Source organism: Choloepus didactylus, chromosome 18, assembly GCF_015220235.1.
Source record: "Choloepus didactylus isolate mChoDid1 chromosome 18, mChoDid1.pri, whole genome shotgun sequence".
Classification (NCBI taxonomy): Eukaryota; Metazoa; Chordata; class Mammalia; order Pilosa; family Megalonychidae; genus Choloepus; species Choloepus didactylus.
Window position 1 is genome coordinate 45,760,763 of NC_051324.1, and position 70,003 is coordinate 45,830,765.

The 70,003-nt window shown below is 55.5% G+C and overlaps 1 protein-coding gene across 1 annotated transcript; it reads right to left on the reverse strand.

Moving 5' to 3' along the window:
• Nucleotides 1-13,286: 13,286 nt before the first annotated feature.
• Nucleotides 13,287-17,885, reverse strand: DLX4 (distal-less homeobox 4). Its single transcript, XM_037810830.1, has 3 exons — nucleotides 17,603-17,885; nucleotides 13,916-14,112; nucleotides 13,287-13,529 (listed from the first exon to the last, which is right to left on the reverse strand). The coding sequence occupies exons 1-3, from the start codon at nucleotides 17,883-17,885 to the stop codon at nucleotides 13,287-13,289; spliced, it is 723 nt and encodes a 240-aa protein (XP_037666758.1).
• Between the last annotated feature and the right edge of the window lie 52,118 nt (nucleotides 17,886-70,003).

The window sequence follows — 70,003 nt, forward strand, 5'->3', positions numbered from 1 at the left end:
AGGAGGGCCGGCAGCCCTGGGACGCCAGCTGGGCGGGCAAGGGTTAAGGTGGCAGCTGCCAGGCGGGGCTGAGCCGCGCAGTTGGGTTTGAGGGCTGCGTGCAGGCAGGAGCAGCGAGGCGGCAGCCGGGCAGACTTGCTGGAGACACTGCATTTTATTAGGGCTGGGCTGCCAGCAAAGGGAGGGAGAGGGAAAAAAAAAAGGCAGAAAGAGAGAGGAAGGAAGGAGGGAGGCTGGGCGGGCGGCGGGTGGCTCCGGGATGAAAGGATGTTGTAAACTCCCTAATTCCTCCCTGCTCATGCCTGCTCTGTCAGGCTGGATTAACTGCCCGGGTGACCTCCTGGGGGGGTCAGCCCCACCCCTGACCTCCCCTTCCTCCTCTCCTCACCCCCAGGCCAGGCAGGCCACCCTCTTAACCAATCCTGGAGTGGGGTGGGTGGGGGGGATATGGAGACAAGGGCTTGGGTAGGGGGCCTGGCAGGGTGCCAGGGTGGGGCTGCCGAACCCGTCTTCTGCCAGGTGCTTCTTGACTATACCTATTGCCTCGTGACAACCTTCAGGAAAGAAAGGGGGGGCCTGGGGAACCCCAGTCTGCCCTGAGGGTCGCTGTTCCCAAACCTTAGTAACAGCTAGCATTTGCTATGTTCCTACTCTGTGCCAGGCACTTGGTGTATGATCCTCGCAACAGCCTGGGAGGTGGGTGGTACACTGCCCATTTTTCTGATGGGGAAACTGAGGCTCAGTGAGGTTAGGTCTGTGCCAAGGTCACCTAATATGTGGTAGTACTAGGATTTGAACACAGGACTGTCTGGAGAAGGAGTTCTCTTAAACACTGGGCTTTTCTGCCTCTCAGTTTACTAGGACACCCTGGGGCAGAGTGTCAGAGAGCTGGGGCAGCTACAGCTCCGCCTACCCCAGCCAGCCCAGGGTGGTGGTGGAGGGACAGAGCTTCTTGCCTAGGGCTGGTCCTAGGAAAAGCTTAAAGCTGTGGTCAGGAATGTGCATGCCGGAGTCAGCTGACCTGAATTTGAATCCTGCCTCCACCACTTTACTAGCTGTGTGACCTTAGGCTAGTCACTTGACCTCTCTAAGCTGCAGTTTCCTCATCTGTAAGGTAGGGATAATGCTACCCACACAGCAGCGTTGTTGAGAGGATTAAATGGGATATTGTGAGTAAAATGCTTAACAAGGGACCCAGTGAGTGGTGAGGGCTGCACTGTTCATGGAGGTTGCTACCGGCCATGTGTATGTCGGTGATGGGGCTTACTCCCCGCCTGGCCTCCTGCCCTATCTAGCCCCTCATCCCCAATTTGACCCAGGCCCCAGGCTGCACTTGTCACATTAGTTGATCCACGTATACCCAGGTTCACTCAAAAAAGGAATAATTCAACCAATACTGATTGAGCCCCTGCTGTGTGCCAGGCACTGTCCTCAGTGCCCATCTAACAGATGACCAGGCCCTGGGGAGGAGAGACACAGAGCCCGGGCTGGGAGCTGCAGGGCCAGCAGCAGCGCCCGCCCTGGAGAGGCCCACAGCCAGGTAAAGCAGGACCCCCAATCCCGGGAGGACTGGACAGGCCGTCGGGAGAGCCTGGGGCCTAGGGGTGGCAGGTGGGAAGGAAATCTGGGAAGGCTTCATGGGAGAGGTGGCATTTGAATAATGCCCTGAAGGAAGGGGGAAATGTGACAGGCAGAAACGGGAGTCTGGGGAACAGGCTCCCCACTTCCCTGAGGACCTCACCTGCAGAGTAGCACCCCCTCCAGGATTCCTGGGGTGAGAAGAATAGGCTTGTGGAAGAGCCTGAAAGCATCAACCTCCTGGATCATGTTAGTGTCAAGGCTGAAGGGAGGGGATGGACGGGCCCAGAGGATCCCTAAATCCTTCCCCGGATGTTGGGCTCAGAGAAGGGTCAGGGTCTGGCAACTCCTAGCCCCTCAAGTGTGCCAGGAGCCACCCTGACGCCTAGAGTTTGGGGAAAGGAAGCCCCTTGCCCCGCTTTTGTGAGGAGACAGCCCCTGCCCTTCTCATGGGAAGTAAGGACAATCCCTAATGCTGTGCCCTGGAGGCACTAGGGGATCTTAGAGACCCCACCCCAATTCAGCTTCCATACACCATCCTCCTCAACAACACACCATCACTACCGCCTACTGCCCAATGTGGTAGAACTATACACGGAGACTCGTGGGGAAGGGGTGTTCTGGGTAGGTGGGATGAAGACCCTCCCTGCTCAGCCACTCAGCCCCCCAGCCCCTAGCTTCCTAGCCCCTGCAGGAGGGCTCTGGCTGGCTAAGTCAGGCCTAGTTGCATCAACCAGGCCCAGAGGGGATCAGAGCATAGAGGACGAGAGTGGGGGGAGTCAGGAGGAGAAGGGGGGGCCTCAGCCGGCACCCTGGTCTCTGTTTTTCCAGCTTTAATTGCAGTGTTAATCACCTTAATAAGCTGTTTACCAACCACCCAGCAGCCTGAGACTGGGAGACTCAGAAGCCAAAAAGTGCTTGGAGATGAGTTTCCTCGGCCCCAGGGAAACAGAGCAGGAGAAAAGTGGTGATGGGGGCTTAGTGGGGCCTTGCAGGAAGAGGCTGGAGCCAGAAAGTGTGGGAAACTAGACTCGAGCCTCGACTGTGCCCTTTGGAGGGTCCAGCATTTGCCCCCTGCCCCCAGAAGCCTCGAGTTCACCCCTCAGGGAAACCTCCCCTGACCTTCAGCTTGGGTCCCCAGCTTCTGTCTTTCTCCCTTGTCCCTGGCCATGCTTGTCACTCAGTGACTCTTCCCAGGCCTCTGTAAAGGCTGGGCCCGAGCCTCGCCTTCTTTACTGCTGCGTCCTCAGCTCACAGCGCTGGGCATGGACCACACAGAGGATTTTTGTTCACCTTGGGGAGGGCTGCTGGGCCGGAAGCCAAGGGACCTGGGGGCAGATCTGGGGGAGAGTGTGAACCGGGAGCACCAGGATGGGGAGCAGGGACTTGGGCATGTTCACCTCCACCCCTTCCCCCCCACCCCCCCCTCCCACCCCCCTGTGCACAGGCTGGAGGAGCAGGGTGCTCAGCGACCATCAAACGTGTGAATGAATCAATGAAGTGATGGGGAGCTCTCGGGACCCCTCACACAATTCCTCTCTCAACATCAGCTCCCACTCGCATCAGATGCAGGGCTGGGGGAGCTGAGGGGAAAATAACCACCCCCTCTCTAGGCTATTGGGGGTTAAATGAGAGCACAAGAGGAGAGCCTCAGCACCCAGCCCCAGCCTGCACCCAGTCACTGCTCCCAAATGAGCCAGGAGTTACCAGTGATTGCACCCTCACTGCATGCATGATCTGTTAGTCATCAGGACTCTGAGGCCGAGAGGGACAGGGTGACTTGCCCAAGGTCCCCCTGTGAACGAGGAGCAGCAAGATGAGTGCAGTGGCTCCTGTGCCTCCCCCAGGCCACATCTGGACATGAAGTGGGCTCTCCCACCCTGGCTTCCTGACTGCACGTAAGAGTCTCCTCTGGATGACAAGTCGCCTGGACCTGGTGACCTGAGGTCCTGCCATGCGTTTCTTCAATTGCCCCAGTCGGCTGGTGAATCAGGGACGCTTCCAGGGGGCGGGGAGGAAGCCCGGAACCTGGCTCCCCTCCCGGGAAGAAGCCCAGCAGTTCCAGATGCACTAGGGAGGGGTATGAAGTCTGGTGGCTGTTCTCTGCCCAAGGTGAGAAGTCTGAAGAAGAGCGGGCAGTGGGGGGGGGAGCCCTCGAGGCCCAAATGCCTGGGTTGTCTCCTGGAGCAGGATGGGAAGTGTCTGCTGACTAAGCAGGGAAAGGAGACTCCACACCCTGGAGGATTAGCTGGGGTGGGGGAGGGGGCTTCCCCCCTCCCTGGGCAGTTCACCTCGCACCTGGCAAACGGCAGCAGCAGCATACCCTTCCCTGCACACTGAGGGTGCCTGGCCACGTCATGCAACGCGTGTGGCACTGTCCCCCTCCCAGCCCTGGAGCCAGTCAGGCCTGCCCTGAGCTCAGGAATCACTGATGGGGGGGAGGGTGACGTGTCCTCACTGGGGGGCTGGGGCCGGTGTAAGGGGCAGCTGAGGGAGATAGGGGGTCAGAGAGAGCAGGAGGCAGGTGGGTTAGGAAGGAAAACAGGAGAAACTTGCTCCCAAACACAGACTCAGATTATCCCAAATCTGGGCAGGGAAGATGCTAACTGAGCACCTACTGTGTGCCAGGCCCTATGCCACACACTTTCACATACACAGTCTCATTTAATCCTCACGATTGCCTGGCCAGATCAGGGCCATTATTTTTCCATTTCACATGTAAGATAACTGAGGCTCAGAGATGCTCAATAACTTCCTCCAAGTCACCCACTGAACTCAAAGCTGGGCCTGACATTCTGGATCCCTAGCCCACAGGACCCCCCCCTGTTGCTTGGAATGGAGAGAAGGGGGCGGTGAGGGCCAGGCTCATCCTGTCTTCTTCTTCCCAGACCTGCCCTGTGCCCTCAGAATACCAGGATTGCCAGTCCCTGGATTAGAACACATACATCCAAACATCCAGGCACACATACACACACACCTGGGCTCAAACCCTGGCTTCAACACTTACTAAGCTGTGTAACCTCAGGTAAGTCACTTGCCCTCTCTGAGACTCACTTTCCCTCCTCTATTAAAAAGAGTTAATCATATCTATCTTGCAGGGCTGTTGTGAAAATTAAATGAGATGGCACAAAGCTTGGTACAAAGATGGGAACTCTACATTGTCAGTTTTAGAAGAAACCAGTCTGTAGGCAGTTAGGATGCCCCTCAGCTGGCCTGGGGGGTTCTAAAACACCCTCAGCAGGAATCCCTCCTTTTACTGGGAAAATGCTTCCTTGATATGAACCTACATCTGCCATGCTGCAGATATAATGGAACGATGGCCACCCAAGATGGAGCCATTTGCTAGGCCTTGGCACCAGAAGAAGGGAAGATAGCAGGAATTAGTATCCTTCAGTTCTGATCAGCTAAAGAGCTGCTTTCCACATCTATGTATTTAGAATGTTTTATTATTTTGTGTCTCTTTTAACTGGAATATTTTTCCTTGTTTATTGCTAGACTAGAAAATGCCTTCCAATGTTTTATATTTATCTTGTATCTAGCCACTGTACCAAAATTCTCCTAACTTGAGAAGTTTATTTTTCCCTAGAGTCTCTCAAGTTTTCTAGGTATGCAATCTGATGTCAGCATAAAAAATCATTTCATCTCTGATGGGTTTTTTGTTTTGGTGTTTTGTTTGTTTGTTTTTGTTTTTGTTTGTTTGTTTTGCTTGGTGGGAGGGATTCAGGGTTAACAGAAGGGGTAATGCTTTTAAGTGAAGAAGCCAGGAGCCTTGTCTGCCTCTGCATTAGCTCTGACCCAGGCAGAGGCTGGATGGTCTCACCTCTCAGGTGCCTTCCCACCCCGTGTGCCCACAGGACTCTCCTGGGAACCGGGTCAGACATCTTCACCCTTTGGCCAACCCTCCTCCTGCACAACTTCTCCTTCCATCGCAAAGCAGCTTCTGCTGAGCCCACTACCCACACTGCTGGGTGTCGGGGGGAGACAGTCCAGCCTAGGGTTCTGTGCACAGGGATCCCCCAGCCCACAAAAGATGCTTGGTGGGGAACAGGGACTCCCAAGCAGAGGAGACCAACAGAGGAACAGGGGTACTTGAGCAAGATCCCTGGTGGACAGAGAAGGCTTTTCCTGCTTGGCAGCCCCAAATACTGTAACTAATCCTTGCTGAGCCTTACTGTATCATAGAACTTTTGTGTTTTAACTCAGTCTTCACAACTTCATGAAGTAGGTTCTATCGTTGTTCTCATTTTCCAGATGAAGAGGGTGAGATACAGAGAGGTTAAGAAACTCGCCCTGATCTTGGGCCATCCGGCTCTGGAGCCCTCTTCTCTTCACCATTATGTGGTACACAGAGGGTCAGTGGGGGACACAGGTGGATGGGGAGAGGGACACTTCCAGCACTAACTCGGTATGGCCAGGGTATGGGAATCAGTCACCAGATCCCAGGGCACACCTGGCGCATTTCACAACTTACCAGGGGGGCTCTCTCCCTGTCTCCTTGGTGCCTGAGACATCATTTTTATCATTATCCCCACTGCATAGGTGAGGAAATAAAGGCCCAGAGACATTAAGTGACCTGCTCAAGGCCTCTCAGCTGAGTGTCTGTGTTCCAGGGTGCAACTTGTGAAGTTTCTCTGGAGGAGGAAGCAACTGGGCGTTTTTCAAGGAGGCAGGGGGCTTGTTTTCCACTGTTCAGATGGGGCTGCCAGGGGCTGGGCGGGAGTGGATGGGTGGGGGATGGGGGGCTACCCAAAGCCGGGGATGGGGTCCCAGGACAGAGCGCAGGCTTTGGAGAGGAGGCAGGAGGGCATGAGGAGGCGAGGCAAAGACCTGGGGTCACAGGGGTGGAAGAAGCCAGCATCGGGGGATCCAGCTGATCCCCCTGGGCTTGGGGAATGTGACGGGAGCCCCGCAGAGGCTTGTCAGGAACCTCCCGCAGTCTGGCTCCCCCCAGGATCTGTTGAAGCAAAGAATTCCCTGAGGCTCCAGAGCTGGGAGGAGGAGTCTGCAGCAGGCCCCAGCTTGCAGGGACATTGAAAGCAGCTCCCGGGTCCAGCCCAGAGGAGTGGTCTGGTAGCTCTGCAGCAGGCGTGGGGGGCCGGGGGCAGGGAGTGGCCAGGGGTCACACGCCCCCATCTGCTCTTAGCCTAACCCCAGGCACTAAGCCCCTCCACCCCAAAGAGAGGGAGAAAACCAGGATTGGGAGGAGGGTTGAGCATGCAGAGGACAGAACCATGCTGGGGGGAGCCCCCAGTCTGAGAGCGGCAGCCAGTGCCCTGCTCTCTAGCAACTCTGGTCTGAGGGAGGAGGGCAATTGAAGTCCTGATGGGTCCTGCTAGTGTGCAAACAGAACCCAGAAGGCGATCATGAGGGTGGGCTTCCAAGCAGAGGAGGTTCCTGCACAGAGTGGGAAAGAATAAAGACCCCCAAGGAAACTTCTGACCTAAATGAGATAATCCCGACCTCATTATTTGGCCTGTGTATTATTTGTCAGCTTGAGTGAGGAGGGTAAGGCAGTGGGGGGCCATAGGGCAGCGTAGAATCTCTTCATGTTAGCAGAAGACTCTTCCTTAGGTCTGACCCAAAATTCAGCTGAACTCTGAAAGAGGAGATTTCTGACAGAGCAGAGAGGAATGGATTCCACATATATTCCACTGCGAGTGGAACCCTCCCCTGGAAATGAAGTAATCTCTCCATTTTAGGGCCAGAGAGTCTGAAGGCCTGGCACTGTGAGGAGATGAATGAGAAACCTTGATATTTGGAGAGAGGTTGGGGCCAACTCCTTCCTTCTTCCTGGGCTGGCCAGACATGCCCCCAGGGTGCCAATGGGGCTGGGTACCTTAGAATCTTTTCACACTACGGGGTTAGAAAGAGCTGCAGAAGGCATCCAGTCTGCTGGGGGAGGCAGAGCCCCCCACACTCGGGAGTCCCCGGTCCGCTGGGAAAGATGGGCTCTGTCCTTAGGAAGCCCCAGACTAGAGGGGAGACACACACACACACACATACACACACACACAGAGCAAGAGAAATTAGCTGAGACACAGAGAGGATAAGTGACTTGCCAAGGCCACACAGCAAGTTAGCAGCAGATCCAGGGCTTGGGCTCCTGGAGCAGTGCTCTCCTTCTTCCCTGGGGCTGGACGGGCTGGAGGGGCAGGGGAGCGAGGGGTGGGGGGTGGGGTGGGGGGGGTGCTCAGAGAGGCATCCGAAGGGAAGGCCACCTCAGGCCTCCTTAGCCAGCCTTCGGGTTCCTGTGGCAGGGCTGGAGTAGATGCCCACGTATGGGAGCCACGGGGCATGCCAGGAAGGGCTTGGGGACAGGCACTTTTGCCAGAGCTCAAGAAAAGAAGCAGCAAGCCTTCAGGGAACAACAAAAATAAAGTCATAATGAAATTATCAGGTTTCTGTGGCCATTCAGTCTCCCCCTCCACCCCCCTCCAACCACTCACCAGGGAAATATTCCCAGAAAATAGGAGACCAAGAGCCAGGAAAGGGGAGGGAGAGAAGGGGGAGGCAGGAAAAGAGAGAGAGACCCATCCCACCCCTCACCGCTCACACATACACACTCTCCCAAATAGGGGAGCTGCTCTGTGTATTTCTATGTACCTTGAAGTCTGTTTCTGCATACATTTATGTTCCTGCATATCTCCTTCTCGGATCATCCCCTGGGTTGTGCTTCTCCCTGTGAGTAGGTGACCTGCAGCTGCATTTCTCCGTGTATGTCTGGGTCCAACCATGGGTCTGCTTCATGCATGCACACGTGTGTCTGTGTGTCTGCTCACGGCATGTGTGCTGGTACGTGCCTCTGCCTGCCTGTGCTTGCACTCCCTCTGTGGAAATGTGTGTGCATGCACAGTGTCCCTGTGCCTGGGTCCCTGGGACTGCCTGTCTCCGTGCATTTGTCTGGGGCCTTCGTGTTTTGAGGTTTGGGGTGGAAGAGTTTCCTGCCCCACACCCTTTTTTTTTTTTTTTTTTTTTTTTTTTGTTAACCAATTGGAGCTAGCCAGGAAGGGGAGCAGGGGAAGCATGCAAAGGCGACTACTTTTCCCTCTTGAAGCTTTTTGTCTTGGAAGGGAAGAAACAGAAGTCACCCAGGGACCCACTGATGGTCCTTCTCCCTGGCTCCCCCAGGTCCCACAGGCAAGCTGCTTAGAGAAGGGGAGTCTTGAAGGTGGGGTAGGGAGAAACCAGAGCTGAAGGAGACTGTCCTCTTCACCTCTCCCTGGAGTGGGAGAAGCAAGGAGAGAAGGGGAGATAAGAAGAGAAATACTTTGGGGGTCAGTGAATTTTTTTTCTGCACCATATTTGTTAAAACATTACCCACCTCCTAGAACAGGGGCTCCCAGGAAAAGGCGGCAGACCTAGTCTCTTGGAAATCAGCTACTCTGTGGGGCAGAGCTGAAAAAGGTCTTAGTGGAAGGCTGAAGCCCCATCCCCACCGCTTGGCCTCAGCCCCTGCCTCTGGTCTCCACTTGCTGCTCAGCACCATCCTTTCCCCGCTTCAGCCTCCTCCCAGGCAGACCGACCCCTGGCCAGGAAAGGATTTTCCCAGGTGAGTTGGGGTTGGAAGCAACTGCAGGATGCTCTTTGGAAGAAAAAGGCTCCAGTGCACCTCAGGACAGAAAGTTGAGAGCAGATTTGCCACTGCTACAATGAAAGGAATTGGGATTAGACTCCAGGCGGAACTGGAAAGCATTAGATAGAGCAGGGGGGAAGGGAAGGAGAGAGAGTGGGTATATCATCACCTTCCTTGGAAGCAGGAAGGCAGTGTGCACCTTCTCTGGGCTTCCCTCTCTCTGTCCCCATCCTTTATAAGTTTTGGGGCAGTCCTTGATCTCCAAGGCCCCATCTACACAGGCCTCAGCTACGCGGATAACATTCCATTGACACTGGATACAATCCCAGAGGCAAGTCCAGGCATCCAAACTCAAATGAGGTTTGGAGCTGAGTAACAGGCGGCTAGGGCTATGCAGACATTTTGTCGGGGATCAGCCAGCTCCCCACCCCCACCTCGGAGAGGGGATTAGGGGGTGCAGGGGAGGGGCAGCCTGTCACTGGGGGCCTTTCCACCCCCTCCCACCACCCTCTTCCCACCTGCAAGTAATTTGGCCAATGGGAGGGCAGTTAAGATTGCCCTGTGGGATCCCTGCAGATCTGCGTGCATTTGGTGAGGAGGGGGCTGCCTTCTTTCCCCCAGACCCCTGTGCCCTTTTCTCTCTTCACAGCAGCAAATTACTTGTAATTATCTCACATTGAAAGTCTTCAGGAGCTACTCCCCAAATTGCTTTAATTGAATTAATTGAATCTCATTTTGTTGGGGGAGAGAATGGGGGGCAATTCTTAAAATAGCCTGTGGGGAGATGGAAGAGAGTGATCCAGAAGGGAGGGAAGCCCTGACTTGGCTTTCCTGTGGCCGAGACCCTTGTAGGTGACAGAAGGTGCCCTGGACTCCCTGTTCCCCTCTCCAGTCTCAGCTGACCTCAGATGCACGGTGCTGCCAGCTCTTTTAGGACTTTACCTGCATCCTGCTCTCAAATGGTGATGAGCAGGGTTGAGGTCTCCAGTCCCATTCCCCCTCCCCACCCTTAGGAGGCAACTCTGCCAGAGGCAAGAGGTGAACAGGGGTGGGTGGGTGGCAGCAGGAAACTCACCCTGGCTGTGACCCCTACCCTCCTCTATGAACACAGCAGGAGCTATAAATGCCATTTATTGAGTGCTTACTATGTTCCAGGCACCGTGTCAAGCAGGTTACAAGCACTATCTCACTTTGTCATCACAACCACACGTGAAGCAGAGTAAAAAAATGAGGCTCAGAGAGAGGTGAAATAACTTGTCCAATGTCACCCAGCTAGCAAGTGGCAGAGGTGGGACTCCTTAAAGCCCCTGTTCTTAACCACTCAAGTCTCCCTCTCTTATCTGACCCAGTGTTCCTAAAGGGGTGTCTTCATGGGAAGAAACCATAAGGCTCCCCTTCTACAGCCTAGAATACCAGAGAGGGGGTGGAGGGAACAGCACACCCACCTCCTCCACTGGGGTTCAAGTCCCATCACCCCCCAGGAGCCTGGGGAAACTGGACCAGCTCCCAAGTGGAAAAGGGATCCCCATTTCCCCAGGAAAAGGATTGATGGGGCAACAGTGCGGGGTGAGGGGGTTGGGGGTGTTGTCAGCTGAGCTGGCCTCTGGCTGAGAAATTACACTCTTTCTGCTACTTAACTTTACAACCTAGGCTGTTGTTTTAACGATGCAACTCATGTTGGGCTGTCCAATTAATCTCGCCTTTGGAGGCTTTCTGAGATGGGGTGGTAGATCTTATCTCGGGTCTGTGGAAAGGAGTGTGCAGCCGGCAGTGGGAGGGAGCCGCTGCCCTGAGGGCCTGTGGTCTGGGTGGTGGGGGGAGGGAAGGTCCCAGGAGGAATCTGGGGCCTGGGCCACTGAGAGCCTGAGAGCTGGGTGGAGATGGGGGGTGGGGGGTAGAGGCAGGGGAAGGCCTTGGTGGGGAGTAGGGGGAGGATCTTTCTCCTCTGGGCCCTGCCACTCCCATTCCTCATGATTTCTAGATCTTGGCTTTGGTCCACCCTGTGCCATTCCCAAGAGAATCCCCAATGTACGTGGGGATTTTTTGTTTGTTTGTTTGTTTTTGGTGGGGGGGTGGGGTGGATGGGGGTGACCCCTGACCCAGGACAGGGGCCAAGGAGGGACTGGCTGCAAGCCTCTGGAGGGGTGTGTGTGTGGGGCAGGGGGCTTCCAGTGAGCATCATACCCCCTCTGCCCTACCTACCACTCAACTCGTGCTCCTCTCTGGCCATCAGGGGTGGGCTCCAAGTGCCTGAGTGGGCTTTTCAGACTGGGGCAGGTCCAGAGTTTGCAGTGCCAGGCAACAGGTTTAGGCAGCAGGAGGGAAGTTCTCCACCGGGACATTTTTTGCCTGGAATTGGAGGCCCTTCCCCCAGCGCCTCGGGCCACACTGGGCTGGATTCCCTGAATTACTCTGCCTGTGTCCTCCTGCTCTCCTGATCCCTGGGGCGCCAGGTATGTGTGGTGGGGTGCTGCAGCCATGAATCAATGGCTGGGTCCAACTGCTCCCTGAGCTGCCCACCCATCAGCCCGGCCTGAATCGGGGCTGCTTGACGATGCCCCCACTGCCCTCTGTGCTTCCTCTTAGCTTGGCACTTACCACACAAGCCTCTTGTCCTTTGTCTGGCTCCCTGTTAGCCCATGAGCCCCCAGGACAGCATCTACCTTGGTTACCTTGGTATCCCCAGGATCTAACACAGAGCAGAGGCCTCCATGTGCCTGCTGCATGGTAGAGGACAATTCCAGTTCCTGCTAGGGTTTTCCTTCTCCTCTCCCTCTCCCTTCCCCTTGGCGGGCCTGGGGCCATTCCACTCCCAAGTAGCATACTTCTGGCAGGGTAGGAGCTGACCGGCTCAGTGGGCATGCCTCTCTCCTGGGGAGCAGGAGTCCTCCCCAGGCTGAAGGTGGGGCACAGGGGACAGCAAGGTGGCTGACTCTTTCCAGAACTGGGCCAATTAAGAATTTGCTGGGGAGCATCACTCAGGCCCTGGGCATTCCCAGTGTGAGCATCTACTGGTTCACACTGGAGCATATAAAACTATGGAAGTTAATAGAGCATTCCAGAGCTAGAACCACAGAGCAAAACTGGAATCCAGACCCTCTGACTCCTAGTCCACTGGTCATCTTGGAAGAAGTCAGACCCAAAGAGGAAGAGAGAAGCAAGAGATGAGTGATCAGCCCTCACCCCTGAGAAGTCAGGAAACAAACACACCTCAGAGTCAGGACCCAGGATTTTGTACAAACTTTAATCTTTGGAAGCTCATGGTGTCAGGGAATGTGAGAGCTGGAAGGCAACAAGCCAACCCTCTCAGGCCCCAGGAAACTTTATAAATAAATGCTGGGCCTCCCCCCACCTAATCTGGGGGTATCTATACTGCACTCATCCAGAGAGCCCATTTGTCTCCACTTCTCTGAAGTGGGGTTCTGAGTGTGTGTATGTGGGTTGTTAGGTGTTAGGGGTGGACGAATAGGGGATAGGTTCTTAATAAATACCTGTTGAATTATATGGATAACTGGATCTGTTATCTACTCAAAATGGGTAGATATGGGGAAAAGAGGGCTTTTTTCGGAGGGGAGCATAAATTACCCCTAGGCTACAAACTCTACGTTTCTCGGCATCCCTTCTACCTCACAGGACAGAGCCTCTCCGTGGCTGGGATCTGATACTGGCCTGGTGCACCCCGAAGATTCTGGATACTCACTTATTCTTTTGCTCACAGTGGGTCAGCTCATCCAGCACTCCCAAGGCACACAAAGGAAGAAAAATAATGAATATTTCTTGCTGGTTTTGACCCATGATGAGGGGTGTCCTTTTAAAGGGGTGTCATGGCAAGGGGTCCTAGAGGTAGCCTAAACTTCAGCCAATGACTATCTCCAGAGCCTTCATCCAGATGGAGGGAAGCGGTTCAGTCCATGCTGGTGGGGGGCAGTGGTTAAGGGTGAAGTCTTTGATTCAGCTGTTTGGCTTAGAGATCAAGGAAGACAGAACTCTATCCCATCTCCTTTTCTCCTCCACTCCTCATCCTCCCGAGAAAACCCACCTGGAGCCGGTTTCCTCTCAGCCCAGAAGAGGTGCAGGTGGGCTGGGTCCTGGGCTTTGGAGGAGGGTTGGGGGCCCGATCCACCCTTCCCCAGACTCACATCATCTGGGACGTGGCCAGGACATCTGGGGAGTGATGCTGATACCAGGCTTCAAAGCTGTTGCCATAGCCACTGGTGGGCAGGGCCCTGGCCTTGGGCAGATCCCAGAGGGATGGAAAGGGTGGAGAGCAGGAAGACAGGGACGGGGGTCCCCCGGGGAATTCTCCTTCCTGCCCCCCAGAATTCTGCTTCAGGAGCTTCTTGTATTTGGAACGTTTGTTCTGAAACCAGATCTTTACCTTTGGGGAAAAAAGGGGAAAGAGTGGAAGGTCAGGAGTATGTGTGTGTAAGGGCATGACACTGTGGGGAGCAGTCCTGGGAGAAGGGTGGAGGTTGGGAACATTTGCCCCAGTCCTCTACAACCCTGGAAGCCTCCCGGGAGTTCCTGCCTCCAAGCCAGTAGCTAGTTCTTCCTATCCGGTGTACCCTCCTCTACCTGAATCAACACCCCCCTCAGCTTTTAACAACCCCCTTCCAACACTTACTGAGGTCAGCTGCGAACATCCCCCCTCTACCCCGGAACTGTGATAACTCTAGGGGATTCATGGTGGAGGTTGGGGGGTGGGGTGCCTTCCCAGAGAACATGGGGAAGGTCAGAGCGCAGGAAGGATGGGACTGGCCCCACCTGGGTCTGGGTGAGGCCGAGCTGCGCTGCCAGCTGGGCCCTCTCGGGCAGCGCCAGGTACTGCGTGTGCTGGAAGCGCTGGTTTAGGTGCTGCAGCTGAAGGCTGGAGTAGATGGTCCTGGGCTTGCGCAGCTTCTTGGCCGGTGCCTGCAAGCACCTCCCCAAGGGTTCCGAGGACAGCGGCGGCTTCTCTTTGTCTGAGGAGGGGGGCAGTACAAGACGGTGTGTTGGAGGTGCGGGGTGGGAATGACGGGGTAGGGTGGTCAGATGCATAGGCGCATTTCCTTCTCGCTAGCATGCCGATCGCGGATTCGCAAAGAGAAAAGCGCAAACAGCCGAATCTCCCGTCGGCACGCCCCGGCCCTTGCGGCTGCTCTCTGCCCTTCTCTACCTTCAGCTCCACGCTCGGTTCAACCCCCACGTTCACTGTTCGCAAAGATAAAAGTTCTTGCCCTCAAGGAGCTCCCACTCTATTGGTCCTGTGACCCCAGGAAGAAAGCGCCAAGGGCCAGAGCGAGGATTTGGGCGGCGCCTGCGCTGCAAGGTCGGAGTTCAGCCGGGTGCGGCGGCGCCAGCCTGGGGTGGGGCGGGGCAGAACGACTCCGTCGAGGGCTGGGCTGGGCTGAGACCTAGAGATGACGGCAGAAGGGCATTCCGGGCGGAGGGAACGCAAAAGCAATGCTCAGAAGCCCGAAGTAGTGTCAACGAGGCAGATTCCCAGCTGCCATAAGATAGAAGGGTCACAGGGGCCGGGCCGAGGGGGCCTTGAACGCCAGGGTGAGCGCCCTATCCCAACAACTGCGGGCAGAAAGGTTCCCAGGGCTTGCCCTTCGCCTTGCCTAGGGGAACGGGGCAACCTCTCTCCTGGGGCACACCTTGCAGGAAAGTGACCATAGCCTGCTGGCTTACAGAAGACTAAGAACCCTCATCTCTCCACCCAGCCACACTCCCAGAGAGTTTCCCCGCGTGGCAGGGAAAGTGACCGGTTTCGGAGAGAGCGTGGCGTCGGGCTGCCCAGGCCCAGCCGCTCTCCGACCGCGCTGCGGTGTCACTACGGGAAATCTGGTCACCTCTGGCCCACCGGGCCCAGCCTCTCAAGTAATTCCGGCGGAGGTACAGCCTGGCCCCACAATGCGGTGGGGCGAGGGGTGTCCCCCCTACCCAGCGGGGCGACTCCACTCTGCACGGCTCCATGGGGACACCGGAGAAGGTTCCATGCGGATGGGAGGGGTGGGGTGGATCAAGCGGCTGAAATGCCCCGGGCTTTGGACAAGGTTCGTCGCCTTCCAGGCGGGTCTGCCGGGTCCACCCCAGTCGCAGCGAGCGCCTGACCCCGGTGCCCCGACGCTGCATAAGTCCTCCGCGTCTCTCCCTTGTCTTCGCCCCGGAGTGGAGCTCACCCCCCACACATCAGGTTCCCGGGCCTTGGCCAGCCTCGGTCACCAGTTGCCCTCACCTCCCCCGCGTCCCTCACCCGTGGCCTCCGGCGCTGCGGACTTCTCGGATCCACCCCCACCCCCACCCCTCCGCCAAGCCCCGACCCCCGCCTGGGCCAATTCCCAGAAAAACCGTTGGGTTTCCGCTCCCGCCCGCGCCTGTCCAGCCTCCCCTGCTTCGACCTCACTGCTCGAGCAGCCCGGGGCTGGAAGCCGAGCGAACACCCGCGCCTCTCTGGCGGGGTGGACCGCGCAATTCGGGCAGTGACACGGAGAGCTCGGGAGGCAGACCCGGCTGCTGAACTCTCGGAGTCCACCGCCCCTCAACTCTTGGAGCAGCTGCCTTTCTCCGCACCAGTTGCAGCAAGTCACTACTGGATCTGCTCTGGACCCAACGGGCCTCCCTCCTGGCGTCACCACACCTTCCGGCTCAATGGGATGGCGGTGCAGGGGCCTGAGGCGGGAGCGCCGGTGTGTGAGGGGAGGAGGAGGACCCTAAGCCCCCTCTTTTATCCCAAATGCTCATTCTAGCTAGAGTGGACCCAAGCCACCAATTTCAGATGGAAAATGCCATAATCTATTCTAAGGACATTTATGTGCCTGGTTTTTTCGTTGGATCAGGGCAAGTTCGTAAGAAAACGAACTCTCCACTCTCCTGTCCTTAAACAAAGCAGAGGGAAGGCAAGGAGTGCAGAAGACAGTGCTGCAAACACCAACACCATTTCCAACAATTCTCTTAAGGACAAAGTTATCTCATTCCCAGCCCACCCCCCAATTACATACACACATATATATTGTATTAGCATGTATTTAAAGAAAAGAGTCCAAGGGATTCATTTGTAGAAATAAGACCTATAGACACCACCACCACCCAGGCCCCTTCCCAAATGATATACCCAGCACCCTGAAGCCTGGGAGAGGCAACCCCAGTTCTGTCACAGAAGGCAGTTTTGGGGGCTTGAGGAAGGTCCCTAAAATCCTCTTTCCTGGCTCTCTGTGGAGAAAGTCAATCAGCAAGGGCCAAGAGCCTGGAGACTAGGCTACGTCCTTGACCTGTACACACCCTCCCGTTCTCTGAACCTTTCTTTTTCAGAGAAAAAGTAAGGCTGAGCTCCCATATCTCTAAGGTGACTTCTGGCTCTGATGGCTTATGGATCAGGAGGCTGAAGGCAGAAGTGACAGGGGAAGGGAGGGCAATGTCTCTGTCCTGGGCTGACTCCAGCGGAGTCACCTGGTGGATGTGCATCCTTGGAGACTGTGCCAATGACAATTGTAAAATCAATTAGGAGGGGCAGGGAGTTCAGGGAACCTGGAGTCGAAGCCAGAGCCAGAGCTGATGGAGGAATGTATAGTGTGTGGGTGATGCCAACTGCCTTCATTACATGTGAGCTCGGCTGTGCAAGGCCCAGGATCAGAAAAATAGGACTGCTCCTGTGCCTTCCAGTCCAGTGAGCACTTTCTCAGGAGCTTAAAGTTGCACCAGGCAATGGGAACTGGGGTCTAGCCTACCCCAAAGTCAAAGGCTGGAGATGGCTGAGACGGCCTGCTCCTTTGGCTGGAAGGGTGAGGTATCCAGTGTCTCCAAATGAGGAGCTGCTGGCCCTGGCCTATGTCTACATTCTTAGAACAATGCTGGGGGTGGGGGTGGAGGTGGGGTGGGGATTGAGCCCCAAATTCTTCCAGGCCAGCCTCCAGTATCAATCAGGTATGGTCTGTGGAGGGGGTGGGGGGCTATGCCTTCTGCCTTGCAGCCTGGGCCTGATTTCTATTTATCAGGATTTGGCATGAACCCTGCTTTCTGAGACAAGACGAACTCCAAGAGGGGCGACAATAGGAAGAGAGGGCGTGCATGACAGGGGAGAATCCCGGGGAACGGGCTAGGCCCCCACACCCACATCTGGATTGCTTTAGCTTTCCTTTACACGTAGGTACACACAAGCCCGCTGCTCCAGAGGGTGGGGTAAGGAGCCCTCCCTCACGGCATCGCACAACTGCAAATCGAAACCAGGTCGATCTTGAAAAGAGACCTAGATCAACTCGCCCCCGCCCCACCCCCCCCATCTCCCGCCTCATCCCCCCCATCTCCCTCCTCATCCCTTCGCCCACCCCCACCCCCCCACCGCCCATTACACCGTGGAATCCGAGTCAGGTTTGAATGCCGCTAGCTGCATCCAACCAGGCGAGGACTAAGTTTAGGGGCGCACAGGAGCCAGGCCGGGGAGGTGGAAAGGGCCGCCATGGTCGGACTTACCTGCCTCCGGCTCCTGCGGGTGCCCGGCGGGGTCGCGGAAGGGCTGAGAGGGCGCCGCGGGTTGCTGGCAGGGCAGGTAAGAGTCTCCGGGGGTCGCCGGCCCGGTGTAGGGGTAGGGTAGGAGGTGGCCATATGGCCCGGAATAGGGCAAATCGGGGGCGACTGCGGTTGCGGGGGTCAGGCCAAGGGGGTACGCAGCCACTATCGACGGGGCTGGGGCGACGTCCTGGAAGACAGCTTTGGAGGCGTCCGGGCCGGGGAGGGGGCAGGGCAAAGAGGTCATTGCGGATGGTGCCCGGGCTGAGTAGCCTAGGCCATGGCCCGGCCCGTGGTCTGCTCTCTCCGCCAACTCTTTTCCGAGCCTCGCTGTTGGCGCCGGACGAGCCCCCCAGCCAGCCGCCCCCTCACTTAAGATTCCCGGGAAAGTGTCTCTGTTTGCCGCCTTCAGCGGGGAGAACGCGCCCTGGAAAGGGGTTCCGGGGGGGTGCCCCCCATGGCTTTTCCCCTCCCCCCTAAATCCATGGGTCTCCCCCTCCTCCCTCCCTTTTGGGTTCGGTTCTTGGGACCCGATGGGGGCCCCGCCCATTCAGACGCCCGGGATTGGCCACCGTGCGCGGTGACCTCACCGAAGCCTGAAGCCGAGGCACGCCCCCCCGGCAGCCCGCGGCAGGGAAATTCGGCACTGGGAGACAGGAGGGAGCGATGTATGCGCCCCAGGAGTCTTCTTCGAGAGGGGTGCTGGGGTGACGGGTGCAATCTGGGGACCTCGGTCATAACAGCAGAAACGCGAAGGTCTCGGCTGAGGGAACAGCGCAGTGGCAGTGGCCCTGCGGCTCTGGTGGCGCATGCAACCTGCGTTCGCTCTCTCCAGCTCTCAGGAGTCTGCACTACGACTCTGGTCCCGCCGCCACGGACTGCCAAGGGAGTTGAGACCAGATCACCAGCGCCGGAGGCTTATTCAGTGTGTCGGAATGCGTCGCTGCTGAGCGCCGGCAGTTTGTTGGTAAACAGACGCCGGGTCCGGGGAGGTGCCGCCCGGCCCCCAGCCTGTCCCGCACGCGCGCCGTGCACACGCCCCCGCGGGTTGCCCTCGGCCTGGCACGCAGCGACCGCCGCTACTCTGCCTTATCGCCTCCCCCTGAACCGGCTTTCGCTTCCGCCAGGGGCCCTGGTTTGATTGCGACACCGCAGTACTGAAGGCCCCCGAGGCCGCAGGAGAGATCAGCCGTCTGGGCTTACTCCCGTGCGGCGCCGCACCTTTCCTGGCTCCGCGTGAGGCTGAAGCCTTGAACGAATGGGGACAAGACCCGGGAGTGGGGGCGAGTTCGGTTTGAAGTTCCTTGGAGGGTGCAGGCAGTACGGCAGGGCCGTGCCCGCCTTCTCCAGGCTGTGTGCAGGACCTGCCTCTAAACACTGGTATCTGAGGCCTTCGTGGGCATCTGTCCACATATACAAACATCGATTCCCACATGTATACTACTACGTATAGACTCCACAAAAATACAATATATACACTTGCATATACCAATACACAAGTGGCTACACCTATATTCACACTAGCATCTATCTGTGGACATTGAGGTTCATGTATGGATCTGCAAACACAGAGTATAGCTCTGATATATAGACATCAGTGTACACAAAGATGAATGGTAATATCACTGAATAAAGCACTAGATTTGTCCCAGGAGTACACAAGCCACATCGCTAGCCACACACCTGAAAATACAGAAAAACCAAGCATATAAATACATACACATGTGTACTTACCCTATGAAAGATGCCTGGTGTTAGGGGAGAGACCCCTAAATCTCCAAACCTACCAGTCCTCAGATTGCCCAACATTCAAGTAACCCCTTCTCCCATGCGAGTAGGCAACTGGGTGTGTCTATTTACATATGTATACATGAATGCGCTCTCATACCTGGGCTCAGAGTGAAGGTGGCAGCCTTCAGAAATGGGTGGGGTGTGGGGGTAGAGGAGGATGGTGATCAGGGAAAGAGAGAAGACTGGAAGAGTAAGAAATGGCACCAGGGGTGGCTCCTTGAAAAGACAGAAAGATGGCAGGGGTGTGCAGGGGTGGTTGAGACCCCCTTCTGATGTCCCACAGGGAGGAGGTGAGTTGTTGAGGCCTCTTCAAGGGCACTTTGCGTTCAAGAAGAGCAAGTCCACTTCAAACTGGACTCCCTGATGGAATGGATAGTGACATATTTTTCCAAGAAAACCTTCCTCTGGCACCTGGCTCTGAGCTCTGAACCCTGAAGCCTCAGAGCTTTGAGGAAGAGGGGGCACTGTAGGGAAGCCCCTTCCTTTGGGTGACTGGAGAACTCACTGTCCACTCATCCATCAGGGTTTGGGAGTTTGCTCAGTAGAGAACTGCTGTTTCCATGTGGGAGAACCTTTCCCACTTCCTCCAGCTGTGTGGCCATCTCCCTAGAGCTGGGGCTGGGAGTCTAGGAGGACGTATCCCTCCAAATCCTCCTTTCTACAACAATCCTTTTCCTCTGGGAGCAAGGCAGGCATACAGCACACAATGCCCCAGTGGAGTCTAAAGATGGTGGAGTCCAGGGATGGCTTCTCACGGTGCATCAAAGGAGGAGAATGTTCTTTGGGTGGAGTTGGCTGTCAAGGCTTCACAAAGGAGATCCTTTTAAGCTGGAATTGAAAGGATGGGCAGAAGGACATTTCTTTGAAGGGCCATGTACCCAGAGTCCTTTCTGTGCTGAGGTTGGCAGGGAAAAACAGGGCTTTCTGGAAGGGCCTCTGCAGCAGTTGGCCTTGGAAGTCCTCTGAAGCCAGGGGATCCATAGAAAGAGCCTTTCCTAAGTTCTCAGGGGCTTCTCCGTACTCATACAGGATCCTCACCCCCATGCAAGAGTCGGAAACACCCTGTGGCCCTATGAAATTTATGAAAGGTTCACTGCGTCCAAGCTCTGTGCATTGTGACAAAAACCCCTCTGCAGTAGGTACTATTAATGTCCCCTATTTTACAAACTGAGGAGACCTGTCTCTCCACCATCCCCTCTCTCTTCGGTGCTTCTCACCCACTCCCAGGAAGCCTGAGAGTATGGGGATGGGGCTCGGACTGATTAGGGGACTGCAGGATCTCCTCAATGCAGAGTTCCCTGGGCTGGGTCTTCTCCAACAAGAGCCACATCTCACCAACCGGGGAGCCTTCTGGGTAGGGTGGGGGTGGGGATAAGGAAAGACTGAGGATTTTTTTTGCTCAGAAAGGAGAGAAGACTGGCTGGAGAGGCCTGAGGCCTGGATTCTCATCCTGACTCAGCCATGAACTCCCCTGGGTGGTATCCTGGGTCAGCCATTTCCATTTCTGAGACTCAGTTCATCCTTCTGTAAAACGAAGGAGCTGGATGCAAGATTTCCCAAGTCTTTGTCACATGCTTTATTATGAATTGCAAAAATCACAATATGAAAGCGTAATAAAACCAAGAAGGAGGGAAAGAAAGAGAAAGAAAGAAAATGTGGGAGGGGGGGCGGGGAGAAAGGGAAACTCTGCGGTGGCTACCAATACCTCAGCTTCTGGCTGGTCACAAAGACACTCTCAGGTTTTCCCCAAGCAGGTCCTGGGTGGGGAGCTGCGCCATGGGGATCTCGGGGGTCAGCAGTGGTGCGGCGATTGGATCTGATAGACCCGCGCGGTGCATGTGCCTTTGCAGACTTTTCGCGGGTCGCCCGGCAAATGCCATCCCATCCTGGCAAATGGCCATCTGCAAAGGGAATGTTTTCTGCAAACGATTCCCTTTGCAGAAAAGGCATTCGTGATGGGGGGATATATACTTTGCTCGAGGTCATTCCGAATCCCGGTCTTCCATCCGAACAAGTGCCTCTTTCCGGTGGTTCATTCCTCGCATCCCAAACCCGTGTCCCCAAGACAAGCCCCTGATGAAAGGATCGGCGTCTGCGACGGGAGTCGGGCGCCGGCCGGGGTCTGTAACCCGGCGCCGACTCTCCACGCAGCACTGGTACGCGTCTGCCGGAGCGAATTCTCATTTTTGGCTCTTCGCAGCCATTTCCTGCTCATCCGCGCGCCCTTTCTCTTCCATCCCACACACCATCTCCAAACGAAACTTTAGGTTAGTTTTGCCTATCTCAGTGGGTTTTAGGCTCGAGTTGGCGGGGGCCTTAGAAATTCAGTTTAGGGAAACTTAAATTGTTCTGTTTTAACAATTCGGGAAGATGGAGGGAATCGATTAGATTCGTTGCCCCAGCCTCCATCGGCTCGGCGCGGTGCGCTTTGGACAGAGACCCGCATTCGGTGAGGTCGGAGGAAGAGGCCTGCGCCCCACCCCCTTTCCCGAGTTAATTTTTCCTGAAACTTTGAATTATTGCGTCTCCTTTCCTCTTTCCGATCGTGCATTTGATGATCGCTGGCGCAAGCGGGGCGATGGGCTGGTTACTGAAGTCAACGCAAGCCCGGGGGTGCTCTTCGGTTTGCGCTCACCTCCGCGCTCTCCTGAGAGCTTCTCTGTGCTTGGAGTTCCTGCTTCATTTTCCAAATAACCCTGGAGAAGTTCCGCGGGCGGGGACGGGGGGCGCGGAGGGGAGAGACCTTGGGTTCAGCGCGACCCGGATACGGGCACCGCTCAGCAGTCCGGCTCCCCACCAGGGTCTCCAGAGCCACCCCCAGAGACGCTCTCCCCGCCTCTTGGCTTTACTTCCTATTTCAGCCTGCGCTCCAGGAAAAAGTCTTCCATTTAAGTTTGACCGAGATGTTTTAAGTAAAAATACACGAGAATTTACCAAACACGTTTTTAAAAAATTATGAACAATGCTGGACAAAGTCTGGCCGCTTCATCTCCCAAACGTACGGCTGACAAAAATATGGGGCAGTTTTGTAGGTGCCTTGGCGTCGCGGTGACTTGGAAAATAACCACGCGGCTCTGAACTTAGCCTGGCGCTCGAGCTGGAAATGGCCCCGGGTCGGGGGCCCGTAGGCGCCGGGCTTTGGGGCCGGGAGCGCGGGAGTTCTCGGCCGGGTGTCCAGCCACGGGCCCGGCGAGCGGAAGTAGAGCCCGGGCGGACCGACTGCAGGACCGAGCGCCAGATTAGCCCGGGGGCGAACGCAGCGAGCGGCTGGGAGGCCCCGAGGCCAACCCGGCTGCAACGAATTCGGCGCTCCGCGAGCGAGGGCAACTGAGTCAGGTTCTTCAGGCCTCGCAGACCCGGACACGGCGTTCTACCGACGTCTCCATTGCCAGGTCCTCGGTGGGAAGCTGGAAGTGGGTCGTGGCGGGAATTGGACCTTGCATCTAGGAGGCAACAACGAAGCTGGTGTGTGCACTGACACACACACAACACACACGCACATCAGAAATACACAGGCACACAATAGATAACACACTCACAACCTAATACCCACAGCACACACTCCACACGTAGTCACAGCCACACAACATCCACAGCAATACACAACCGCATCACACGTGCACAACACACTCAGCACACACGTACATACACAAACAACGCACGTTATTCGCGCCTGTCCCTCTAGAACCCTTTGATTACCGGGGGAATCTATACGGGTGGGGTTACTGGTTTCACTTTCTGACTCCTGGACTGTTTTTCTTTTGTAAGAAAAAGGTTGGTCCGGTCGCCACATCCTGATCTGGGTATCAGAAGCCAGAGAAGGGGACAGCCTTATACTGGGCTGGGCCTGGGAGAACGGAGAGGAGGGCCGCATGGCCGCGTGGGCACCCCAGATTCACCCGCAACCCCTTCTCCTCAAAATGAGAAAAATAATCACAATTAAAAATAATAACGCAGCCTTTCTCTCTGTATACCCAGGCGTTGGTTTCTGGGACCCCCCTCAGGAAGAGGGAGGGTAGATAGGGGGAGGGTCAGAGGCAACTCAGTCCCACTCCCACCCTCCCCCTCTCCCCCAAAGCCTCCCCACTGTGGTTTGGGTGAGGGGGGATGGGGGTGACTTGAACCTAGAGGAAGGGCCCAAGAGCGCTTCCGGAGGTTTAAGGAGGGGCGGGGCCTCGCGCATCTCCTCTCGTCCCCCATCCACCCTCCCTCATCAGTCACCCTCATTAATTCCCGTTGGAAAAGAGGATCACACACTGGAAGTTCACCAACTGCTGCCTGGAAAAGGCTGGAGGACGTGGGGAAGGGGGTGGGGAAGTGGGCAGAGAAGGAGGAAGGGTTTGTAGTGCCAGGGAATGGGGGGGCTGTGTGCGTGCCTGTGGCCTCCAGGGGAGCTGAGCTGAGCTGAGCTGGGCTATCCTTCCCATTTTCCCGCACCAGCCCCCCCACCCTCAACACACACACACTTCTCTGGAAACCCCCTTGACCAGTCTTTGAGCTGATCCCCATCCATCAGAGGTGGACCTTGCTGGGGAAACAGCTTCCACATTCTGGGGGAGACCAGCCTTCCCCAGCCCAAATTCTGGGTGGAATGTGCTCAGCTCCACCCCATCCCAAACCACCACCCGGCCCAGCTGGGTACTGTCTGCCTCAGCTGCTTTCCAGAGGAAAGAGAAGGAGGGCCAGGTAGTGGTGGTTTGGCCCTCTGCAGCACAAGAGGATCCTGCTGGAGGAATTCTTCAGGAATCTGCTGGGCCTTTGGCGGGGAGAGAGAGCAGCAGTGATCTGAGATCCATGCCCTGGGGCATCACCATCATCAGCACCAGAGGTAAAGCTTTTTAAGTGTTTTCTATGTTCCAGGCATTGTGTTGAGCCTTTTAATGCTTTCTTTTATTTAACCAATCCAAAAAATTCTATGAGGTAGGATATCAGTATTATCCCCACTGTACAGATGAGGAAATTGAGGCACAAAGAAGTCAAATAATTTGCCTAAAAAGCTGAAATTGGAACCCAAGATGGCTTGCCCTCTTAACCACCAGGATAGTCTTACCTGGAGAAGCACTGCTCAGCAAGGGCAGAGGAAAGCTGAAGAAGGGCTCAGGAGGGAGGAGACCCCAGGAGAAGGGTGCCCTGGGGAGGGTGGTTGTAGGAGAAGTAAAAATATTAATAATGGCTTACGTTTTTTGTGGGCTTGTGTGCTAGACGTGATTTTAAGTGCTCTACATGCATTTTCTCATTTAAGTCATACCATAATTCTGTAAAGGAATCCTATTGTCATGCCCATTTTACAGATGAGGAGACTGAGGCACCAGAAAAGGGGTGTGCAGGGCCTACATCAGCTTAGTTGGAGGTTAGAAAGTAGGGAAAGAGTTGAGACCAAGAATCAGGAGGTTCCACACTGTGGAGGGCCTCGAATGCCAACCAAGAGTTTAGAAGGGGACCCGTGGGCAGTTGGGAGGACAAGGATGGGAGCTGAGAGGCTTCCTAGGGGTATCTTGGGCACCACAGTGAGCTGGGGAGGCAAGACTTGGGTGGCAGAAAGCCCAGTTAGGAGACTACTGCAATAGATCAAGCATGAAGAGAGTGGGAAGGGCCCAGGAGGCCTGTGGCAGAGGCAACAGAAAGGAGAAGTGTGGGAAGGGCAGGGCAGAGACAGACTCGGGGCCCTATGACTGTATCAGAAGAGGGTAGAGGCAAGAATGACTTTGAAGTTGTAGACTTGGGCAACGAAGAGGAGCCCCGGGAAGAAGCCATGGGTATGGTTCAGAGATTCAGGCGTCTGATGGGCTGATGGACCAGCGACCAAGATTCTGGGCTCGGGTGCTCCAGCAGGCAGCCAGCCCAGCTGTGCTGACTCGTTTCCCTCCGTGCCCCTGCACAGGTGTCTTGCCCTGGCCCTGCCAGTGTGCAAAGGTGGAACTTGCATATATGCAGATGGATGCAAATGAGAGTCAGCCAGCCTAGGCTAGGAGCCCTGAGTGGAGTAGGTGAGGCAGGGCCTCCCCAACCTCCAGGGAGGGGAGGGGCCGCACCAGCCCTGACTCATCCTCTGACTTGCCACCTGGAATGCCGCTTCCCCAGCCCAGCTTCCTCCGACTTGGGGAACTTGCTCCTGGAATCATCCTGAAGCTCAGGTCCAGCAGATCACAAACCCTAGAACCTGGTACTGGGGCTGGGGACTAAAGGCTTTCTAAATCAGGGTAAGGATTTATTCTGAGCTTTCCTGGGAGAACAGGGAGGGGAGGAAGCAGGAAGAATGCTGGCTTAATATGACATTTATAGGTATACAGTGCACATGGCATTTCCTAAAGCATTTTCCCATCTGTAAGGTCATTGGGGCCTAATAATAACCTGTGAGGGGAGTGGTTCATTAGCCCCGTTTTACAGATGCAGACTCTGAGGCCCATGATGTGAACTGATTTGCTAGAGAAGGCCTGTCTAGTGTGTACAAAGCTGGATTTCCAATCCAGGCCATCTGAATTGGTTGTCTTTTCACAACTCTATGGTTTGGGGCTGGGCTGAGGGGAGAGGAAGCTAATTCTGGAGTCTGGGGCTCGACTTGGGAACTGCTGACCCTCAGGTGTCCAGACATCTTAGGAAAATAGCTTTTAATCCTCTCAACCCTCAAGAACCTCAGCGATGAGTGAGTTCCAGCTACTAGACTGAGCCATGTCCCTCCTGTTTGCTTGACCAAGCACCTGACTTCGGGCTCCTTGAACTCTACCAGAACCATTACTCTATTTTTAAGTATCTACTGGGTAACTGAGTACAAAGTCTGTGTGGGGTGCTTTGGGAGAGTGGCCTAGGGCCCTTCAAAGTCCCACCTAATAGTGAATTTGCCAGTTAGTGTGTATTACAATTCTGGAACAAACAGGTGAAAGTGAATACACACACACACACACACATACACGCACCCATATACACACATGGCCAATGAACACTTATGAACTGGGTACCCAGGCCAGAAATAGAACTTTGCCAGGTCCCTGAGCACCCCTCTGTGATTATAATCCTCTCCTCCCCCTAAGCAATCATTGTCCCAGCTTCTGGGTTAAACACTTTGCTGCTTTTCCTTGTCATTTTATCATCCATATCTGCTCACTTTCACCTGTTTATGAATTTCACACAAGTGAAATCATCCTGTACATATGATTCTTGCTCCCCTCACCCGACAGTTCACAGATTCTAAGACACCCTTCCCTGATCCCCCTCATCCGGGACTATAGCAACCCCTCAGGCTTGCTGGAGCAAATGTTCAGCTGAAACATCCATCTCCATCAGAAGCACATGGATGGGTTTGCAGGGATGGGAGCTTTCACCTCGGTGAGCACAGGGCTGGGCACATAGTAAATGCTAGTAAGCAGGTACTGAATGAATGAATGAAATGGTGTACCTCTGTTTACATTTATCAGAAATCCCCAGGCAGGGGTGATATAGGAGGCCAGAGGGTGATATTCAGGAGATGGGCTCCTTCCAAAGAGCCCCCTTTCCCTCCCTGTCCCCCTGCCGCTCCTCAGACACGATAGGCTCTGTACATGGTCTCCCAGATGCGGGCCATTTCCAGGGCACAGCTGGGTGTGGTGGAAAGCACATCAGCTCAGGAGCCAGGCAGATCTGAATTCTAATCCCAGCTCCACCTTTTACTGACTTGGGCAAATAAAACTTCTCTGTGTCTCAGTTTCCACATCTATACAATGGACATAATAATAAGCCCAACCTCACGGGCTGTGAAGATTCAGTGAATTAATCTGACAGTGGGTGTTTAGCCTATGTCGGCTCTCCTTCCTCCTCCTGTTGGCACCCTTGTCTCATGCACAAGGGATAAGCTTGTCCCCATCACTTAAGCTACCTGGAGGGCACTAAACCCAACTTGATTAAAAAGCTTTTGTTTCCAGAGGTTTTGGTGATGGCTGGAGGTATCAGTCCCAGGACAGGAGGCTCCTGCAGGGCAGAAAGTCTGTCCTTCCTCAACTCTTCATCCTCACGGCACACCAGAGTGCTCATCACAGCTGTTACTCTCCAGCTAATCCTGAAGCCCCCTCAGCTCCTCCTAAGTACGGGACACTTATGAGGCGCTGCTCTTCAAGCATCCAGAATACTTTTACACTTGGGATTTTCAGCTAATCCTCGCCGCCCTGTCACATAGGTGCTGCCCCTGTTTCTCAGATGAAGAAACTGATGCTCAGAGCAGCTCGGGACCTCGCCCAACCTTGCCCAACCAGCAACTGGTGGTAGATCTGGGATTGGAACCCCAGCTTCCTGACTCGGGGGTTCTCTGGGTTTCTCCAGAGCAGCCCAGCTGTCTCGGGAATGAATGAAGCAGGAGATGGGGACGAGCTCTCAGCTAATGGCTGTTGCTTGGGTCTGGGCCATGGGAGGGAGGCAGATGGCCTGAGTGAAGCCCTCATCTCTGCTGAGGGTAGTACAATGACAGGAGCCAAGACGTGGGGAGAAATAAGGCAACCGGCCGGACTGGGAAAGGCAGTGGGAACATGAGAATCACCTGGTTTTGTGTGACTTTTGAGGTCAGAATGAAGAGAACACAAATGGAAGCCACAGGAATTAGATTTGGGATCAATAAGAGGAAGAAATTTTTACTGTTTAGTTTTCTAAAAGCAGCACATTCTCCACCTCTGTCTTAGTCACTAACTTGTTCTACTTTGTACAGAGTCATGATTCCACATCTTGGTTTCTTCTGTTGGAATAAGACATCCTGGGGGCAGCTTCACTCCTCATTGAGCTTTTCTGCCTTCAGCACATGTACACAATCCATCCTCAACAATGTTTGTCAGTGAGCTCCCCACTGCTGGAGGTGTTCAACAAAGGGGGATGCTATAAAACATGGTTGAGAGCTTGAGCTTTGGAGGCAGATGATTCCCGTTTTTGTTGTTTACTAGCTAAGGGACCTTGTACATGTGGCTTAGAATTTCCAAGCCTCATTCCCATCTATAAAATGGAGTAAATATACTTAACATGGAGCATGATGAGGAATAAATGAGGCACTGCGTGTGAATAGGCCAGTGCCTGGCACCCAGGCAGCTAATAATGCAGCTTTTTTGAAGATGTATGTGTTTGAGAGGGTGCAGTGTGGGCTAGAGAGTTGGGATAAATGCCTGCTAATGATTCTATTCAACAAGCATCAGACACTAGGAAACAGATCAGCTCAATGTGGGAAACTGGGTTAAAATCAAAGGAAGGCCCATGCAAGTCCTTCGCTATTTGGGACTCTCACGTGGATTTTCCTCCCTTTTCCCTGTCCCCCCCCCCCCCACCATAGGCAAGACCCCAGGCCTGGGATTAGGCTCAGGGGTTCTCCTGGTTCCTGTAGAATCTAAGCATCATTAGCCCAGCCAGCCCTGGAAACCTAGCCTTGGTCAAGAACAGGGACCAGGAGTTCTGATTTGCCTGTCACCTGCTCTAACCACAAGCCCTTAACAGGCTTAAGCTTCTAAACCAGTGAGATGACGTGGCCCCTTCTGGAGGGTGGCTATGGCTCCTGTGTGCCAGGCATCCGGGCTGGGAGGGGCCCTCAGCAGCCTGAGGACCCGCCCTCGGCCTCCAGCATGGCTGCTCTTCAAAGCTTCTTTGTCCTTCTTAGAGCTGGAAGGAACCTTGGAGGGAGTCTCAAGTTCTGGGCTCAAGAAGGTCTGGGGTGGGCCTGGAAATCTGTAGATTACCAAGTAGTCCAGGTGAGAAACTGACCTGACACAGCACCCTTGTGTTATCCTTGAAGAAGTTGACTTACCCAAGATGACGTGCTGGAATTGGGTGAAAGCTCAGCTCGCTGCACCCTCGTACGGGGTGTTTTCCTACCTGACTGCCTCTCGTGGCTCACTGCCCCAGAGAAGGGAAGGCCAATTTCACATGGATGTCTCCTGAATTTCTCCCCTATGCTTCCTTCGGAGGCTGTGTCAATTGCTCCTGAGCCATTCACTCTCCTGGAAATGGCCCCAGACCTGCCGGGGACCTCCCCCAGGCCAGGGCACAGGAACAAGTATGTGTTTGAGGCTAGAGGCATGGAGGGTCACACAGACACACATTTGGAAATAGCCATTACACTGGCAAAAATTTTGGTCTGGTTTAGAATAACTATTCACCAGCCCCTAGCCTATTGAATAAATGATTGATGCTTAATGTTGATTGGATACAATCATCTTCAAGACTACAGGGCCCTGCCTTGGGGCAAAGGGTGCTGGGACTCAGCAAAGCCCTGGAGAGCACCGAACAGAGAGCTGGGGTGTTCAGGATGGAGGATGGCCAGGGAGGTGCAGTCAGGAGGAGGGAGGGAGTTAAGAGGGCAGCTGTGAATCAGGCCCACCCCCGTTCCCACCCCAGGAGCCGATTCCCATCAGGCCTCAGCCCTGCAGTTTCCATGAACACAAGGGGTCTGTGTGATTATGTAATTGTGTGGGTGCTGCCTTTGCAATTGTGAACATGTGACTCGTGTGTAACTGTGTATGTGATGTGTGTGTAACTGAGACTTTGTGTATGTGACTCTTTGTGGCTTGGGTGTGGCTCTGTGCATTGTGAGCAAGCTGTGTGGTTGGCTGCATGTGACTGCACGGCTGTGCATTTGTGTGACTATGTGCCTGGAGATGTGTGTTGCCTGTGATGGTGTGTGACTCTCAGAGACTGGTTCTGTATGTGGCTGAGTGTCGGCTGTGTGCATGCGACACTCTCTGTTGCTTTGTGGTCTGTGTACTACTGTGGGTGGGACGCCCGCGTGGGACTCTGATATTGCCTCCGCGTGTGCCTGGGAGAGTCGGGCTGTTTTCTCCTGTGTGACTGTGTGTATCTATGCAACTGCCTGGCGGGCTACTGGCTTGGCCTGTCGTGTGTGTAGCTGGGTGTTGTGCCCTCAACTGTGTGTGTCACTGTGTGTCCCTCCGAGTGACTCGGCTGTGTCACTGTGTGTGACTGTGACTGTGTGTGGGAGACAGCATCCCCCTCCAACCACCTTCCTTTGGTGGCTTTGATGTGGTTGAGTTTCCAGGGCCATCAGGACGCCTGCCTCACTCTTGAGGACTTCAAAACATGGAGATCCTCTCTGTTCAGTGGGAAAAACCCATTTCCCCCTCATCCTCACCCTCTCCCCCTACCCAGAGGAGAGGCCTGTTTTCCTATTTTTACTGCCTAGGATGAGTTCATGGCCGCAACTGACTCACCGCTCTTCCTGAGAGACTTGGGGAGGGAAACAGGGGTTGCTTGGTCAGGGCCTCTGCCCACAAGCCCAGGGGCCTTCGGAGCAGGGCCAAGGAAGATACCTGGCTCCGCTGTGGCTGCGCAGCTGGGTCCCCAAGCCTGGAAGGTCAAGGATGCTTCTTTTGGGGTCATTGTCTAGCACCCAGCCTCCTACCCTAAATGAGAGCCCCCTCTCCTTTTCTAAAAGTTCTTGCCTCCCTTTGGTCACAAGGCGGCTGAAAAGTGAGCTGGAGCTTTGGAGGTGCGTTGGTGTAGCTGGAGCCTGGGCCAGCCGGAGCGGCGAGGCCTGGGCAGACGCCGTCAGTCAACAGCACTGTTTGAGCGCCCCCTATGGGTTGAAGGGGGCAGAGCTGGAGGACAGAGGCACCGCGGCAGTGGGTGTCCAGGGTGACGGGAGAGACACAGCCCCTGTCCCCAGGGACCCCCCTGTCTTATGGGAGAGGCAGAACCCTCCAATACACAGGCTCTGAGACTGAGAACAAGAAAGAACCAGAGAAGGCTTCTGGAAGGTGGCAGTGAGGACTCGGGTGCAGTCTGGGAGGAAGTGTGTGTCCTGAGGATGGGTGGCTGGGAGGACCCAGGGATGGAACAAATCCTTGGAAGATACACAGGAGGCCGGGAGAGGTTGGAAGGCTCAGCTGGCATAGTCCTGTGTGAGGTGACAAGGAGGGGTTGGGCTGGACCCCATTTGTGTGGCAGAGGAATTCTGCCTAGCAGTCTTTGGATAGGAAGTCCCCTCTGGTGTCTACCTGGTGCCCCTCCAGCTGCAGCCAGCACAGATTTGTCAGTGTCTGGTCACCCAGGAGGGGGCTCTGAGGTGGAGCCTTATTCCTTCCCCCTGCCCCAGCCTGGGGAGCCAGACACGCCGACTGTGCTCCCAGCCAGCTTGCCCAGTTGGCAGACCTTCCTGGTCCTATGTCCACCCCAAAGATGTCCCTGCCGGGCTGTCCCCCAGCCAGTGACTGAGGCCGTGCAAACTTCTCTCTGCCCCCACCCTCCTGGCCTGCTGCCTTGGACATGTCTTCTGGCTCCTGGGAGTGGCTAACTCACCAGGGTACCCCTCCACCCACCCGGCCCAACTCCCCCACTTGGCATTTAGGGGCATTTGGGCCACCGTCCTGGAGGAATCGTGAAGATCCCTGAGCTAAGGAGTCAGGAGGCTGGGCTTGGGGGAGCTCACTGGGCCTCTGTGGGCAAGGTGGCCTCAGTTTCCCTGTCTGCAAAATGGGGCTGACAGTGCCTGCCCCGCTGGGGTCTCAGGGTGGGTGGGGAAGGTCCCAGTGAGCTCATGGGTGTGAAGGCCCTGGTGAGCCATAAATAGCCCAGTGCTGGTGGGAGGGAGGGAAGCCATGTTATTCCAGCTGGGCCTGGCTGCTCACAGGGAAGTCTTGGCCAGTGGGGGGTGGTGGGGATGGGACTGTGAGGATCTCTGTGCCAAGTGCTGGAAACAGGAGAATTGGAGGCTGCACCCCAGTGAGAGCTGGGCCCTGCAGAGCCCACCCCAGGCAGGGCCAGGTGCTGGGTGATAGCTGCAGGGTCTGTGACCTTGGACAGGTGACTCTGAAGAACCTGCTGTTGGGGAGGGGGCGAGAAACCTCAGGTCACGAGGTGCCACCACTCTCAGCCTCTCTGACATCCCTCCCTTTGCAGGGAGGGGATGGAGTCACCATCTTCACCGCCCTTTTGTCCCTGTGCTCTGGGTAGAGACAAGGCTGAACACATCTCAGGATTAGCTGTGGCTTTTGCTTGTAAGGAAAATGCTAGAGCCACAACCAGTTCACCAGGAGGGTCTTGCTGCATCTTTTTCCAGCCCTTCAGAGGGATGGTTCCAGACCCCTTCCCCTTCTTCAGATGGGTATCCCAGTGACTTCCGCATGTACCCCCAGCCCCTCCAATCCATCTGCCCACTCTCTCCCTCCGCACGCTCACCTTGGCTGCCCCCCTCCGAGCCTTCACACAGGCTGCCCCATCCCAAATGCCCTCCCCAGACCACACACCTCCCCTTCAGATCAAATACTGACCCTGCCAATTTCCTCAGCCTTTCCATCTGTAAAATGGGGCCGACGGTATGGTGAGAAATAAGAGAACACATAAGACAGTGAGCCCAGTTCCTACCACAGGAACTGCTCAACCCCTTTGTCTTTCTTAGAATCCCTCCCAGTGCCTGTTTGCCTTATGCTGCTTTGCATCATTTATTGCTTTGTAATAAGGCAAAAGACAGATATTTACTGAGCACTTACTATATGTTTAGCACTGCAGCAGGTTCTGGGGTGGTCCGGGAGCAGTTCTCTGCCCATCTGGAAACAGTGGCCAGCCTGGGTAGGCAGGTGAACACCCATTGACGTGGAACATCCAACAACGCCCGACAGCACAGCCATCGTAACTGGCTAAGTGAGCAGAGGGTTTTAGAGGAGACAGGGTGGTCAGAGAGGGCTTCCTGGAGAAGGGGCCTTGCAGGACAAGTAGGATAGGCAGAAGGGACAGAGGGTCTGGCAGAGGAATGGCCACTGCGTGCTCTCTGGGGACACAGGAGTGGAGGGAGAGGGCGGGAAGCCTTGGGAGCAAAGATGGGATTGAGGAGTCAGGCCGGAAGCTGGAGGCCCTTGAGAGCTCCAGGGGAATTTCGATCAGACAAGGTAGGAAATGGAGCCACAGCAGGGTCTTGAGCAGAGGAATGAAGGCTGAAAGGGGAAAGGGAAGGGATGGGCCGTCGCTTTAGTAGGCACCCACTGTGTTCCAAGTGTTCGCTAGCTGCTTGTTCTCTGTTTTCCCACTTAATCCCCAAGCAACCCAGCGAGATAAGCATTTTCTCCATTTTACAGATGGGGAAACTGAGACTCAGAGAAGTTAAGTAACTTCCGCCAAGGTCATAGAACAAAGGGGGACGTGAGACAACGGAAATCTGCGGGACTCCAGAGGCCCCGTGCTTGTCAGCACAACCCAGTTTCCCCAGAGGGGATGCGGCAGGACTTTCTTCCCTCCCTGCCCCCACTGACCCCTTGGTGAGGCGGCTCCAGGGGCTGGGGAGGGGGTGGGGGTCTGAAACTGAGGGAGATGAAGGTTGATTTCCTGCTGCTTGTGGGATGGAGAGGACGGGGACCAGGCAGGGGCCCACTTGTCTCGTCACCACACTGGGACGGGCCTGGCGGGCCAGGGACTGAGTGAGAGGGAGTCCTCAGAGCAGCTGCTGAGCTCTCGCGCCAGGCTGCCCGGGAGGACCCCGAGGTTGTTGATGGAGCCAGGGAAGTCACAGCAAGTTGCAGGAAGGATGAGGCGTTGGGTTTGGAACGCGCTGAGCCTGATGCAGTCGGCCAAGCACAAACAGCCCCCGGCTTTGGGAACGCAGGCTCAGGGCTCGGTGCAGAGGCCTGACCTCAAGGACTTTCCAAGCACCCTTTCCGGTCCCCTCCAGACGGGGGACGCCCAGAGAATGGGGAGTGCGGTGCCTCCTCCCTTGGCCTCCCCATCAGCACCCAGGGTTGTGTTCTGAGGGGTGTGGGGTGGCATTCTAGGGAGGCACTGCCTGTCAGCCCCACTTACTGCTCCACCGTCCTCCCTCCCCTGCCTCAGCCCCTGGCATTCCCCTGGAGGCCTGTGAGCCTGGAGGGAGGACCGTCTCTCTCACCTCAACCCCCGTGAGAACTGCTGCCCTGGTCCTGGCTTGGACCAACCCCGCGAGCCCCAGGCTATCTGTGTGGGTCTCTCTCCCTCCGCAGGTCACTCATTCATTCAACAGATGTCTCTGGAGCACCCGCGAAGCCAGGCCTTGTGCTAGGTGCTGAGGACACAGCTGACATTCCAGTGGGAGAGACAGCGCGTCAGAGAGCAGTGAGTGCTGTGAGAAGAATAAACCTGGGGTGGGGACAGAAGGGATGGGGCCGCCATGAGACACGGGGGCACTGTTTTAGCTCGGGTCAACCAGGAAGAAGTCTGTTGAGTCTTGAATGACAAGAAAAAGGAAAAGTGTATGGAAGAGCATCCCAGCTGGAGCAAAGGCAGCGCGGAGATGCGGGGGCAGGCCTGGTATGGGAGCGAAGCCACTAGGGTGGAGTGAATGAAGGGGAAGGGAGGCAAATGGGGCGCGGAGGAAAGAGAAGATGAGGCTGGGAGGTGAGCAGAGCCCATGTGGTACAGGGCCTTGTAGGATTTCCATGTTGAGATGGGAAGTCATTGGAGGGTTTGAAACAGGGGAAAGACATGTTCTGACACATGTTTACAAAGATCTCTTTGGCTGAGGGGGATGAGGGCTAAGATCAGTCAGAGTCATCTCTCACCCCTCCCCTCCACGATCTTGATGCCCCCTGGCCCCCAGACTCCTCTGCACATCTGGACATAGGCCTTCAGGGAACATTCCAGAGGGCTTGTCTTCATTTATTGTCTTACAATCAGAAAGTTTCTGAGGATGACTTCAGGAGACCCCCCAAGGGGGGTGACTGTCTTGGAAGAACTGCCTTGTTTGCCCTTAGGCAGGGGTGGGGGGGTCCCTTGTTCCCACCAGGTGTGGGAGAGCTGGGCACCTCTCTGGGTCAGGGGCTCTGCGAGGAGGACGGTGCCTACCCAGGGCTCACAGTAATACCAAGAGGCTGGAGAAAATGTCTGAATGAGGAGGGAAGGGGTGGAGGTGCAAAGCAAGTAGCCCGACGGGTAACCTCTGCCCTCTTCCCCCCTCAAATCCTGCTGGAGCCCCTGTTGACCCAAGCCAGGTTGAGGGGGCGGGGTGGCCTCTGTCTGGGTGGGGCCTGTGGACTCCGGAGGCCTCTTGGGGGCTGACCCTGGGGATGGACGCCCAGCAGCAGCCCTGGGAAGGGACTGAGTCAGATCCGGAGAGCAGCCCAGGGCAGCCCAGCTGAGGTCACGGTCTGGTGGCTGGAGGTGGCCTTCCGACCCGGCCTCCACCCCCAGCTGGTGTTTGTCAAGAGGGCCCTACGACGTGTGCCAGGCGCCTTCCTGGCCTCACTCTGGGACTCCTAGGATGCAAGATGCTCAGAGCCAAGACCTGGCTGTAGCTGGGCTTCACTTCTGTCCTTCCTGTGTGCTCCGGTGTGAGGGCAGCTACCCTCGTGCCCTGAGTGAGCCCCCAGTCTGAGGGGAGAGGCATGGCCCCTACCTCAGGGAGCCCCAGTCTAAGAGGAGACTTTTTCACACTTAAAGAACACACAGATGGAGGTCACAAGGATACTCTCCACTGGATCAAGGCTTGGAGTGGAGAGTGGGTAAGGGTCGGAGGAAGGAATGTGGGGAGGTGAGTGGATGTGTCCAAATGGGACCCCAAGGAAGGCAATGGGAGAAGGGCTGGGCCCAAGCTCGGAGACCCTTTGTGGTTGCAGGGTTCCTTCCATCTGGCGTGAACCCTCTTCCGTAAGGCTGTGGGTAAGGGGCTTGGTCCAAAGGAGAGAAGCCCCCAGCCCTCATAGCCTGGGGCACGCATGGCCCTGGCACCTCCTAGTGCCCCTGATGCCCACTTGGGGCAGCTCACTCCTTGCTCATTCTGGAAGCTCAGCCCGTGACCCCCTCATACCCACAGTGCACTGAGACAGGGAGTTGTGCAAGGGTCGGGAGGCAGCGGCGGCAGGCTGGCTGGGGAGGGGAGATTCCTGCCCCCCACCCCCACTCCCTGAGGCCTCCCTCCTGAAGCCTTGGCCTGTGTGTGCAGCAATCGCCTCCTCCGCGGTTGTCTGCTGGGCTGTTGGAGCTTGTTTGGCCTGAGGGTTCTCACCCAGCACCTCCTCCCCCTCCTCTTGCTGCTCAAGAACAGCAGCCAGAGGCCTGAGGTGGAAGGAAAGCCAGGGGCTAGAGCTGGGTTGGGGCAAAGCTGTTTTCCTAAGCCTGGAGGAGATCAGGTGCCTCCTGACAGAGCCTTGTTCTGGGGGATTTCCTGTCTTCCAGGAACCAGATGCACATTGGCCTGGGGTGGGCATCAGTGAGCCCCTGTGGGAGAGACAGGTCTGAGCTCCAGACCCAGAAACACAGCAACACAAAGGTGGACGACTCTAGATCTAAGGCCATGAAAGAGATTTGGGCTCAGCACAAGGAAAGAGTGGTTTTATTACAGTCCCAGCCATCTCAAGATGGCACTGATGGCCTTGGGACCGAGTGAGTTGCCCATCAGCGGAGGCATTCAAGTATACGCTGCAGAAGTTAACCATCCTTTCACTGACTGCTCATTGAGTACCTTCTGTAGACGGCCCGATCCAGGCAGTAAGTGGGAGGTGGGCGCTGTACCACATGATAAAGTCCCTTCCCAGCCCCCAGATCCTAAAACAGGGTCGATCTGAGCAGGCTTCTCAGAGGAGGCTGCAGGGAGAAAGAGAAAGGGCTTCTAGCAGGAGCTGGAGAGCGGCCAGGCCTGAGGCTCTGGAGCCTGCCGAAGCCTTGGGCAAGGTTTGGGCTGCGACCAGGCACCACCCCTCCCAGGGGGTGCAGGCAGAGGAGGGGGCTTAGGTCCTGGGGGTGCAGGGCTGGTGAAGGGGAGTCAGACAGCTTCTTAGGAAGTGGCAGGCAGGTGAGCGGGGCTCCCCAGGGATCCTTAAGGAACAAAGGTGCTGAGTGCACGGGAGCCTGGGCCGGCCTCTGGGGCAGGGAGCTAATGGGAGCCTGGAGGAGAAGTAATGAGCACAGGAACTGAGCAGACAGCCTGGCGTCACGGCGCCCACAGGCCGCCCCCACGCCCTCCTGCGCCAGAGCAATAACCAGAGCACCCAGCTGGGGATGAAAAAGTATGGAGGGTACATGGGGTGAGCTTCTCCAGGCGCTCCAGGGAGGTTTCTGTGGGAATGTGGATTTGCGGAGAGAGGAGACCAGGGAGCAGATAAGCCTGGGGGTGGCAGGAGGTGGGTCAGGGTGAGGTCAGGGATGGGGGCAGAGAACTTGGGCAGGTGGACATGTGCCTGGGGTCCCCAAGGTGTCCGGGTGCCTGGGAGGAGACGCCCTGCATAGTCTTAAAATGAACCACTCTTCGGATGTGGGAGGGGGCTACTGAGGCAAGGTCCCCTGGCTCAGTGCCAGAAAACTCGGGGTCTGGTTCTGCTTTCAGTAGCAGTACCTTCGCAGGCTGGGTAGGATGGCTCAGGGGGCTGGTGTGTGGGAAAGCCCCTGGCTTAGACTGGATGGAAATCAGATGCTCACACTGGAGCCATCACACCAGCTCAGGCCTCCACCCAAGCAAAATTCACTCCCAAAGCCACACACGCCGGTTTGAACCCCCAATCCCTACCCTTACATACACATCCCCCCACACCTGTGAGTCCCACCTGTGACAGCAGAACCCCTGAACTCCCCAGCTATATTCCCGAAAAGGGGTCTGTAAAGCCACCCCCAACACCAAGTCACCCTGCAGCATGCACTCCTGCTCACACAGGGAGACCCCATCAATGCACCCAGAGTGGAGAGCTACATATGTGTACCCAGGTGTGCTCACACACACACGCATACTCACACACATACACTCATGTATATGCCGGAAACATAAGAAGTGAGAATTGAGAGACTGTCTGGGCCTCAAGACTAGAGATCATTCAATGTCCTCACAATTGATGGAGATGACCCCACACACACACACATGCACATTGCACGTGTTTACATGCACACATATCCATTGGTGTGTTTGGCCAGTACACCGATTACTCACCTCCCCTCTGAGTCCCTCCTCACTGGACTCCCCTGATCCTCTTCAGTGCTGTCTGATTCATCTTCCCAAAGCTCAGCTTTCCCTGTCTCTCTCCACTGCTCAAACACCCTCCATGGCTCCTCATTGCCCCTCAAGACAAAGCCCAGTTTCTCCAAACTGCCATTCCTTTCTTTGATTCTTTAGTGGCTTCCTCAACTTCATAGGAACCCGGTAACCTTAGAGGACATCGGCGCCATCTCCCAATCCAGTCCTTGAATTCCCTTCACAAGTTGTTGTGAAGTTATTCTTTTGAATAACTCCAGTGACGGAAACTCACTACCTCCCAAAGTAGCTGGTTATATTTCCAGACAACTTTAGGTAGTTGTGCTTAATTTAGCAAAGGCTACCCTGCCTGGTTCAACTTCTGCCACCTCCTGGAAGTTCCCTGTAATCTCTTGCCCCATTGTTCTGCTTTCAGCATCCCTGCCTTCATGGATTGTTAAGTTTCTGTCTGATTCTTCTTCTTTGCCATGAGATGCTGACCCCCTTGGGGACAGGGTGCCTGAAATAGCATGGATGCTCAGTGATTGGATGTCTCTTAGATGGGCACACAACCACACATGCATCCATGCACTTCCGTGTCCAGGTGGGCATGTATCCACCTGTGTGCAGGCCTGCCCCATGCCTTCTGGGTACACACAGACGCACGCCGGCATAGGTGGGCATCTGAGATGCCACTTCAGGAGTTGCCGCTGTGCCTGCTCTTTGCCACAATTTGTTAGGGACCCACTGGCCTGAGACTCAGGTGTTCCAAATTCCCCAGTTCTGCTCCTACCTCCTTCTATGGAAATGGACCCAGCCTAAGAGTCTCAGAGTCCTTTCTCTGCCCTCTGTTACAGGGTCAGTTTTGTGAAGTAACTGCAACCCCCAGCCTCCCACTTCCTAAGCGTCTGCCTACATTATTTTTCTCCATAGCAACATCCACTTCTAATAGCCTGCGTCGCTTGCTTGCTTCTTTCAGCCACTTTCCATATCCCGCTTGTAGAATATGAGCTCCTTGTGAGCAGGGGTTTCGGGCTGTTCTCTGCATTTCTGTACCCCAAGTGCCTAGAATAGTGCCTGGTTCCCGGGGTTCAGCATCTATAGGACGAATGGATGAAAGGGTTTTCTTTCCCATCCCCCCACCAGACCGTGAGCTCCAGGAGGGTGTAGCCCGTGCCCCCGGCCTGTCTCCCCAGTGCCCGGGGCAGTGCAAGTGTTGCCTGAAAGAACAGGGGCCGGCAGCAGAGCGTCTGTCCGTCATAGCCCATGGGCACAGCCGTGGGCGAGGCAGGGGAGGGGGCAAGGTGGGCTTCCCCTCTGAGGGATCCGCGCGCATCCAGCTCCCAGACAGTCCCCGCCGCTGACCAAGCTGCAGCCCTGGGGGTTAGCAGGAGATGAGAGTGGGGGTCACGGCAGGCCTCTTGGGGTTCCTGGGGAAGCGGGGGAAGCAAATGGAGATTGAGTTCAGTGCTCACCTTTCTGCACCTCCCAGGGACCCTGGCGCCTCCTTCCTTCCTCCCTCCCTTCCTTCCTTCCTTCCTTTCTTCCTTCCCACCTTCCTTCCTTCCCTCCCTCCTTCCTATTTAATTTTAATTTTTTTAAATTTATTTTTTAGAGCAATTGCAGGTTTACAGAAAAATCATGTAGAAAGAGATCCTATACCCTCTCCACAGTGTTCTTTATTAACATTTTGCATTAGTGTGGTACATTTGTTACAATTAATGAAACCAATGTTGTTATGATTATGTTATTAACTGAAGTCCACAGTTAACATTCACTCTTTGTTTTGTACAGTTCTATGGGGTTTTTAAAATTTTTATTGTGGTGACATTTATACAATATAGCATTTCCCATTTTAACCACTTCCAAGTATACAACTCAGTGATGTTAATTACATTCACTATGTTGTGCTACCGTCACCGCTAACCGACACCAAAACCCTTCCATCACCCCAAACCCCTTCCATCACCCCAAACGGAGATTCTGTCCCCATTAAGTGTTAACTCTCCATTCTCCACCCCACCCCTGTCCCTGGTAACCCGTGTTCTCATTTCTGACTTTATGAGTTTGAGTCAGTCCCTTTCCGATACCCACTAATAGGGCAGCTTTGGGCCTTGCTTAGCTCTCTGTCCCGTTTCTCCTGCTGTAAAATGGGATACATAATAGTCCTGCCGGTAAGCAGAGCGACGAGCAAGGCCCTCACTCATTGATGTGCTGACGTTGATGCCAACAAAGATGATGACACTTCCAGTCCTGGCGGCTGATCCTTTCAGGCTAAAGGAAGCAAGACCCCAGGGGGCTGGGCCTCTGGGGGCTCTGAAGGGTCAGGAGACCCAAACCCAGCCCGGGCTCTGCCTCTAACTCACCTCGGGGCAAGTTCCTTCCCGTCTGGGGGCGTCAGTTTCCTCCTCTCGCAAACGGAGGCCTGGACTGGGTGGTCCCAGCACCACCCTGACGGACGGTCTGGGATTCTCCAGGCAAGATGAGGTGAAGCACACCGGCTCCGTGCCTGGCTCAGGGAAGGGGTCAATAAATACTGGGGTTCCCACAGGCTGGAAGCTCTGAGGAGAGAGAGGGCAGTCTCCCCTCCACCCTTCCGCCCCCCACTTCTGCTGATAAGAGAACCCTCCTCCAGGGAGCCAGAGACTCGATGGAGGTATCGTTCAGCCTCCCAGGCTGGCCCTTGCCTCTCTCCTGACTCGCCATCTCTACTACCCCCACCTTGGCTACCTCCCACCTTCCTTCTGCCCCTTTCCCTCTCTCCTCCATAGCCGCGGGGCCAAGCCCTGATTTGCTGCAGGAAGCCCCCTTGGCCTTTGTCCTTCCCCAGAGTCCCCAGCTGCCCGTCACCACCCCTCAGAGATGGCGGCCGTCAGAGAAGCCAGTGGTGGGTCCCACTAACCTTCCGACAGCCAGGCCTCTGCTCTCTGGGGCCGACTCAGGTGGCTCATCCTCCTGGGCAAAGCCCAGGGCCTCAGCTCGTGCTCCCTGGAATGTTGAGTTTCTCCAGCGCCCAAGTCCTACAGACTCCAGAGGGAATAAAGGGATCAGAGGTGTCAGCGTCCCAGCACCGGGTGTCGGAACCGACCCAGAGGCCCTGCCCCCTCCTGACTCCCAGAGCCCCCTTATCCCTGCCCGCAAGGAGGTCCTGATCAATGGGGAAGACAGTCTGCAGGACCCCCCACCTCTGCAGTGGAAGAACTGCTTTATCTGTGCCTTCCAAACAGTGGGGTCTTCAGGAAGGGCAATCTGCCTGCTCCAAACGGGCAAGGGCATATCTGGGCTGAAACTTGAAGTATAGTTGGCATTTGCCCACCACTTAATGGTGAGGAAGGAAAGACTGCGTCAGGCACAGTGAGGATAGAGCAAATGTGAGGAACGCCCATGTCCAGGGCTGCGTGAAGACTTGCCATGGAGAAGAACCTTCTGAGCCCGGCTAAGTATCTAGCAGGAAACAGGGAGCAGTGAGGCAGGCCAGCCCGGACCCAGGCCCAGGGCAAGAATATAAAAGGAGGCCCACAAATCAAGACAGCAAACTGCTAAATAAAACACATTATTTCTCCCTTCCTTGACAATATGCCTTCATAACAGCAAAATCAAAAAACATATGCACAAAGCAATGATTTTTATATGCCTGAATATTTATGTGACTAAAATATTCAAAATCAACTGTGAAAAAGTAAAAGGAAAAATACAAATTAGAAGTAATGAATATCAAAATAGTAAATTAAAATTGTTTAAGTAAATCTAGATTTTGAATTTTAAAATGTGTAAATGTAACTAAATAGTACAAAATATTTTTATAAAACGATGCTTGGTGATTCCAACGTTCCATCAGATTGCCAATATAAAGAGGTGCCACCAAATTCATGTATGTTATATCCAGTCATGCCTATACACAAATTAAGAGTTATGTGAATTATTCAGTTAAGCAAAATATTTCTCACCTGTAATGTGCATGTATTTCGAATCCTATGCTATTTTGTGAGCAGCTCTGGAACTCAAAGAGAAGCAAGAACGTGGATACTTGGGAAATTTTGTTATGCAAGAATCCATTTCATTGTTCTTTAATAAATTTGTTTTCCAAAAAATCTATTGCATGTATGTTATGTGAAAGGAAGGATTTAACAAGCGTATCCATTTATTTATTTCACCTAAGCACTTTTGCAATGTCGCTGGCCGTGGCAGGCTCTCGGGCATGCAGACAGGTGTTTTGGTTTCGAGGACTGACAGCAAGACGCGTTCCCCTGGGGCCAGATCGATGTTAGTCACAAGAGCAGGTGCTTAGGGCTGTGGGTTGTTCTTTGCAGCACTTACCGCCAGACCCAGCCTGACCTTAGGCATCCACGAATTCTTTAACAAACGTTCTCTGTGTGTGTGTGTGCCGTGAGGGACTGGGAGCAGAGATTCCTCTTGCTGGGTCTAAGGACAGGACCGGAGAAGCATGGTTTGCCTCTCCTGTTAGTACCGTGGAGGCTTGAGAGAAATGGACTGGCGAGGAGAGGGGAGGCGGGAGACTTTGGGTGGAGGAAAGGGTATTGAAATAATTTCTGGATGAGAAAAGATGGAAGATTGGCCTAGAAGAGTAGGAGTGGGTATAGAGAGGCGAAAAAAGGTAAAGGGCAACATTTAGGCAGCAAGAAAGGTCCTTCTCCTTTTCCCCATAGTCTTTGGAAACTTCTCTCCCCCTGGTTCATGGAAAATAATCATACAGATGAGGTAAGAGAAATTCAGAATCAAGGACAAAAGGTCACCAAGATTGGCCCAGTCCTGAGCTATTTGATGTCGTCCAGCAGTTAGCCAGCGACTACAAAGCGGCAAGGGCTGGTCCACCCGACCCACCCTCCCCACCCCCGCCCAGAGGGCTGTGCAAAAGGAGGGATCCGAGTTAGACTTCAGGGAGGACTGACTGCAAGGGAAGGGGTGCCCGGTTGAGGACAGGCTGGGGCCAGGGAATAGTGTCCAGCCCCAGAAGCCATCCCCAGGCAGGGCCTGTTTGATTTGGGGCCGGGTGCCTGGAGACACTGGGCTGGATGACCTCACAGGGAACCCTTCCAAATTCAGGTTCTGTGCCCCGATCCCAAGGGCTAAAACTCCACCCGCGTCCTCCACACTCCACCGTGTCTACACCTGGCAGCCCTCGCTGATGGTTATCTCCCCTCCCCCACCCCACCGCCTCCATCCAGCCCCGCCTGTCCGTCTGTCCGTCTGCCAACAGCCCCATTCCTGGCCTTTCATCTCGTGCCACAGCAGCCGGCCACCGATGCTGCAATCCCCTGCCCCCTGAGGCTGCCCAGCTCTCCAGCCTCTCCCAGGCTTGGGCCCCTTAGGGCTCTGGAGACTTTGGCCTCCTGCTGCAGACCCTGCCCAGAGTGGTCTGGGGGGCCCAGGCCCCTCCCTGCCCTGTGAGCACACACACACACATACACACACACAAGGGGAGCCACAGGGGCACGCCCACCAAGACACACCCCCATTGGCCTTCCCTCAGCCAGCCAAGGCTCCCTCCAACACTCCCCAGCCCAAGACCCGCCTCCAGTCTCCAGAGCCCTTTCCCTGTCTTGTCCCCCCTGACCTGAAGGGCCGGACAGCAAGGGGAAGGCATTGAGACCACCTGAGGCAGAAGGCTCCACAGCTGGACGAACAGGCACTGCCCATTATGGCCACCATTTTCTTCTGCTGAATTTTCTTCTTTTGCCAGTGCTGGCAGAAGCAGGTGCGGCGCTGAGGCAGGGGCATGCATGAGCTGACCAGTGGCAGTCAGGATGAGCGACACTGGCCCTCTTCCAGCCCCAGCACCATCCCAGAGACTTGAGAGAAAGTGTGGGGTGAGACCAACTGGCATTAGTGGAGAAGACGGGGCAAGATGAGTTCTCTGCAACGCTGGTGGGTGGCAGCAGTCTGCCCAGGAGGCTGGGGAGGAAGCAGAGATGCTTTGATGAGGCAGGTGGGCTGAAGCAGTAGCTCCAAGTTGCCCGCTAGGGCTTGCTGTGGAGGGAGGGATGGAGGAGGCAGAAAAGGCTGGGATGCAGCCACCTCCTCTGGCTGGGGGTGAGTTGAGGCCAAGGCAGATCATGGCCATCCCCCTGTCTCCAGCAGAAAAAGACCAGAAGCCACACGTGGCAGAGGAGGGCAGAGATTTTGTCCAGAAACCCCCACCCCTTGGCCTCACGTACCCTCTGGGCACAGATAGGTGGGCCTGGCCTGAGCTGCTCGGGCCACCTTCATCCCGGGGCCAGATCAGGCTGGAATATGTGGGTGCCCAGGCACAGACAGACCCTGGCTCTTCTGTATCTTCCCACCTGCTCCACCTCAGCATTCCGGGCCGGTGCCTGCTGCCGATTACTCCTGATGAGCTTTCCTGAGGCTGCAGTTCCTGTCACTTGTCCACTTGGTCACTGAGCACGTACTGCATTCTGGGAGCTGTGCAGGGAGCAGAGGGTTCTGGGAGTGTGGTCATAACCCCACTGCCTGCCAGTTCAGGGAGGGACATAAAGGCATTGGTTGAGTGGACGATTGGAGGAGGGGGTGCTCCTGGGGGCCGGTAGCACGAGAAGGCTGCCCAGGGGAAGCATGGCTTAAGTGGAGCAGGGAGGGATGGGCAGGAATTAGGGAGACATTCATTCATTGCAGAGGGTGGGTCAGCAAGGACAACTGTCATCGCAGCGACCGAGGATGAGGGTGAGTGGGACGCTCTGACGGCCAGAGCTCAAGGCCCACCATCGGGCAGAAGGGGTGGGAGATTGCACAGCCCACACCAGGTCCAGTGTCACCCCTGGGGTGGGAGGGGCAGGGGGAGGGTATGAACAGACATCCATATTTTATTATTTTCCTCCACTGTTGACGCTCACACAAGAATGTATTCCTACATTGCTTGTGGAATTAAAAATATACTAAACGGTGAAATCCTAATAAGGGTTAGTTGATCGTAATGGGCCAATGTTAGTTTCTTAGCTGTGACAAAAGTACCCTGGTGATGCAGGATGAGGGGACACTGGGAATTATCTCTTCTATCTTTGCAACTCCTCCGTACATCTAATACTATTCTAAAATTCAGCGTTTATGAAGAAGGGCTGAAGGGGAGCAGGCCAGCTGTGGGGGACGGTGTGGGGCCACTGCACTGAGCACAGCTGGCTGGGGCGGCCCTCAGTGTGCACCAGCAAGGTTTGGAATGGGGGAATGTCTCCATGGCTCGAGGAACTTCCAGGCTAATGGCAAGTCAAACAGATGACCAGGTAATCCAACATGATGTGATGGGGTTCAGGCAGCAAAGTGGGGGATCTGTGAGAGCACAGAGGAAGGAACCCTAACTCTGATTCGGGAGTGACATGGCATCTCATGCCTGAAGGGTGAGTGTGCACTAGACGGGGAGAAGGGACGGGGTCTTTCTAAACACAGGACCTGCACCCCCCTTGGACCTGCTTCTGGCTGGGGTGTGGAGAGGAGGGCAATGGCAGCTCAGGGCGGCAGATGGAACCTGGAGCTTGGAGTCAGGCGGAGAGACCTGCCGTGAGTCCAGACTTCTTACTCACTGTGTCCTTGGGCACTTCAACTCTTGGGGCCTCAGTTTCCTCACCCATAAGATGGAGATTATCTCCCTATCGGCCCTGCCTGCCTCCCAGAGTCATTGTGAACATCACATGAGACAATGATTGTGAAAGGGCCTGGCATGGGGCACAATCACTCTGGAAAAATGAGCACCGAGTCCATGGGTAAGCTGGGTGGTGGGCAATACCCTCTTTACCCAGCATGAAAGTCAGCTCTGGCCAGAGAAGCGCTGGATGCAGATCTTAAAGGCGCTCCCTGTGGCAGGGTCGCCCCAGGAGCCCGTGTCCTCCCCACAGTTGCAGGGGGGCAGATGCTTTGCCCTCCTCAAGACTCCAGGAGATAGGCCAGAGTCTCCCAGGGTGGGTGCTGTGGGGGGGTGCCTGGGAGAGTGGGCTGCCAAGGCTGGGAAGATGCTGAGTTGGAGATGGAGGTATCTGTGAGGGCCCAAGCCCAGGGGGGAGAAAATTCTTGCTGGAGCTGTATAATTAAAATCCTATTAAGCGGCGCCTGGCAGTCTCCCATCAAACCCCCACCGAGGCACCACCACCGAACCCTTGCCACAGCTGCGGCACCCTGCTCGCTGGGCACCAGTTTGGGTCTGGGTCTGGGTCTGCTTTGGGAGAGCTGCTGACCCGGGCAGGGCAAGGGAGGGCCAAGGTGGGCAGAGGGGAGGGGGACTGGGGCCAGGGCCTCTGGGCCCCTGGTGCCCTCGATCCTTCCCTCTGCCCTGGGAGAACTGAGCCTCCTCCCTCCGCCCCCTCAACCCCTCGGGCCCTGGCTTCCCAGCCGCCCTCCTCCACTTCTCTCCCAGGCTCTCAGCTCGGCTTCTCTGAGCAGCCCCGCCGTCCTCCTTCTCGACTCAGAGTCGCCATGCCCCTCACTGTCTCCCCCTCCCCTAAGCCTTTTCCCCTGTCTGAGGCAATGTCCCTTTCTCCTCCCCTCCTTAGGCTCCAGGCCCCTCATTTCTACGCAGTCTGCCAAGACTTCCCTTACCCAAATTCTATTTACCCTTTTCTCTGCATCCTGTCCCCTCGATATTCACTTAGCCTACATTCTGCCCTCTTTCCCTGTATCCATAGCCTGAGAACATTGGTGTCTTGCCTCCCCCGTCGGATTAGTTACTGTCTCCTCATCGCTCTGAGGGGCTCCTGTGAGCAAGAGTGCAAACCCTCTGAATTGGATGAACCTGGGGATTGACTGATCTCCCCTCAGGAGAGCTCTGTCCAGAAAGTCGTGGTGTCCAGTCAAAGCAACTGAGTCCCGGGCAACGGAGGGGGACCCAGAACTAGGGGCTCCCCGCCCAGCCCCTCTCAGTGGCTTGAGCCCTACAGATAGCTCCATCTCCAACCCAGTGGGGGGTGGGAGGGGACAGTGGGGAGGCTGGACAGGCTGACTGGGCGCTGGCCTCATCTCCCTGCAGAATGCACCCAGCATCCTTCCAGACCCGCACACCAGCCCCAGCCCCTGCCCCTTGTCTTTGCCTGTAGGCCCCCCACAGGGGTGGAGGCTGTAACCCGATTCCCCACTCCCTCCACCCTCCTCCATTTCTCTCCCAGGCTCTCAGCTCGGCTTCTCTCCAGGCCTAGGCGGGTGAGAATGGAGTGAGAGGCAGCTGACGAGGGGTCCAGCTCTGCGTGCCCCCTTCTACAATTCTCAACTCCTCTCTGGGTCTCAGGCCTGGAGATGTTCTAAGAGGTCTTGGGACTCTGTCCCCTGCCACCAAACCAGAATGCTGTCAAAGCAGCCCAGGACAAACCAGGAGGCCTCCCTCGAGTCTCTAAGACCTCTAGGGGAGAGGATTTCATTCCCTTCTTCAGAATCCCTGTCGAATCCCAAAGAAATGTCAGGAACATGGCATGCTGCCCTTTGACCTCTCCAGCCAAGTTCTAGCAATCTCCCAGCCCAGGTCCCCCTCACCCCCGCCACCACCATCTGGAGGGGCCGCCCCTTCCCCAGGTCTCTGGCTTGTTACAACTGAAGAAACACACTCAGCTCACTTTCTCCATCTAAGGTGGAGGTAGAGTGAGAAGGGGTGACTCCCCCTACCCTATCTCTCCCAGTTCTACCTCTGAACCTCTCCAGCAGCAGACTTCCTCTCAGGGAGTTGGAAGGTGAAGTCTGAGCTCTGTCTCTAACCAGCTGTCTGGCCTTGGGAAGTCATCACGCCTCTCTGGGACCCTATTTCATTAAGCTGATGAATCTATGAACATGTGAACATAGAAATTGATCACCTCCCTCCCAATACTGCTTTCCCCACCCCAGCCCCTGTAATCCCTCCACCCCCCAGTCACCCCCTCCTTGTGCACTTCCCTCCTGCCTCCCCCTTCTCCAGGTACCCACCCAACCCCTCTTCTCGGCTCATTCATTTCAACAAGCACTTACAGGGCACCTACCCATGGCAGGCCCTGCGCTGGGTGGTGGGGTCACAGAGACAAGACACGGCCTCTGTGCATCGCACCAGCTCCTTGTTCATGTTATTTAGGGGAGAGATGAGACCACAAATCCAGGCAGAGGCAGCTCTGTAGAAAAAGCATAGAGACAGTTAAATGCTCCCAGCAGACTGATGCAAATGTGCATGCTAATGAACTATAGAGGGACAGTGCAACTTGTGGGTTCAAGTGAGTTTCTGAAAATAGATTTGATATAATGTTGAAGTCACAAGGGACTTTGGAAATGATCTGGGGAAACTGAGGCCTGGAAAGGGAAAATGGCTCACCCAAGCATGCTGCACAAAGGGGCAGAGCTCTGTCCATCAGACCAAACTGTTCTCTCTGCTGGAAGGGTTTCTCCTGGAGGAGTTGAGGCCTGGAGAAGCAGGGCCTTCATGGGGGCTGGGGTGTTCCCTGAATTTCCCTGGGGTGGGGTCGGACAAGAGAGCTGTAGCATCCCAGACCACATTTACACCTGAACTGGCCAGTCACTTCCAGAGGAGGTGTCATCCCTGCCTTAAGGGTCTTACATTCTAGATGGGGAAGTGGACAGGAGCCCACTGATGGAAATACAAGGCACGGAACATGTCCCAAGGAAAGCCTGAGCATCACTGCTGAGGAGGTCGAGAAAGGTGAGGTTCATTCTGGTGGTAGGGGCTCAGGGAGGGCTCCCCCCAGGAGAGGTGGGGTGGAGCTTGGCTCTGTGAATCTAGGCAGGACAGAGGACTGCTCAGGACCCCACCCTCGATTCCCCAGGGCAAGACTGCTTAGATCTCCTTAGATCTGTCTCCATATTGTCCTTCTAGGCAGGTTTTGACAACTACTGCTGTAAAAATCGCCATTCTGGTTCAAGCCCAGCATTTGAAAACAGAGAAGACTAAGGCTTGGAGAAGGCCAGTGGCCCCCCGCTGAGTCCTGACAGAGCCGGGTTCCCTGTCTTCTGCCCTCTCCCCTCCAAGTCACTTCATCCATTCATCCAGCCCTGGCCACTACCAAGGAGTCAGGCCGCGGGGATCCTCCAGAGACACAGCCTGGCCTGGAGAGGCCCGTTAAGGAGACAAGGTGGGGACAGCAGTGAGGAGCAGGGAGCCAGGTGCTTAGATTCTGGTTCCTTCTGCCTCTTGACTATGTCTACCCCCAATAGCTCTCCCCCCCAGACCTCAGCGGGACCCTCAGAGCTGCAGAGGCCAAGGCTCAGCAAGGTGCAGCCACACACCTGGTCCAAAGCCGCAGGTGATGTCACCGCCAGTTCTCCCAGATGCAGGATCTTCCCTTGATGACAGGCAAAATCCTCAGGCCTCTCATTCCATGCTGAGGACAGCATGGAGGGGGAAGCAGGGGGGCGGATGCTAGAGACGCCACCAAACCCCAGAGAAGTCACCCAGGGCCCTGCACAGAGCAGAGGGCCGGCTCCCACATTAGTTGGCACTGCTCGCAGACGCTCTCATCCACGAAAGGACAGGGTTCTTCCCAAAGTCCATCCTCAGTCTCTCTAGGTTCATTAAAATCCAAACTAGTAAGCAGGTAAGTATTTACCTCTGCCTTGTGCCCAGGAGCCTGTCCTTCAAAGCGGCCATGAAAGAAATTTACAACAAGATCTCTGTGCTGGGAAAGGTTGCAGCTTTTGTGACCAATGTATTTCCCTCTTACAGGCCCCACACTTCCCATGTCCCCACTGCCCAGCCTTCACTTCCCCTCTGGTGCCCTAATTTCCTGACTGTGTTCCCCAGACCCTCTGCTCTGCGCCCTGCCCACTGTGCAATCCCCCTGGACGAGTCAAACTCAGTTTCACTGCCTGTAAAAAGAGGGATTTGAACTTCCCCAGGCATGGTCTCCCCTTGGTCAGGGGTGTCTCGGAACCCTCACAGCCCACTCAAGCCACACTCGCTGAGCCAGACAGGGTCAAGTTGTTGGTCTTGCTCCCAGACTGCAGAGAGAAGCCTCTGCCTTCCCGAGGAGGGGCTGAGATTCGGGGTTTGTCTCTCGTCCTCGAGGGCAGGGCCATCCTAGCTGACAGCATCAGCTCTGTGCCCTCCAAAGCCCTGACAGTGTCAGCACCACCCCACCTCCTCCCGCCCAGTCCCACCCATCCCACCCCTCCTCACGGTGACACCATCCCCAACCCCTTCCTGGAGCCGGGGCCTCTGGCGAGCTGATGGGCAGGAGCCGCTCCCCCCACCCCAAGTCTTATTACCTAAAATGCCACCACCGCCCTGACTCTATAATAATTGGGGGGCTCATTTGCATTTTACCTATGTGTGATTTCAGAGAGGCTCCCTGCCCAGCCCAGGGCCTCCACGGCTGTTTGCCTAAACCCACAGCTGAGCTCCAAGGGAAGGAGAGAGGGGCTGGGGAAGGGCAGGGAGTGAGAGCTGGAAATGGGCACTGGGCCCCCAGGTCCTCCAAGGAAGAGGAGCCCTGGAAGGGCCCCCAGACCTCGTGTCAGCTGCAGCTCAGGGGGCAGGGTGGGGATGGAGGGGGTGACATCCTCCACCTTCCCAGTCTCAGTTTCCTCATCTGTAAACTGGGGCTAATGACACTTAACAAGCGAGCAAACAAGTGAGGGGGGCAGGGGGCATGTAATTAGCTCCTGCTGGCCCTGGGCTTTGAAGTGTAGTGGAGGAGGGGGCTGGCTGGGTGGGGCGCAGGCAAGACAGAGTTGAAGGCTTTAGAGCACTGGCTTAAGAGTTGGGGGTGGTCCCGGGGTCTCTGGCTTCTACTGTGTACCAGGGACCCCCTCCGACCTGGAGATCAAAAACTTAAAGATCATGCACATGTGGGAGGCCCTGGATGTCAGGGGGCACAGGGGGCCCTAGTGTGAACTGAGAATGCCTCAGGCCACCTAGCAAAGGAGCTGGTGCCCCGCCAGCCACATCGGGGTGGGGCTGCTGGAATGAAGAGAGGGGGAGTGGGATCCGGAACGGGGAGCACTCTCACACTTGTCCCCCATGACCCACAGGGGCCTGGCACACACCTGGGCACACACCAGGGCTCCAGGGCTAAGGGCAAAAGCTCCAGGCCAAGAGGCTCATGGGAGATTCAGGGGGAGGTTGGAGAGGATGGGGTGGTAGGAGGGGAAGGAGGTTATGGGGACTGAGCCCAGGGAGGTGAGGACAGGAGGGAGGGAGCCACCACCTCCCACACCCTTGGCCTTTCCGCTTGCCCCATGACGTCAGGGCTGAGTCACTGGGAGAGGCTGCTGTCCAGCAAGGGTGGGAGGACCCTGGGGACCAAGGTCTGGATGCTGTCCCAGGCTGGGCAGTGTGTAGGGCACCTTTGGCCGGGTTGGCTTGAGCCAATCATTCACAGTCCAGCCACCCACGCTTGGTGGGCAGAGCCCTGGATGGGTCTAGGAGGCCCCAAAGAGCCATCTGGGAGGGTCAAGAATTCATCCCTAGCATCCCTCTGCCTCTGGACAGGTTGACAATGAAACCATCCAAGATACACCAGCATATATTGGGAAGTCCTTTTTGATGTCAAACCATGAGCTCTCTTGCTGCAAGCTCTGCCAGTGAGGCCTTCAGCAGGGTAAAGACCAGACGGTAACTGCTCTTCCAGATATCCCCTGCCTCCCCCACCATGCCTTCTCTCTCCATTTCCTTTTATGTTTTCCAACAGGTGCCCCATAGAGGTGGTTGGGTTTGGCCAATGGATGAGATAAGTGTGCTCCTGCTGCCCACTGCTGCTCAAAGCCTAAGACCCAGAGGGTCAGCCACCTGATGATTTGCTTGGTGGAGCTTTAGAACAATCAAAGACAGTACTAACGTGGTCTCCCAAATGGAAGAAGAATGCTGCATTCATTTGTTCCAGAAATATTTATTGATACCTGCTAGGTTCTGGGGGTGGGGACACGGCAAGGAAGAAGACAGGCCAGAGCCTGGGAGGCTCCATCTCTAGCCAGAGCAAGAGTGTGGGGAAGGGGCCAGAGCCCTTTGGAGGGGGAGGGAGGCTGTTTTCAGAAGAGATCTCAGTTGAGGAGGAGGAATTTTGGCTGTGCAGGGAAGCTCTGGGTAGAGACACCACCCGCTATAAATCCCAGAGGCCCCTGGGGACAGGGACACTACTTTCCCACTGGCCACTCCTGGCCCTGCCTGAGCCTGGCACTTGCCAGCTGGAACATCTGGAAGAAGTGATGTGGTGTTCCACCCATCCACACACACACACACACAAACACACACACACACACACACACACACCATGCCCTGAGTGTGTGTTGGAGAGGGTGGCAGGTGAGATTTATGGGATTTGGCTGCGCAGCTTTGTAAACCTCCTTGAAATTCAGGAGTTTTCTGTTTTCCGAGCTGACAACCCTCAGATGTCCAGGGAGAGAGAAAGCTTCTGAAGGTACTTGAGAGCCCACTCAGAAGATCCTGAGAACTGGGGATCTGGGCCTCGGAGTACTTTCAGAATGAGGCCCCTGGGCTTGAAAAGTGGGGGACACCTGGCCCCTTGAGGCCTGAGGGGTCTAGGCCCAGGCTGCCAACCTCTCACCCTTTCAAGGTCTGCCCAGGAAAGAGCTAGTGTACTCTGGCCCCCGCCACATGCTCTCCTCTCTCCCATGGGCACATGGCTTACGTCCTGGTATCTCTGGATACCTATGTCACTGCTTACTCTCTCCCTGCACCCCTGGGACCTCCTGCAGGGGGAAATCCTATGAGGACATTATTAGGTCAACTGACAAAGTGCAAATACGGATAGTAAATTACTGTGTCCATCTGCATTTATGAAATTCGTAACTGTACTGAGGTTAAGTAAGAGAACATCCCTGTTCCTAGGATATACACCCTGAAAATTAAGGGTAAAGGCCATGAAATATGTAATTTACCCTCTAATTGTGAGAGAGAAGGGGGGGTAGGGAGAGAGAGAATGTAAATGATAAAGCAAATGGGGTAAAATATTCAGACTAGATCAAACTGGGTGAAGGGTATAAGGATATTCTTTGTACTATTTTTATTTTTTCAACTTATTTCTAAGTTTGAAATTATGTCCAAATAGAGCTAAAAAGAACTCCTGCCATCTCCCTCCAGCTCTGCTTTATCTTCATGCTCTTCCCTGGTGTGGCCCCGGGGTGTTCCCCTGGGTCTTTCATTCCTATCTTTGTCCCTGAAACAGGGCCTGGTGCGTAGAAGACTCTAGGGGACCCCAATGATAAGCTCCATGTGCTCCTGTCTTCCTGCCGTTGCATCTGTGACAACGTCTCTATTCATTCGTTCACTCATTCATTCGCTCATAGTGAATAAGCACCCCACATCGCCCATAGTGCCTCCCCTTGGTAACGCTGTGCATATGGGGGGGCAGGAGGACCCACTTACAGAACCCATCTTGGTTCTCGATGCCCTGGTCTCCTCCTTGGGGGCTGAGTCACCATCTCCAGGTCTCTGCCTGTGGGGTGGGAGGTGCTCAGCCCAGCCGTGTGGAGCCTGGGTGCTGGGCTATAGGGCTGTGGCAGCTCCGCCTCCCTCTCTCGCTCTGCGCTGCCCCCCTCAGTCTTCGCCCCTTCTCCCTTAGAGGGTGCGTGCTCCAAAGGCAAGGCAATGGCTGTGGGCCAGGAAAGGCCTCCCCCTCTTTCCCATTTTCCAACCCCTTCCAATTGCCCCTGGGCTGGCCGCGGCACCCGCTGTCCTCGGCCTTGAGAGGTGACATCACCCGGGTTCCCCCCACGCACACATACAGCAGCAGCGACTCCCCAGCACCATCTCGCCATCTCTCCTCGGGCACATCAAAGGCCCAGGCAGCAGCGTCCCCCTCCTCCCGGGCCCGGGGGGTAATCAGAGCTGGTATGTGTGAAGGCTGGACCTTCAAATAAATAAATAAAGGCGGAAAGCGCTGGAAATCCCGCCCCTTGCTGCTGCCGGGTGCCCGGGGTTGGGAGCCGGGTTGGAAGCCAGGCACGGGGCCAGCCCCTGACGAGGTTTTGGGGACCGCCTGGAGCTGGAGGTGTGTGTGCACGTGGAGTTTCGCGTGGGCTGAGCCTAGCTTATCCTCAACAGCATCAAAAGGACTGCGTGCGGGGTGGGGTGGGGGGGCTGGAAAGGGACAGAGGGAGCCCTGTGGGGTGGGAGGGTCCCACAGTAGGTGTCCCCCCACCCCATCCCTCACAATCCCACCAGTTCCACCTCGGACACAAGCCACCCTGTCCTTCAATGCCTTTGACTCCAAAGTCAGCTGGCCTCTTCCAGGAAGTCCTGCTCAACACTGGGAAAGAGGAAAACACAGGCAGTGGTGGGAGCCCAGAAGGGAACCTTGGCCAGGCTGGGCCCTGCCCTTGCCCGTGGGCAGCATCGTGCATCTGAGGCCTGGGAGACGTCACTGCTTCCTTGGGCACGGAGAGGGAGGATGAGCCGGCCCCACGGTGCCAAGGGCTGAGGGGAGAGCCCCCCGCCTGCCCGGGCCAGCACATGTGGCTTTCCGCTCCCAGCGGGCTAGTGGACATGACAAGAGGGAGGCAGGGAGTAGGATTCTCAGTTCCAACCCTGGCTTATCAGCTGTGAGACTTTGGGCTGAGCCTCAATTTTATCATCTGTGAAACACATGCCTCTCCCACTGGCAACAGAATGGCTCAGCTAACATGGCACTCCATCAACTCTAAGTGCAGTGGCCCCGAGGGGGTTGTTTCCACCCTAAGGGGGTAGCACTTGGGGCTTGGGGGTGCTCCCATGCATCTTTGGTTCCCCCATGGGCCTGGCCCAGAGTAGGTATAGAGAACATGTTATTTGAATAATTGAATTTTAAAAATGAACAAATGAATGTTCTAGACTTGACTTCCTCAGCTCCTTTTTAATATTTTGACCATGTATCCTCCCATCCTCATCTTTTTGGCTCAGGACCCCTTGAAGAGTCCTATGAAAGCTAAGGACCCTCACCTCAGGCATAAGTACCCACACATTGGAACACAATTTCTGGGATTCATGCCCCAAGCCCCAGGTCCAGAACCCCTGTTTTCCTGAGTGAAAGTGTGTCTTGTCTTCTCAGCTGTTGATATCAGCATGTGAAGCCCATTCAAGCAGGAGCTTTACATGTATTATCATTTTATCTCTGATCCACCACCAATCCTGCAGGTGTTATTGTTCCCTTTTACAGATAAGGAAACTGAGGTCCAGAGACATGAAGTGACTTGCAGATTCCACGGTGAGGAGGTGGTGAAACCAGGGTTTTGTTCAACATGCCTGATTCCAAAGGTCTTTAGGTCTTCAAAAACTGGGCTTTTCCCAGGTTTTGCTCCCTAGTAGGTTCCTGTCTCCAGCCTTTGTGCCCCCACTTGGTGCCCAATGCAGGACAGCACAAAATGGATGCCCTGAACTTTCTGCTGAGGGTGGCGAGTTGGGGGCCCTGCTGGGGCAGACAGAGGCAGACTGACAAGTACAGGGGGTGAATTTGAACATGAGGCCCAGAGAGAACATTCTACTGAGACTTGACACCACACGTGGGGCAGGAGGTAGAGGGCAGGCACAGAGAGCAGGATGAAGAAAGCAGGGATGCTCTGGGGACACGTGGCAGGGAACCCCTTCTGGGGGAGCGTCCCTAGTAGAGTGGGCACAGTCAGTCTCCCTCAAGTGGGGTAGAGAGGGTTGGGTGTGGGGTCACGCTGGCACCACATATGGAGCATTCACTTTGTGCCCAGGGCTGTGCTCAACAATTTGAGCACTTTGTCTTGTTTAATCCTCACAAGCCTCTGAAGAACTGTTGCTGTTGTCATTTTAAAGAAAATGAGCCATTCACCCAAAGTCACCCAGATGGTAAGTGGCAGTGCCAAGCACACACTTGGTATGAAGCAAATATTTGTCAGATGGATGGATGAATGTATGGATGGATGAATAGAGGATGGGTAGATGGATGGATGGATGAATGGGTGGATGGGTGGGTGGATGGATAGATGGATGGATGGATGAATGGATGGATGGATGGATGGATGGATAAATAGAGGGATGGATGGATGGATTGATAATGGATAGATGGATGGAGGGATGGAGGGGTGGTGGGGTAGATGGATGGAAAGAGGGATGGGTGGTTGGAGGAACAGATGGATGGATGAATACAGGGATAGGTAGATGGATGAGTGGATGGATGAATGGGTGGATGGGTGGATGGATGGATGAATGGGTGGATGGATGGGTAGATGGATGGAGGGATGGAGGGATGGGTGGTTGGAGGAGTGGATGGGTGGGATGGTGGGTGGGTGGGTAGGTAGTTGAATAGAGGGCTGGGTGGATGGATGGATGGCTGATGGATAGAGGGATAGAGGGGTGGCAGGATGGGTGGATGGAAAGAGGGATGGGTGGTTGGATGAGTGGATGGATGGTTGGATGGGTGGATGGAGGAAACTCAGATCTGTCTGATTCTCAGACTTAGTTCTTAATCTCTCCCCAGTTCTGGGATGCAATCCTTTAAGAAGCAAGGTTCTCCAACAAGAGCAGATGGGTCAGGGGATGATAGGTGAGGAAGACGGGAGTGCTAGAGCCTTCCAGGGGAAGAGGAAAGTCACCCTGGCTGTTTTCCTTCTCCCATCTCACTCAGTAGAATTCAGTCATTACCACAGTCTACAAGGCCCTGTGTGACCTGATTTCAGACTCACCTCCCACCACCCGCCCCTCTATTCACTCCTTTCCAGTCACGGTGGGCTTCAGGCATGGTGGGTTCTCTCAACAGGGCAAGCTCACCCCTACCTCAGGGCCATTGCACCTGCTTCTCTCTCTGCCCAGGGTATCTTCCCCCAGCTGTCCACCTGGCTCTCTGCCTCTCTCTCTCAGCTCTTTGCTCACATGTCACCTTTTCAGAGAGGCCTGATGAGCTTCTTATCTAAAATATCACTTGGTCACTCCTGTACCCTTAAACAATTAAATTTTTCCCGTAAGAAGTTATAACCAACTAACATATCTATTCATTTATCCCCCACCTCCCACCCCCACCGCTGCCCCGAGTCCCACTTAGGCATATAAACTCAGGGAAAGCAGGCAGGGTCTTTGCCTTGTTTGCAGCTCTATTCTCAACATCTAGAACAGTGCCTGGTATGCAGTCAACATCAATAAGTATTTGCTGAATAAATGAATGAATAAATTAATAGTTCCGACCAGACCTGATGGGAAGGGCAGGGCCTGCTGAATTTAAATGTGCACAGTATGAGGCTAAATCCCTGTGAGAAATTGCCCCTCTGCCATGAAGCCCTCCTGAATTTGTACCTCTTCCAGCAAAAAAAAACAAACCCCCCAATGTTGAGGTCTCCTTGCTGCATCCAGTAGGACACCATGCCTCCCGCCTGCCCTCCCGCTCCTGCACCTTGATCTCCCTTCCCTGTGATCTTTCCAGGTGAGAGGAAGGAGGAGGAAAGCAGGGCTCCGGGGTGCCGGCCTGGCCGGCCTACAGCAATCCCTGCTCCAGCCAGGAGGCAGAGGCGGTGCCCCGGGCTTAAGACATGAATGGGGCAGGAGGTGGATGAAAGGCAGTGAGTGCTCCTGGCCTAACGAACAAAGGGGACCAGAGCAGGTGTGAGGGGGCCTTGGGGGCCCGCTGAGAAAGAAACTGGAGCTGGAGCTGAAGATCAGTTTCACCTGCAGTAGCGCAGATTTCCATTAGCTTTCTTTGGCTGTCACTCATGCTTGGGGGACAAAGCGCAGGCTGGAGGATAAGCAGAGGCAGGGGCCTGGGGATGGGGGGTGGGGGGGCCTCTCTTCCCTCTGGGTCAGCCCCCAGCAGTGTCCCTGCTTCCCAGGAGGCAGCCACACAAGGCCAAAGCCCAACGAGAGCCTAGGGAACATGGTCCAACGTTGTCATTTTACAGATGGGACCAATGAGGCCTCAGGGTGCAGTGACGCCCCCGTGTCGCACAGCTACTGGCAGAACCAGGATGGGAATCTGGGAGTCCTGGCTCTGGATTAGCTCTGGGGAACTGATTTTTTATGTTCTACCTGCCTTGTCTCCTGGGGCCCATTGGTGTGATTGTGGCCAGGAAGTCCCCATGGGGCAGCTAAGGTTTGGGCTGGGTCTGGATGGTGCATGGAGAGGCAGGGGGAGGCCTGGGGTGGGGACAGGACAGAGCGCTCCCCAGAGAGGGGAGCTCCGGGCAGACAAGTCAGACAGGCAGGGCTGGGCCTACCTGAGGAGCACTGTCATGTACAGGGGACACCACGTTTCTGCACAACTGCCCAGGGCCATCCTGAACCCCACCCCTGCAACAGCTGCATTGCCCCAAGCCATGGAGGAGCCACCGGAGGGGTCAAGGGAGGGTCTGTGGCCTGGGTGGGGGTGGGAGAGAGGGAGCCGGCCAGGGAGGAAGGCAGGGAGGGAGGGCGAGGAGGAGGAGGACAAAGCAGGCCTGTGTGGCACCTGGGACATTCCTGGTCTCTGCCCCGTCCCCTCCCTGATCCTGCTCTGGACAGGGTGGGAACAATGCCCCCATTGACGCCTGCACCCCCAGGGATAACATCTCTGGGTCCCCCGGGACGGGAGCCAAGCAGGTGAGCCTGGCGGGGGCTGGGCGCCTGACCTCCTGCAAGGAAAGCGGGACTCAGGGCGTCAGGGGTCCCGAGGGCAGAGGTCTCCCCGCAGGTCCTGAGGGCGTGAGCCTGACCCGGCTCCTCCCTCGGGGCTAGACTCCTGGGCAGGGCAGGGTCTCCTTTCCCAGTTTGGATGGAGCCCTCTTCTGCCCTGGCAGGGAACCCTGGAGTACCAAGGAGCCCACCTGCCACCCCAAAAGGTGTACAGGAGACAGGTTCCCTCGGGGTGAGGCCGGGCTCCCCTTTTAGGAGTGCTGCAACGGAGGAAGCACGCGGAAGGCCAAGACTGGCCCGGACTTCAGATTTGTTCAGAAAGTGACCCACTGCCCTTGAAATGTTTTTTCACGTCAGAAATAGAAGTGGCTCACCACCTAGTGGGGGCGCTACCTGGATTCCCAATCGAAAGATTACAAATAAAATTAGAAGCTGCATTTGCTACTATTTTCAAAAGAAATTGAATACTGTGGATTTGTTCTCTTGTTGAACACCCAGCGGGAGCCAGCCCCTAAGAAGACCCCTGCTGGGCCATGGAAGGCAAGGCCTGGTCGGGAGGCCAGCCCGGCTTCCCCACCCCCTGGCTGAGTGACCGTAGCAGCTGGCTCCACCCCTCGGGGTTCAGTAACCCCAACTCTGAAATTGGGGTGGTGGCCTCATAGGCCTCGCCTCAAAGGGCTTGTTTATGGTCTGCCTCCCCCATGGGACTGCGAAGCCCACCAGGGCCCTGTTCACCCCAGAGGGGGACGATGCCCCATCCTGTGCAAGTGTCCCTCCTGACACAGCTGCTCACAAAACTCCAGCGAGGGGAAGCCTGTTAGTTTAGCCCCTTCTGTGGGGGGGCAGCTCTGGCTAGTGAGGAAAGAGCTTCTGTGGGTCCCGTTCAGATAAGTAAATATAAAAGGGGTCAGTGAATGAATGCACGATGTATGAGTGCCGAGAACACACTCAGGCCCGGAGGCAGAGGTTTAGAGAGTGGGTACTCCCCACGCCCAACCCTGTAGCTCCAGCCCTCCTGACCCCCTTCCAGGCCCTGATCTTCCCCTCCCCGCTCCAGGAAGCCTATCTTAACCTCACCTTCTATCCACCTTCCCCCCCATCTCTCCTGGGTCCCCAGCCCTGAGTCTCCAGCTCTGAGCACTGGGGAGTCTGCCTCCAGAGCTGGGGTTCTTACACCCCAGTAACCCACACAGAACCTCGTCTCCAGGGGACCTCAGGATGGGTATGTGGCAGGGGAAACCTGGTCTTCCCTGTACCTGACTCCCACCCCAGGTATCCACATGCATGTGCAGTGTGGACGTGGAGTGTGAGACAGCCTCCCCCCCCGGCCCTGTCTGCCTCACAGCCCCTCTGCTGGGGGGGTGGGACACCTGCTTCAAGCAGGTGCAAGCTGGGACCTCGGGTCCAGGCGTCCACACTCACGCTTTACACAGCTGTAAAAGGGGCTAATGATCCCCTCCTTCCACCCCCCAACCCACAGTTGGGGCCAAGGAATGCCAGCCAGGGATTGGCTGGCTCCACTTGAAAGTGCACAGAGATGGGTGAGGAATTTTTATGCTCCTGGGAGTGGGGGTGGGGAAGGAGGAAGGTCACTGGAACCCATCCATCCTTTCCTTCCTTCTCAGGGATCCTCAGCCTTGAGAAATTAGGAAGTCTAGACACCCCCCCCCCCCAAATCTACCTTGTCCTCTTTATAGACTTGCCTGTATTTCCTGGCCTCCCCTCTTTTTTTTTTTTAATTTTTATTTTATATTAACATTTGATTTTTGGAATAATTTTAGATTTACATAAGAGTTGCAAAGAAAGTAACAGCCAGTTCCCAATATACCTCACATCCAGTTTTTTCCATTGTACATTATCACGGTACATTTGTCAAAACTAAGAAATTGGCATTGGTACATTATAAGTAATTAAACTCCAGACTTTATTTGGATTTCACCACATTTTTTGTTAATGTCTTCTTTCCATTCCAGGGTCCAATCTTGGAAACACCACTGAATTTAGTGATTAGGCCTCTCAAGATTCTTCCGGTTTGTCATAGTTTCTCAGATTCTGTTTTAGAAAAGGATTTAACCCACATAGAATTTTGTCAAAGATTATTCCTTAGAACTTTGGCTTGGGTTGTTGCTTTTATTATCTTCTTTTGTATTTTTAGCGCACCTTACGAGGCCAAATGTCTATCACGACTCCAATGACTGGACAAATAATGTTTCTGTTTTTGGTCCTCATTGTATTAACACACTGACTGCATAGGGTCCTAACCACCAAGAAAGGGGGAGATTCTGGCCAGTAACATTCCCCATCTGCTAGGCACATGATCTAAGTTCTGGTTTAACTAATTTTACAAGTAACTTAAACTTCCAATTCTAAAATTTCAAACCATTTTACACCACCATGGCATATTATGTGAAATAGGTTTCTTTTTTCTCTCCTCTCTCTACCTTCAGTGCTCTACAACTAGAGAGCAGTTTCCTTTAACAAGGTTCTTTAAACAATCTGTTTGATGCTCCCCATAAGCTCCAGATCCTAATATGTTGTTTTAGCTCCTGCTGTTTAAGTGCCAAAGTCCTTGCTGAAGCAGAATGTCCATTATCAATCTTGAAGCTTGATTTTTGTCACTGCCTCTCCACAAGATCTGTTTTTATTGTTTATTCATTTTTATTCAGATATATTCACATACCATGCAGTCATACAAAGCGTATATCCAATTGTTCACAGTACTATTACATAGTTGTACGTTCATCCCCCAAATTAGTTTTTGAACATTTTCATTACCACACACACAAAAATAATAAGAATAAAAATTAAAGTGAAAAAGAACAATTAAAGTAAAAAAGAACACTGGGTGCCTTTTTTTTTTTTTTGCCCCCATTTTTCTACTCATCCATCCGTACACTGGACAAAGGGGAGTGTGGTCCATATGGCTTTCCCAATCACATTGTCACCCCTCATAAGCTACATTTTTATACAATCGTCTTCAAGATTCATGGGTCTGGGTTGTAGCTTGATAGTTTCAGGTATTTACTGCTAGCTACTCCAATTCACTAGAACCTAAAAAGCGTTGTCTATATTGTGTGTTAGAGTGCCCACCAGAGTGACCTCTCGGCTCCTTTTGGAATCTCTCAGCCACTGAAGCTTATTTCATTTCATTTCACATCCCCCTTTTGGTCAGGAAGATGTTCTCCATCCCACGATGCCGGGTCTAGATTCATCCCCGGGAGTCATATTCCACTTTGCCAGGGAGATTTACTCCCCTGGGTGTCAGATCCCATGTAGGGGGGATGGCCTCCCCTCTTTAAACAGTCGGTACTATCAGGGCACCGTTCCAAACTGCAAACTCTCCAGAATCAACGCTCTCATTATCCCTGTGAGACCAGTACTTTACAGATGCCAACACTGAGGCACAGAGAGGTTAAGTCATTTGCCCAAGGTTCCACAGCAAGCAAGTAGCAGGATGTGTGCCTGTACCCTTATCCACTTTGCAAATGCCTGTTTATCCCACAAGTCGTTTCCTTCTAACCCTGCAGAGAGCTGGAACTGAAAAATGTTGCAGGAGACCGTGCAGGGGAAACTGGATTCACAACTTGTCTGATTTCCTCTACAGCCCTGGTGCCACCTGGCCTTCTGGGCTGGGAGAGATGGCCTCACCTCTTACAGGCAGAACAGCAAGCCAATCCTACCTGAGGGAGGCCAGGGGAGGCAAGAGAGGGTTTACTCTTCCAATCCAGCTGGACTCCAAGTAGGGGAGATGGAGAGTCATGCAGCCGGTGATGGTATCAACAAAGGGAGCCATCTAGAGCTTAAGAGAGGATGGATTCTGGGTGCAAATCTCATCTCCACCCATACAGCTGCATGATCTTGAGCAAGATACTGCCACTTTCTGAGCCTCAGTTTCCTTATCTGTAAATGAAGAGGCCCTATGTCAGAGGACAGTGATGAGGATTACATGCATCATCTGTAAAATGCTCGGCCCAGTGCCTGAGGCATAGTAGACCCTCAGTAAATGCCAGCGATGACTGCCAGCAGCCGGCAGAAAAGCTGGCAGTGTCAAAAAGAAGTGGTAGGTAGACCTGCTCCTGGGTTGCTGAGAGGGGCCTGGCAGGCTCGTTGGCTCCTGGAAGAAACCCAGTCAACACCACAGCTGACCGGTTTGGGGCACTTTCATGGGCAGACCCTGGCCTAGGAAGGAGGGACATAATGCACCCTCTGGGCACAGAATCCTGGCACCCTGAAGCCAGGGAAGAGCTGGATTCAGAGCCAGACCAGCTGGCATTCACAGCCTTTTCCCACTCTGGGACCTTGGGCAAGTACCTGTCCCTGCCTGTGCCATAGTTTGCCCCTCTGCAAAATGAGGGTGCTCCCACCGGCCCAAAGGCTGGACTGCCGTTATTTTCTCTCTTCTCTCTGCCCATCTCCTTGGCTGTCTGCGAAGGCAGCCCCATCTCCTCAATGGAGAGGGGGCATGTCTGCAGGCTCCAAGGAGCCTGGCCTCCCCCTGGAGAAGAGCAGATGTTTGCCTCCAGCTGTTTGCTGCTAATCAGCCCTGGGGGAGAGCGAAGGGCCCTTCCCCAGAGGTTCTGCCCGAGAGTGGCTGGAAGGGGCCTCCAGCCTGAAGCAGGGGGATGAGCAGCTGGGGGAGGGACAGGAGGCTTTCTCAGAGGGCCACGGGGTACAAGCCCTATTTGTCCTTTGGGGTCTGAGGCTGCAGATACTGGGCCCATGGGCTGGAGTCAGGGAATCAGCCAAACCCGAGTCCCTTCTGCCTCCCTCCCCGCTCCGGATCCTTTCCTGTGCTCTATTCCCAAACAATGTCATTTCCCTCCCAACTACTCACCTGGCCATCTTGGAATGGGCATCCTCCTAACCACCTTGAAATTTACCCTCTTCCCTTCCTTCTCTGCTTCCTCCTCTTGCCCATCCTCCTCCTCCGGGAAGCTTTCCAGGACCAACATCTTCATCCCTCCCCTGCCAGGATCCAGCCCTCCCACCTGCAGTTGCCCCGTGACAGGTGCTGAGCTGCCCTGGGCCAGGCCGTGGTCTTTGATTTGGTGATGGACTGAATCCCAGACCCTACGAGCAGCAGAGTTTATTAGGGTCACAAAAGCTGCAGAAAAGCAGCCAAGAGAAGTCACTTCAGCTCTGAAGTCAGACAGGGGACAAGCTACCTTAATCTCTCTGTGCCTCAGTTCCGTCAATGTTGAGCAGTAAGTGAGAGAGCGCGTGTAAAGTTTTGCAACAGTGCCTGGCACTATTATTATAATGATGATGATTACAATCCTACTATCTTGGGATCCCATCTCAGACTATTAGATTCTTAGGATCATAGGACTATGGAGTCTTAGCTCCAGAAGGAGCCTGGAGGTCATCTGGGACAACTCTGTTCCTCTTCTTCTGGGTCCCCTCCTCCAGCTTGCTCTTTCTGGAGGCAACAGACCTGAGTTTTCAAGGGCAAGGATGCCTCTGTGACGGTCACTGCACACTGCACCTACCCATGGGTGTTTTGATGACAGGGATGACATAGGCGGGCAAGAAAGCCTCTTCCTATCCCAGCCCAGCTCCACCCCCTCTCCCAAAGTCCTTCTCCCTGGGCCCCACACAGGTGTATGCACTAGGAGAGTCACCCCCATGCTCAATCCATCCTCTGGGGCCAGGGCCTGGAGACACGGCCTAACCCAGCACCCTCTCCCCCTGCTCAAAGCCCCAGTCCCTGGGGTGGGTGGGCAAGGGTGGAACTGGCTGCTGCCTCTTTCAGGCCTGGTCCACCCAGGGGACTGGAGCCCAGGCCTGGGTGGGTCTGGCAACCCCTTTCCCCAGCTCCGAGCAACTTGGGGGCTCCCTGCATGAGGTGGGCTTAGGAAAGACTTGTTCTTGGCCAGAGGAATGTGCTGCATGTGTAGAAGGCAGCATGGGCTCTGAGGAAGTGGTGGTGTGGAGAGGAAGGGCTGAGGGGAGTGGGGGGTGAAAGGGGCAGGAGATTCACCCTCAAGGTGCCTATGGATCCTTTGGCCTGGAAGGTTAATGGGGGAGTCCTGCTGTATGTGGCTGCTAACTCAGCATGTGAGATCTAGGGAGCCTCTGGGCTCTCTGGGCCTCAGTTTATCCAACCCCAATAAAATGGAATGAGTTATCCCTGCCACCAGGCTCCCCTGGAGAAGGCCAAGGAAGGGGAAGTCGGCCAGGCTAAGTGCCTAGAGATTTTCCAAGGGAAAGAGGGTGATCTACAAAAGAATTATTTCCCCAGGATTCTTCTGGCTGCTTGGACAGGGACTTCCCCACACCCAAGGGCAACCGGGGCCTCTGCGTCCTGGAGGGGTTGTATCTACTGGGTCACATGCCTGGTGGTCAGGGAGGTTCCTTGAGCCTGCCAGTTCTCTAGACACGGGTGGCTCAGCCCTAACCAGTCTGTCCACTCCGGGAAGTAACCACCTCTTCCTGGGCTCCCTTGAATTTTTCCCACAGCATCACTGTCCCGTGCCTAGCTGGCACGAGCACAGAACCTGCCAGTGTCCTGGTGTGAGCTCACCGGGGTGGGTGGGTCCATCGGCTGCAGGCTGTAGTCCCCTTCCTTGGGCTGGGGCCAGAATAGGAGGTGAGGAGGACAGGCAGAGCCCCTGGGCCCAGCCCCCCAACTGCTCCCAGAAGCCCGCTTGGAGATCTCTTCTCATTTCCCAGATCAAAGCCTTCTCTGTTACAGGCCTTAGAGAGGCTCTGGGCTCTGGAGGATGGGTTGGGGCTGGAGTGGTCAGAGAGGGCGAGAGGACTAGGAGCTCTATCTGACAGCCCCTCTCTGGTAGCAATGCCTGGCCCAGCCCCTTTGCCTTCCCTCACCCCCTGGCCTGGGGAGCCTGTCTTCTGATCTTCCTGACAGTGCCTGCCCCCACGCCCTTGGCAGGCCACTTCTCTGCCTGGGAAATGCTCTCCTCCTCTTTCTCTCCTTTCCATGGCTGACATCAGGCTCCATTTCTGGAGAGCCTACCCAAAGACTTCTTCCTCTGGCCATGCTCAGCTCTATTTCTTGCCACAAGTCTGTATGTCTCAAGTTTCTATAACAGGGACCTGGCACCATGGGCTTTGCCCCTCACACCTGGCTGCCCATCAGGGACCTCTGGGAAGTAGAAGAGAAATACGTGTCTCTACCCGGTGTGGAGCAAGTGGGCATTCCCTGGGCACTAAGCCTGGCAAACAACCTTCTGCCACTGCTGCTAGAAGCAAAGGCAACAACAAAGCCAAGCTGCCTGCACCTGGTGCCCAGAGCCCAGGGACCAGCCTCTGGGTGCCCAAAGCCGTCAGAAAAAGAACCCAGAAGGAGCCAGCCAGAGCACCCCACACTCCCTAGGGGCTGGCCATGGCCCCCAACCACCATCCAGGGGCTGCACCAGGACCTGCCACCAATCTACCTTCCTGGGAGACAGTCCACTCAGCAAAATGCCAAGCTCTCTCACCTTGCCACAGGGCCACACACCCCCAGGCAGAACCTGTTCATTTTACAAAGCACCCCTTTCTATGTCTCCTGCCTCTACCTACCCCCGCAGAGGTCCAGACATCTCTCTCCAATCCCCCAAACTGTCGCTCTTCATGCCTTCCCAGCCCTACTCTACATTTCCCTCTGCCAGGAAGCCCACCATGGTTTCCCCAGCTCCACTATGTTGGCTGCTTAACTCCACCCCCACTTTGCTGCCAGCATGCTAGATTCCCAGCACAAGCACACCTGTGTGCAAACGAACCCCATAGCAAAGAACAGCAGGGGGAAAGGGATTATTATTATTTATTATTCCTCAGCTGTTCACAGCGTTTTACAGTTTTCAGTACACTTTCCCACACATTGGCTCAAATCATCTTTAAAAGGACTCATTGAGAGAGGTGAGCAGAGACGAGGAGACAGGGCCCAGAGAGCAGAGGGGACTTGCCCAAGGTCACGGAGAGTATCAGAGGACTCAACCCAGGTCTCCTGACCTTCCATGACTCAGGGACGCCCCGTCTGTCAAGGCTTCTATCTTAGGGAGGGCCTCCTGGACCAAGTGTGTGCGCGCGCCTGCGCTACCAGGCTCGCCAGCCGGGGTGGGGAAGGGGCGAGGGGCCACGTCCCGCCCGGCGCAGCGTGGGAACCGGCTGGGAGCCGAGATGGGCCGGAGCACGGGGAGGGGGCACCGCGCCGCGCTCACCGCAAGGTTCCGCCCCTCGGCGGGCGCAGACAATGGGGTCGCTGTACCCGGCCGCCCCCTCCCCTGTGCTCGGCGGCCCGCGCCCGCCCCCTCTCCCCAAAGCTGCTTTCAATTTAAACGCCTCCAACCAGCGGGCGCTGCCCAGGGGGGCGCGACCGCAGCGCGGAGCGCCCCTGTAATTTCCGCGGGGAGCTGACCGGCTCAAACGCGGCCCCGCGGTGCCCCGACCGCAGGCCCAGAGACCGGAGACGGCGCCCAGGCTGCCTCGTCCGGGTCGTGGGAGCGCCGCCCCGGCGGCCTCCTTCGCGCCACCTGCCCGGCCCCGGCCCCGCCGCCTCCTCCAGGCAGCCCACCGCCACCAAGGAGCACCTCTTCCAGGAAGGCCACAGGCCTTCCCCAAACCGCTGCTTCCTCCGAGATGCCTCCCAGTCCTAAAAGCAGGCTCTCTTTTGGAGAGAAGGCCGGATCAGGAACAAGTGGCCATTCTGTTTGTGTCTTTTTGTCTCCCTTGCCAGACTGGAGGCTCCCTGAGGGCAAGCGTTAATTCTCCTTCTCCTGCTATGGCCTTGAGAGGGAAGGTGTTGGGGCAATACATCCCTCATCAGACTAGGGAGGTCCCAGATGGCAGGGGCTGGGGTCTCCCTACAAGACAGGGGTCAACGAAACAATGTTTGTAAATCATGGTGCCCAGGCCTGTAGAGTGGTGAGCTGATACTACTATTAATTACATAACGATAGTCTCTCCCAAGATCGGGGCTGGAAGCAGCCTCGACCTGGCTCACAGCTCTCCAACCTGGAACCGTCAGGAAAGGAGGGAATGTGAGTGAGCAGAGCTGCCACTCCTGCTTGGTCTCCTGAGGAAGGAGGAGGGAGGGCCCTGCCCCAGGTTAGAGAGGAGGGGACCCCAGCCTCTTGGCCTCCAAAGAAGGCCAGGGCATGGGTTGTCTCAAGAGAAGTGGGTGGGCGAGGGCAGGGGGTGGTGGACCCAGTTGAATCTCAGCTTGGCACAGAGCAGGCAAAAACGGCAGCCTCGGCTTATGACAGTGGACATGACTGCCAAGGCTCCCTTCTGGCAGGGCTTATTCTGTCCCTCTCTCCCCTCTGCCTAGAAGCTGTTCCCATCCATTCCTCCCAGGAACTTTGCAGGGGACATTTTGAGTTCATATACCTGGATGAGTTGTCTAAAGGGCCTGATTTCCCTGCATCACTGCTAATTTTGGGGCTGTGCATTTGGGACTGCTTTGGAATTTTCCAGATCAGTCATGGTGTGTTTATGTGTGTGTGTGTGTGTGTGTGTGTTTTCCTGCAGGAGGGGGGAGTGCTCAGCTGGGGGCCCTGGCTTGTCCTGAGGGCTCCGCCCCACCTTGCCCGGTCCCCCCACTTCCCAAACATCCCTCTCCTTCCAGCCTGCCTGTTGTGGTGAAGCTAATCAGCAGTAATTATGGGGGAAGGAGAGATCCTGAGAGGGACCCCATGGAGACCACCTCATCCGCCCTGGCCCAGCCCTGGTGGTGCTGGCCCTGAGGGCCTCAGGCCTGGCTCAGCCCTGCCTGATGAGGCTGAACCCACCGATCCCCCAGTCCCACCCACACTTCCCCTCTCTCCCTTCCAGTCCTAGCCCTTGGAGCCACAGGTACAGCTCACCCATAGGGGTTTGCCTCGATCTCCCCGCTCCGTTCCACACTCATTCATTCATTCCACATTGATCAGGCACCTCCTCTGAGCCAGGCCCCATGCTGGGCACTGGAAATAGACTGGTCTCTGCCCTCATGGAGCAGCCACTGGGACTTGGGTCAGTGCAGACTGCAGCAGAGGGCAGTAGCCTTGGAAAGGCAGGGGGCCCCCCCAAGGATCACAAGCCAATTCAGGGGAGGGCAGTGTAGACCGAGGCCCCTCCCTCACCATCAGTTTGCTGACCCCAGGAAGCAGAGCACAGCAGCTCCAGAAGCCTGCAAAGGGCTTCCCAGCCCCGGCGGCTCCTGACTTGCCATGGCACCCAGTCATCCTCCCCACCCAGTGCCGATGAGCACTGGGCCTGACCCCGCCCGACTGCCTGACCTCCTCCAGCAGCTTCTCCATCCCCTTCATGTTCACTGCTTCTTTGCTCAGCGTCCCTCCACTAGAGCAGAGGTGCTCAGTGAGCACCTCTCAGCCATTGCCCTGGTGCAAGTCCCCAAGCCTGGAGAGCCCTTAGAGGTTGGAGGTCAGCTCTCTTTTTACACCCTAGGAAAAGGAGGCCCAAACAGGGGGCAGCAGACCTAAATGCTGGTTTTCTGACTCCTCATCCAGTGCTCTTTCTGGGGAGTCCTCCTGACCCTGTACCTGGGTCTACCCCTTTGCCGACCCCCTCACTGTGCCCGCGAGGATGGAGGAGCAAGCTGGGATCTCTGCCATCTTGCCTCCTTGCCCCCACTCCAGCAGCCTGGCCCCAAAGACTGGATGGTGGGGTGGGAGGGACTGGAGGGGAACTCACTTGAGGGTCTCTAATTTGTTCCTACCCCTTGATGTCCAGAAGAAAACAGGCCTCTGGTGCCCAAGAAAACAGGCCTCTGTTTCCAAGCACAAACAGAGGTCAGTGCCCCCGCCCCGGAGGTGCCAAGGTGGTAATTAGGTTTGGGGGTGGGTCCTGGTAGGATGGGGATGGGGCAGCCATTATCCTCAGGAGCTGAGCTGAGCTGGGCAGAGGAGCTGTGTGGTCCAGGCAAATGGGTGGTTTGTAGGTGGTCTTGGGAATGAATGGCTGAGTGTTTGGGAGGGAAGCCAGTGGGGAGGGAGGACAGAAGAGGGGAAGCAGGAGAGGGACTGGAGTCAGGCAGCCTTTCCCCAATTCAGTGGGCTGAGCCCCTGCCCATGTTCTGGACGCATCACCAAGGAGAGGAACATGAGGTACATGGGGGTCTCAGAGGTGCTTGCCAGGGGCCCACGCCATGGGGACAGGCTCTCTGCTGAGACCAGAGTCCCTTGGAGGCCACCGTCACCCACCTGCTTCCAGTTGCTGGTTTGCTTGGGGTAAATAAGCCAGCCTGGGGTCAATGCTTATGAAATGGCAGTTTCTGCCATGACTAATGCCCCACAAGGTGTCCCTTGAGTCTGGAGGCCAG

What these genes read in the sequence shown, in the direction of transcription:
- DLX4 (XM_037810830.1), bottom strand. Translation starts at nt 17,885, where the DNA reads ATGACCTCTTTGCCCTGCCCCCTCCCCGGCCCGGACGCCTCCAAAGCT. An exon ending in CCCGCAGGAGCCGGAGGCAG is followed by an intron (nt 14,113 to 17,602) that starts GTAAGTCCGACC and finishes CCCCCTCCTCAG; the next exon opens with ACAAAGAGAAGCCGCCGCTG. An exon ending in TCGGCCTCACCCAGACCCAG is followed by an intron (nt 13,530 to 13,915) that starts GTGGGGCCAGTC and finishes TTTTCCCCAAAG; the next exon opens with GTAAAGATCTGGTTTCAGAA.